The 72,089-nt window shown below is 42.1% G+C and overlaps 3 protein-coding genes across 4 annotated transcripts in view; all 3 read right to left on the bottom strand.

Moving 5' to 3' along the window:
* Positions 1 to 12,703, bottom strand: part of LOC115361791 (interferon-induced protein 44-like) — a 61,700-nt gene extending 48,997 nt beyond the window's left edge. The window contains exon 1 of the mRNA XM_030055422.1: positions 12,655 to 12,703. Coding sequence (XP_029911282.1) covers positions 12,655 to 12,700 — 46 coding nt within the window. The 5' untranslated portion in view covers positions 12,701 to 12,703. The remainder of the gene's footprint in view (positions 1 to 12,654) is intronic.
* Positions 12,704 to 22,325: 9,622 nt separating this feature from the next.
* Positions 22,326 to 39,156, bottom strand: LOC115361794 (ADP-ribosylation factor-like protein 8A). 2 transcript variants are annotated; one of them, XM_030055425.1, is made up of 7 exons: positions 38,493 to 39,156; positions 34,628 to 34,708; positions 34,025 to 34,098; positions 32,766 to 32,859; positions 32,115 to 32,182; positions 30,912 to 30,982; positions 22,326 to 28,704 (listed from the first exon to the last, which is right to left on the bottom strand). In XM_030055425.1, the coding sequence occupies exons 1-7, from the start codon at positions 38,613 to 38,615 to the stop codon at positions 28,652 to 28,654; spliced, it is 564 nt and encodes a 187-aa protein (XP_029911285.1). In that variant the 5' UTR covers positions 38,616 to 39,156; the 3' UTR covers positions 22,326 to 28,651. The 2 variants fall into 2 exon arrangements, with proteins under 2 accessions (XP_029911285.1, XP_029911286.1); XM_030055426.1 differs by lacking the exons at positions 22,326 to 28,704; positions 32,115 to 32,182 and having other exon boundaries at positions 30,929 to 30,982.
* A 5,298-nt stretch (positions 39,157 to 44,454) lies between these two features.
* LOC115361781 (tyrosine-protein phosphatase non-receptor type 7-like) lies at positions 44,455 to 66,494 on the bottom strand. Its single transcript, XM_030055408.1, has 11 exons — positions 66,166 to 66,494; positions 58,635 to 58,799; positions 58,340 to 58,520; positions 57,330 to 57,414; positions 56,319 to 56,398; positions 51,485 to 51,622; positions 51,165 to 51,374; positions 49,470 to 49,660; positions 48,654 to 48,767; positions 47,734 to 47,815; positions 44,455 to 46,388 (listed from the first exon to the last, which is right to left on the bottom strand). The coding sequence occupies exons 2-11, from the start codon at positions 58,718 to 58,720 to the stop codon at positions 46,239 to 46,241; spliced, it is 1,317 nt and encodes a 438-aa protein (XP_029911268.1). The 5' UTR covers positions 58,721 to 58,799; positions 66,166 to 66,494; the 3' UTR covers positions 44,455 to 46,238.
* Positions 66,495 to 72,089: the final 5,595 nt, after the last annotated feature.

Genomic DNA, 72,089 nt, shown 5'->3' with positions numbered 1-72,089 from the left:
TGTTGTTTCTACAAAGCCATGAACATCTCTGAAAGCCAAATGAAAGTGACTTAGGTTTCCATGCGGTTTATGAAATTTTCTCCAAAGTCGATAATCCGTCTCAGGACGCTCAGAATCAGAGAATCAACATCATCTTTCATGTCGATTTCTTCATGGTAGTTCTTCACAGGAAAGATGCAGTTCATTGGAATTCCCACCAACTGACTGAACTGCTCCATCTAAGATGAAAGTAACAAAAGGAACAGCTGATGTCAAAAATTGTTTTTGCTCAGATAATAATAATAGCAATAATAATAACCTTTATTTAATAAAATAAATCCCACTGAGATCAAGATTTTCGAGGGACACCTGAGTACATTGCATAAAAAATTAAAGTCTTCGATATTATGGTGATAACCTGAATTTCCCTGTGGGATAAATAAAGTATCTTCTATTCTATTCTCTTTGATAATTACAATAATAAAATAATAAATAACAAAAAAAGATCATGATAGCAATGTTAAAGACAAAAAATATCAAAACAAAATTTAACACAATAATAAGTTATTTAAAAATTAGTCAAACAATCAAAAAAGTTGTCAAAAAAAAAAAAAAAGTCATAGCATATAAGTTTAACAGTTTTGAGTAGTTCTTTCCAGATGCGTGGTGCAAGAAATCTAAAAGCGTTTTTTTCCCAGGTTTGTGTTAATTTTAGGAGCCTGCAGCACCAATCAGCCTCTAACTGTCCAGTCAACCAGCGCTGTCAAATATAAGGGCAATTTTTGGAGTAGCCCTTCATAATTAAATACAAATAAATGCCGGTCTCTTCTAATGTCAGATTTGAGAGTAGAAGAAAGAAAGCTGATCTGATGGAGAAGAAGATAAAGTTAAAGGAAAATGACACGTACAAAAAAGTTTTCATCTGTGAAGACCTCACAAATATGAAATACAAGCTTTTCAGATATGCTAAGGAAAGGGGGGGAGTATATGAAGAGTATACTCCAATACTGGTATCTTTGATGATCTGACACAAGTCATTATTGAACTCTCTGTGGATACTAACTATATTCTTGTTTGTGGAGACATGAATGCACACACTAATGAAAGGGAAGAATGGATTATGGATGAAATCGACGAGGAAGAGTGTAATGAAGAAACTATATGCACTGCAAAAATGCTGGAACTGGCTGATATAAGATTAAGGAGAAAGTCAGTGGACACTTGTAAAGACTATGGTGGATATGGTACTGTCCTTTTAGATATGTGTAAAAATCTTGCTCTTTGTATCATAAATGGTAGATGTGGGGAGGATAAATATGTACGAAAAGCCACCACAACTGATCACACTGTGATTGACATGTTCTCTCCCGATATTTAGCAGAATAAAACAGTTTTATGTGCATGATTTTGACTTCCTGTTGTCAGACAAACATTGTGTGGTCGAACTGGTGTTAGGCGGGAATCACAAAAACCAGAAGGCAGAACCAGAAAGTCAAAATGACATAAAGAGCTGTGTTACACAAGACGGGCCAGAAACAGGTAAATGGCACAAAGAGAAAAAAGAGTAGTATATAGCAAATATTCAGCTAAGTAATCTGGAAAACACATAACTGGGATCCCATGCCTGTGGATGAAATAACTGATGAAATATGTAGAATTATGACTGATAGTGCGAGTTACCTTCCACAGAAAGATGTGGAAAAAGAAAAAGAAAACACCTGTGAATATGAAAAAATAGTTTAATCCTGTTATTGTAAGAGACAGACATATCTTAAAGCTAAGAGGATGTACAATAAATGTAAAAATGTGGAAAATGAAGAAAATTTAAGGGTCAAAAGTAAAGACTACAAAAAAAAATGATTATGGCACAAAGAGCATACAGAAACAAATTTAATAATGAACTTAGAGAAATAGAAAGACCCAAAGCAATATTGGAATATACTGTCCGATAACGATACAGGTAAAGAATGCACTGTCCAGCTGAAATACTTTTATGAGCATTTTAAAACCATGGCAGACAGTGAACCTCACAAGGATCAGTTACCAGAGCCTTCTCTGGTAAGTGATGTAAGTAAGTAAGATGTAAGTGAATGGTCAGTAGTGATGATATTTTTGCTAGTGAGGAATTAAATGCTGATTTTACAGAGGAGGAAGTTGTAAAAGGTATAGCAAGCCTTAAAGCTGGTAAGGCTGCTGGTATAGATAAAGTCTTAAATGAATACAATAACAGTACAGCTAGCATTTTTTGCCTGTTTATGTTAAATTGTTTAATATGATTTTGAATTCAGGAGTAATTCCTGGAAACTGGGTTATCGGTCTCATTGTCCCAATCTATAAGAAGAATGGGAATATCGAAGACTGTAACAACTATCGGGGTATTACACTTCTAAGTTGCCTTGGCAAGCTTTTTACTAATATACTTAATGTAAGGTTGTGCAAGTTTTGTGAGAGTAATAATATCCTGAAGGAAAATCAGGCAGGTTTTCGAAATGGGTACTTCACAACTGACCATATTTTTGTCCTTAAACAAGCTGTAGACCTATTTTGTTTTTAAAAAAAGGTAACCTGTTTTGTTCATTTATTGACTACAGCAAAGCATTTGATATGGTCTGGAGATGATAGGTAGTTACATTAAACTCATGGTGCTTATGTACGCAGATGATACTATCACTATGGCTTCAACAAAGGAAGGACTTCAAAAAGGGATTGATCAAATGTGTCTTTTTTTTTGCAAGAAATGGAAATTAACTATAAATAGTAAGAAAACTAAAGTTACAATATTTGGCCACTGTAAAGTTGATGTTGAAAAGTATCAGTTCCTCTGTAATGGTGAGGAGCTAGAAATTGTACATACCGTATTTCCCCAATTAATCGCCCGGGCGTTTAATATGCAAAATCAACTTGGACCCCGGGCGTTTAAAAGAACCAGGCGGCTATTCGCTGCAGGCCTTTATTTATTTTTGCACAGACCTGCACCAGGCCATTATTGTGATGACAGTTACTGTCCAACATATTTACAATCGGTCGATTTAAGATTACGGTACACCCTTTTTTCTAACGTGAGCTAGCTCTCTTATTTTGACAGAAAATGGTGTTATTGTGCGGCTAACTGTTTACTTCTGCAAAATAAGGTGAATAGCCTTATTTTGGGTTACCTCAATATAATGCAAATAATCACCCCAGCGGTTATTCGGGTGGGCGTTTAATACGCAAAATGGGTGCAGACCCCAGGCGTTTAAAAGAACCAGGCGGCTATTTGCGGCCGGGCGATTAACTGGGGAAATATGGTAATATGGCCACCTGAGACACTTTTAAAGGCTTATAGTGCAGCAACAAAAAATGGCACAGACATGGGGTCAACATTTTTGGAAAGCTCTTGACCTCTACTATCATGTCCGATGGCAAACCAATTGGGGGCGCCACTGACTAGAGTCAAAACATGGAAAAAACATGATTTCACTGTCTTAAGAAAAAAAAAATAAAATCTGACCAAACAGGCGTTCTTCCCACACCCAAAAATTTTAATTAAGATTGCAAAATTAGTGATCACAACATCACATAATAGACATAACATATTAGAACTACAAAACCTATGGCACAGGACACCTCTGTGTGTTGCAAGATTGTAGTTCTGGTACCCCTCTTCCGGGTTAGCATAAAAGTTGTGAAATTAGGTTTAGAAAACATACATACGGTAGTTTTTCAGCAGCAAAAGTATAACCTTAACATGTAGCCTATGTTTATATCACGAGTAAAGATGTGTTATGAAAAAACAAAAGACAAAAAAATGAATCTTTAGTGCTATTTTTGATGTGTTTCCACAGTTTTTCCACCCACTCTGTTTCACTCATTGAAAGGATGGTGTTCAATGGCGTAACATATCAGCATATTATAATCTTTTAAGAAGATTTGACAACTTTCATGCACTATATTGATGAAAGTTGTCAAATCAGACACGTCGCTGATAAACATTAGGATTATGGGTAATGTAGTACTTCTCCGTGATATGACATCGCAAATAAAACTTTGTTACATCGTTACACAACCTCATAGCTCGTGGTAAGTCTGCCTTGGATGGTTACAACGTTATGCCTAATAATCAGAACTATTTTTCAGAATATCGATTAAATTTGCACTTCCAGGATCTATGAACCACCACCCACAGCGTGAGGTCTTTGAAGCCGAGAATCTGTGTGTCCAGCACAGATCCTCATTGACTTTCAGTGAACACTGTTTGTGTGGTGACCACACGGAATTAAAACCATAGAAATCTATGATTAAAACAGGTTACATGCGAGGAGCACGCAATGCGTTTTTAAGAGGTCGTGCTCATTTCACGGATTTCTGTGAGATCAGGTTGGGCAGACTCTATTACCACGCTACATGACGTAGAAAACGGCCCGTTACCATGACAACAAAGAGTTATTTGACGCCCCAAATGTTTCCCGTGGCGTCTATTTCAGACGCTGTGGGAGTTCTATGTAAGTCTGTCGGGTTACCCAACTCGTCGAAAACTGACGAGAAACGGGTGCCTAATGAGTCGGCATGTGACGCTAAGGGACCCTGACCATTCGTCAGGCTGTTGACGCATGGGGAGTGAGAACGTGCTGTTTTGATAGGCTGATGACGCCAGTAATGCTGTATGCTTGCGAGGTATGGGGATTTGAGAAGGTAGACATCTTAGAGAAATTACATTTGAAATTTCTCAAGTATATTTTTAAAGTTAAAATGTCCACTTGAAATAACATGATTTATGGCGAATTTGGAAGATTCCCTTTATGTGTTGACATCAAAAAAAGAATCATTGGCTGTTGGGGGAATTTAGTGATGGGGAAGGAAACAAAGATCAGCAGGGTGATGTATAACTGTCTATTTAATTTATATATTACTGAATTATATGTATCATTGTGGATTGTTTGGTCAGACCAGAGATGTGATAACATTAAATGGTTGAAGATGGCAGTTGAGCAGAGGTTAAAGTATCAGTTTGTGCAGAAATGGCATTATGAACTACAGAATATGTCCTCATGTGATTTATATTGTGAATTTAAAGAGGTTTTTTTGAAAAATATTTACTCTGTGAAAATAAGAAGTATAGTCAGGGCATCTGTAATCTCCGAACTTCTAATAGACTTCCTAAAATAACAGGTAGATACAAGGGTCTGAAAAGGAATGAAAGGTTTTGTAATCTGTGTAACGACGGCCACCTGGGAGATGAATATCATGTTTTGTTTGAATGTAAAAATTTAACCTTGTCCGAGAACAGAAATAAGTACTTGCCTAAATATTTTTTAAACCGCCCATCTATGTTTAAATGTATAGCTTTATTGAGGACTGATAATTTACGAACAATATGTAAATTGGGTGCTTTCTTGAATAATGTTTTGCCACTCTTTAAATGATTGAGGGCAGGCTTGTTTTTTCTGTTTATTTTGACCTGTGATGATTCATTCTGACTGTTCATCATTTATTTTGTATTTTGTCTTGTTGTGGTGAAGAGTTAATAAATATGACTATGACTATGACTATGAATAGATGGCCAACACACTTTTAAGAGCTGAAAGGTTGATTTAGGATTTAGCATTTTGGCGTGTAAGAGTGGATGTTGCTGCATGTCTGCAAATCACATCACTAATCTAGCACTGAGAGAAAAATCGCTTCCACAATTTCTGTCTACAAGACAGAGATGAAACACGACTTGTTTCTGTATAAAAAAAAAAAAAAAAAAAAAAAAAAAAAAAAAAACCTTCAGAAAAGCTTTATTCTCTTTTTTTTTTCTCTTCAGTATCTGGTTTAAAGGTGAATTCATCATCGATCATCAAAATACCTTAATAATTATAAAATGGGCCTTTTTGAATGACTGTACCATTCAAGAGTGGATTGTACTGTTGAAGTACTGTTGTCAGTATCTTTTGCTCTGGAGAACAGCAGACATCATTAAAGAGATTAATGTGACAACAGGTGCAATGGAGAAGCAACAGCAGGACAACCCCAAAGAGGAAATGGTTTTACATGTGGTGGCCACAGACTTTTGCTTTTCCTTCCTGACTGATTCTTCTAAAGTTTTGTGTTCTGTGTTGTGTTGTGTCCTCGTCACTACTTGTAGCATCAGGCGGCACCTGCAGCCCAGTCAGGTGACCTGCAGCCCAGTCAGGTTGCACAGGTAGTCCAGCTCCTCCAGGATGGCACAGCCCCAGTTGCGGTTGCAAGAAGGTTTGCACAGTCTCAAGAGCATGAAGGAGATACCAAGAGACCGGCTGCTACATGAGGAGAGCTGGATGGGGCCGTAGGAGGCCATCAGCCCAGCAACAGGACCGGTATCTGCTCCTCTGTGCTAGGAGGAACAGGAGGAGCACTGCCAGAGCCCTGCAAAGTGACCAGGGCTACTGGTGAGCATGTTTCTGACCAAACTGTCAGAAACAGCCTCCATGAGGGTGGCATGAGGGCCCAATGTCCTCTAGTGGGACCTGTGCTCACAGCCCAGCTCCGTGCAGCTCGACTGGAACCACCAGAGAACACCAGAAATGGCAGGTCCACCTCTGGAGCCCCATTCTCTTTACAGATGAGAGCAGGTTCACACTGAGCACATGTGACAGGTGTGAGAGAGTCTGGAGACGCCCTGGTGAACGTTATGCTGCTTGTAACATCATCCAGCATGACCAGTGTGGCAGCGGGTCAGTGATGGTCTGAGGAGGTATATTCTTCACTTTGCTGAGTCACATTATGTGCTGCTGTGATGAAATTCATGCAAGTTTTATCAGCCTGTGATTTCCTTTTTTCACTTTGATTTTTGGAGTGATTTTGAATCCAGCCCTCGATTGGTTGATAATTTTGGTTTCCATTGACTGTTGTTACATCATTTTGTTCTCAACAAATGATTCAGTGTACATAGTAAAGATTTAAGACTTGAATTTGTTCATCAAGATTTGATGTGTGATGTGAAGTGTTCCCTTAATTTTTTTGAGCAGTGTATAATATTTTAAAATCTCTATACCATCTATCATAAAATTACAAGTAGAAACTCACTTTGTCCTTCATGTACTTGCTCTTATAGACGTTCTTCAGATCTTCCTGGATCTCTGGGCAGGCTAAATCAATTTTGGTGAGGACAGCCAGCTGGGGAATTCCTGCAGATACACAACAGGAAACCGTTCAGTACTTTAAGAATACAGTCTTCAAGGTAACATTGACTAATCTCAATGAGTACGTATACATGCACACCATATTCTTGTATTATTTGGAATATTCGCAATATTCTGGTTGCGCACGAGTCATGTAAACACACCAAACCAGATTAAGGTCATATTCCGGTTGGAGAGAATTCCGGATCAGACCCCTGGCATGTGCCTGTTCCAACCGGAATATTGAGGCATGTAAACACCTTAATCGGAAAATGCCCCGAACCGGAATATTCAGTCACAACTGCTCAGGGCTGCCCCTGGCCAAATTCGGGCCCTAAGCGGCATTTTATTTGGAGCAAAAGCTTAAGCTAATATTCGACCACCAACTGGTCAATTTACCACTCCTTCTTCACAGAGGTGAATGCATGCAGACAAATGACAGAGACATAGGGCCAATCTCATTTCTTATTTTCACCCCTACCCCTCTTTTTCGAGTGCCACTTGCCCCTTGCCACAAAGGTACAAGGGGTAGGGGTTGAAATACTCCCCTATGAAATGGGACAACCCTTCATCCCCGGAAACGTCATCATTAGTCATCAGTGACGTTGTAAACAGATGCGACAATTTTTTTTTTTGCCGGTGAATCTCAATCTCAAAATGACGTCTTCAACTGTGGTAATCTCTCTTGCGTGGGCTATTGGCATCTTTTTGCGGTTGTCAATAGCAAATCGGAAGAATGTAAGGAGATGTCTCCGCTGTGCATCGTGCCGACGATAAGAATGCCCCTCAGCCGTTGTAAAATCACTGTAACCCACGGCTTCTCGGGGCTAATTGTTTAATTCGACGCTTGGGAGCGCCGGTGAATCAGCTTGAGGTATGAATGATAGACCGTCAACAAGTTTTGTTGTAGTTAGCCCAACGTTAGCCACACAACATGCTAGCCAGCTGGTGTCGTGGTGTAATGTCAAACAAACAATCGCTGACTTTATTGATTTTTGTGTTAATTGTGTGAGAAGTGTGGGAGATTTCTCGTAGCACTCGCTTTGGAGTGTGCCTCTGAAAAAACTCCACCCTCCCCCTCCGCCTCAACAAGAATTGGGACATCCCTACCCCTAGGCGTGAACGCGCAAAACGGAGGGGAAGGGGCAAGTGGTAGGGTTAAGGGGTGAATTGGGATTGGCCCTTACAGTCGTCTCTCTTCTATCTCATTTTGAGGAGCAGCTAAGGTGTTTATGTAGGGCCACAAAGTTTTACATTTATTTCACCAACACACCCACCTTCAAGTGAAGCACGAGCTTCCTCTTGTTTTGATTTTTTTCTTCCTCTTAGTAGCTCCAGATTCAAAATGCCTCCTTGGCATTGGCAAGTGTCCTCTCCTCACCTGCAGCAGTGTCGGTGCATCTGACCACTGATTGGTCAGATGCAGTTTGCTGTCAATCATTGCAGTGATGAGTGCAGTGGGGTGTCACATTACAGGTCTCTTTTTTCTCTCCTCCTGGCTTGGGCTGACTTGGTTCTCTAGTCTCATGGGCATCCCGCGCGTGCATCGGCCAAATCGCGTGCGCGCCGCGGGTGACGCGCGTGTACCATGGGCGACGTGCGCACCATGCCCGCGGGCAAAATGAGGCCCTACGCAGCTGTGTGTTCTGCGTGTAGGGAGGGGCGGCCCTGCGACTGCGCATGCTCGACTCGCAAGGAATCCTGGGACATCTTTGTTGCTATGGTTACTGCAAGCGGAGAGAACGACATGGCGAACAGCAGCAAGAGCCAGGAGACTGCAGTCCGCCTTCAGCTAATGAAAGACTTAAATATTACGGAGTATATCGATGGGAGAAAACATAGAACTAGCGACAGAAGAAGAAGAAGAATTCTGTATTTCCGGCAGACCAGACGCCGATACGCGTGCTGCTGTCCTCCACGGCTGAGTGTCGCATTACGTAAGAGAGTGGAATACTCCGAAACACGGGGGCATGCCAAGTGACATGTAAACGGAATATTCCAGTTGCCGCGGCGCAGTTACCTTAGCCGGAATATTGACCCGAACCGGAATATGGTGTGCATGTAAACGTACTCAATGTGGCACCACAGCTTTACACACAAACTAATGAACATCCTGATGTATGCTCTTACCCAGCTCACTGGCTGTCCTTCTGATGTTCTTTATCTTCCTCACAATGTCATCAGGTACTATAGGTATTTGGGTAGCAGGTACAACACACACCAGAACATGGACTTTGTCATGTAGAGTTGGTTCTTTGTTGTAATACAGACTGTTACCTGACAGTTTAGATGCAGGATTGAACTAGAAAGCAATGCAAAAACCATTTACGTAATGATGTAAACAGAATTTTCATTAAATATTTTTGTCAGCAAAGAGGCTTTCATCCCAAAGCTCTGATGAGTTAATTTTACCATGTAACCGTCTGTCACATGTCCCTCCAAGGCCAGTTTGATGTCTTTTGGATGGACTCCTCCGTGCTGCATCTCAAGACCCATAGTGTCATTGAAGACAAAAGGGTAAAAGTCTCTGGGCTTTCCTTTTTGGATTTTGTAGGTTTTATACTATAAAGCACAGAGATGACAGAGCTGCTGTTATGATAATGCTATCGTCTGGTGAGCTTGGGCTTATTTTTAATTTTCAAAATGTCCCCTGCTGTAATACTGCGACTACAGTAGGTCCTTGATTATCTAACCCCCAGTGTCACAGAATGACTGGTCAACCACAGTGACCATTTCCACTGTTTTTTTTCTCCTTCCCACTCCAAGCTGTGCCCTACTCTGCTGTAGCTTTCAGCACAGCATCCTGCTGATCTGATTGTCTTGTTACAGTTTTGTCCTCCAGCAAATCGTTCAGGTATTCAGTGGTTACTTTTGTTGTTGTTGTGTGTGTGTGTGTGTGTGTGTGTGTGTGTGTGTGTTTGTGACAAAAAGTCACAAAAAGTCACAAAAAGCTAATAAACAACTGTAATCTTACTATTAGACCTAAATGTTTCTCCTGTGTTTTAAAGTTTATTTGTAGCACAAAGGTTTTTGCAAACACGTTGATAGTCTATTTCATGAAATTGATGTTTTTCCTCCAAATGGTCTGGTGCATTTTTGTGCATATTTCAATTATCTGAGGTTTTAGGTATTGAAAACACCTTAAGTCCTGAGGGGTTTGGAAAATCAAGGTTCTGTTGCAGTTGCGGTGATGCACTGTAGCTATACTTGGTTTGCAGTTTAGAGATGTGGCTGTTGCTTAGTTTATCTGGACAATAAAAGGCATTCATACTTCCTTAGTGAAACTTTCACTGGCATTTGCCTCGGCCAAAGCTGTGGTTGTGACTATGCCTTGTAGAACACTTTCGACAGAGTCGATGAAACTGGATTTTCCAGCTCCAACTGAACCATAAATCAGGATTCTCAGATGCTTGACGTCGTCTTTGTAGGGTTTGTAATTCCTCACGTACTGCAGCTCTCTGTCTTTGTCTCTGTTTAACAAAGAAAAGACTTCAGATCATATCATCTTAGATTTGATTAGACTTTGAAGGAAATAGACTTTGAAGAATATTTTTTTTGGCAAAATGGAAGTTATCATTATATTGACATGTATGATTCCAGTGAATGATTTCCAGTGTTAAGCATGCTGTCTTCACTTAGAGGCTATTTTCACAGAGGAGGACAGAGGACTGCAGTCTTCTGCTGGGTGGGTTGATATGCTCTTGTCTGATCCAAACTGGTCAGACAGTCGCTGATGTTACTTTAATAAGCAGAAGGGTCATTTTCAGGGGCCAGAAGGGACCTGATGGAGTAAGAGCGAGTATCACTGCAGGCCAGGGGTAGATATTGACCATCATGTCAGTATAAAATAATTAGGTTAAAAATGAGTCATTATGCTACAATGTGTTTTTTTATGTTTATTTACAGTTTATTTAAGCCACCTGAGTCATGGTGTTGAATAGTGTTTTTGCAGACCACTGTGATGTCACAGTAAAGGTGACATTTGCTCTTTTGTATATAAAATGTCATGACTTCATCATTTTATCCTATTTGACAGAGTGAGAGGCCACTCACACTGGCAAGTTTGATCCGCGCCCAAGCACGATTGCCCTTAAAATCCGGATTCTTTGACCAGTGTGATCGCTCCGTATCGTGCTTGAATACAGTAACTTCCTCCGCTCTGGCACGGTTGGAAGGGGTGTGCTTCTGCACGGTACGGGCGCATACACGAGCACATGCACGGTCACGCACGCAGTGCGCGGACGTAAATCATGCAACTTTCCTCCTGCCTCTGCAACACTGTTTAATGTGCGCAGCACGATTACCGGCGAATGGCCGCGTTGCGCAATCAATAATCAACCATGTTGTCTGTGTCATTGTCTGTTGTGCTGCTGCAACCGCGTATAAACAAAAGTCGGTTTATAATGAAAGTACAGCAGTCTGTGTGCGGAGATCCGGCAGACCTGGTGCTAGCCGGCACCGCGTCGGCACCGGCCGGCACTGGCCATGGCACCGCGCGGTGTGCGGCCACCCGGTCACCCGGTCTGCCGGATCTGACAGGTGCCGCTCCGGCTGTCAGTTGGACACTTTCTCAAGAAGGAGGAAGTTGCCTCCGAAACTGTCAAGGTAAATAAACATCCCATGTCTGATTAAAAGGACCAAAAACGTTTTTTAGTTAAAAGGAAGACATGATGTATTTGAACTACATTGATTTATAATGACGTTGGGCCATGCCTGTTGTTGTCGTATTTCAACGTGATGACGTGCACACCGGGGGCAATCGTGCTTGGGCGCGTTTGGGAAAAAGGTAATGTGAGTGCAGGCCAGCCGGGGACTGGGGAGGGGGGGATTTTGGCTTTAGCACGATACGGGCTCAAACTTGCCAATGTGAGTGGGCCCTTAATCTTAATCAGTTCATGAAGATATTCCCACAAGGCATTCCTGAGATATTGTGTTCATGAGAATGGGACGTACATACGGACAGACGAACAGACGAACAAACAAACCGAAAACATAACATTTTAGGCCATGATCGCTGATATTGAGATATTGACACCTGAAAATGGAGGGAAAATAAGAACGCGCGAAAATCGCACCAAAATCGGCAAATAACCCCCTCACTAAATTGGCCTTATTTCAAAAAGTATCCATCCAAGCAAACTAAAATTTTACAGTGTGCCTACTGGATAAATAAGGGACAACCGGTGAAAATTTCAGAATTTTTTAAGACCCAGGTGCGTGGGATGTCCTGAAAATTTGTTGGAATGGCATGGAATGATCCTTTATTAAAGACGCCGACACGTACATGGTATCATGTACGTCCAGAAACAGTCACTAAACATCATGTTGCACAGTTTCTATCATTTTGAAAATACTAAAACACAGAGAGCGCCACACAGACATTAGTTTGGTACTTACTCCCATGGTATTTCTCTCCATGGCTCCCTAAATGCTGAGAAATAAATTCCACATGTTGGTTAAGACGTCAGCAGTGTTTCACAGAGACATCATGCAGGCACTTGTCATTCTCTGAGTGATCAGTTAATCAACACTGAGTTTTAAAATGGTGTCTTACGAGGAGATGGTGGGGGAGTTGAAGGTTTCGAGGAACCACCTCTCATTGCTAGAAAATAACACATGTAAAACTTCGATATTACAGCTTAAGGAACAACTTATTCATTGCCTAAACAAAACTGTAATCATAACTCTGAGACTTAATAACTTGTTTGAAAAAGTTGAATATTTCAAGTTGTATTACACTTTAAGCTCAAAATGAGTTACAGTATATGGTACAACATAAAAATATTTCTTTAGAGATTAGTTAAATCTAACATTATAATAACAATTTATAACTAAAATAAAAGCATCTGCAGTTTTGGTTTAATTCTGTGAGAAATAGGTGTGAAAATATTCAGAAATTCAAATAAACTCTTAAAGCTAAGTTAATAAAAGTCACTGATTCAAATGAAATGAAGCCTGACAAAAAAAAAAAAAAAAGTTTCTCTTACCTTTAAATATGGAAGCCATACCAGTTTTCAAATCACCACAGACACTGAAAATGAAAATCAAAGAAGCAGCTTAAAGAAATGATCTGCTGTGTCCAGGTTTCTCTTCCCGTTTGAAATGATCCCATTTCCTCAGTGACTGAAGGTATTAATCACTGCATTAATATGAAGACAAAACACTGAATTCTAACAATAGAAACAACAGTACGTCTGTGTTTTACTACAAAACCTGAGGAGAACAAACTGAGAAAAAACCAACCTGTGCTGCTGTCGAGCTGAGAGAGAGTGCAGGGTGTGGTGGAAACAAAGTTTTGATCATGTAGCTCTGCCCTCTCTCACTGCGTTGATAAGCCTCCTGATTAACAAGAAATCCTCCAGTTTCTTGTACGGTAACATTCCGTGATCATCTCACTTTTAGTTTCCCTTGTAAACCTGTTTCACTGCAGAATGAAATGACTCACTCACTGAGAGTAAAACTAAAGGTGAGTGTAAACAAAGGAGGACAATGGGATATTTGGTGAAAAAAACACAATTTAAACACATGAACACAGAAATTCAAGCACTCATGTCTATACAGATACAGATGTGCACATACAGTATTTTAAAAAAAATTTAAATTATTATTTTAATAATGATCGTTAAAATCTTTGGTTTCAGAACGCTCACTCTTAAAACATATTCATGCTACAGCAGCCATATTACTTAAAAAGTTCATTTAGATTTTATGAAGTGGGATTGTATGTGCTACTTGTCCATAGTCGGTTTATTAAAATACCAGCAGCAGATGGCGGTTGGCACGCCCCAGTTTGGAGAACCTGAACGGGAAGTCTGGCAATGTGCTGTTGTGGATGTGGGCAAGAGCAAAATATATTTTAGCCACTTTAAAAACAAAAAGCACATATTTAAAAATAAATAAATAAATAAATATTAGTTTTAACTGTACGCTACATTTAGAATATTTTCACAGCTTTACCTTGCTATCAGACAGCTCTTTCCTTTGGCTCCACATCTTCAAACTTGCAGCTCGGCCCCACAGGTGAAATCAGAGGTCATAAGCCTTCAGACTTGAATTTGAAATCCTACCATCCCTATCCAAAAAAAGATGCCGAAAAATTTGTTCATGCATGTATCTCAGACAGACTAGACTACTGTAATGCTCTTCTTTCTAAAACAGTCCATTGACAAACTTCAGTTAACTCAGAAACTCTGCTGCCGGACTTTTAGCTGGAACCAGACAGAGGCAGCAGATCAGCCCAGGGTTAGCTGACCTGAACCGGCTCCCTGTGTCTGTTAGGATTCACTTTAAACTTATTTTACTTGTTTACAGGCTTCATATATCCTCTGCTGCTGTTTTCTCTTTGTTCTGTTTCTGTTTTTAGCTACAAACTGTCACATAAATGAGAGAATCATCAGTGAAGAATTTTTTTTTTTTAATTTGGCACCAAAATTATGGAATTCCTTTCTCGAGGCTCTAGGACATGCAGCTAGCTCTGTGAACATTTTAAACCAAAAGTTATTCATTCAGTGTTACTCATTTAATCAACATTGTTCAGAAATGATGCAATGATAAAACAAGCACACAATATCCCATAGCCATTCTTTTATTGCTACAAGCAAAGAAATCAAGTTAGTCACATATTTCCAATCAATTCACAGTAGTAGTTTTTTGTTTTTTTTCCTGTCCTGTGCTGTGCTCCTTCTCCTCTCTTTGCACACCAACGGGAAAACATTCTGTGGATCATCTGGGCTTATTGATCACTAACAGCCTCTGAGGCCATTAAAGAAACCACAGGTCGGGTCACTGTGCTGAAGAACAGTCTGCAACTTCAACAGCTTCTCTGTTCCAGGATGATTTCTGAAGGTTTTGGGGTAAAACCAGTCGTCAGGCCAGCCCTTTGAATCTGTTTGTGCAATCTGTTTTTATCACCAGCTGTTTTTGTCACGGCTCATGAGCCGTGTCGTGACACCTGGCAGACCAAACCCTCCACACACCAGTCACAAAGACAAACAAACTCAGTGTAAAGAAAGAGAATTCATTTACAACGTAAAAATAATGAAGCTCTAGTTTGATGGGTCTTCAGGGTGAACCAGGGCCAACATAACAAACATCACATTGCCAAGTGATCACTGTCACTGAACAAAACCAGGTGACAGCAGCTTCCCTCCCCGAGTAAAACACGGGGAAACAAGATGGAACAAAACTGTGTCCACCCCCACCAGCTCCAAACCAGTCAACACAACTACAGACTGAACGTCAGTAGTTCAGTCATTTTATGAAAAAACCTAGGACAAATTGCAAGAGAAGCAAACTGATTCTGTATCCTCAGTTTGTCCTGAGTGAGGGAAAAAAAGTCCCAAGAAATCCCATTGGTGGAATGGTTTTTAACACACAGGGGAAAGGGGGTCAACATTTTACTTTCAGATATCACTATAAAAATTCACAAGTTGATTACACACACAAAGACAAGAAAAAAAAGTCAATTACAAGTTCTTTGAATTATTCTGTTTACACATGCATATCACACATTATCTGATTTGATATGCGCTAATAAGGAATATGAGGAATAAATGCCAGAACAGATATTTATATAGTAACCTTTTAATTCAAGTTACTCTGTTACAGTTTAATACAGTTACTCTGAACTGTGTATCAGTGATGTTGGTTTTCATGTGTAAAGGAGCAGGAATGAGCCTTAAGAGGAACTCTGGGCAGATTCTCTACAGCCCATAGCTGTCAATATTGGGATTTGAAAATGAGGGAAAATTTTTGCCACCCTGTAACGGGCTTTCCCACCACCCCAACCAAGCTCCTTAGCCCTTACTTTTTTAGAGAAGTGTACAGACACTTTAAATTACCACAAGGAAACCACTCACAATACAAACTAAAAGATGGTTTTCACAGCTCCACTTCCTGGAATTAGGTGGGCATTTTTATTCCCTGCCCTTTACTATTAGGGGAAGTGATTCATCAGCTCTGCCTGATGATTGTAGGCTACTGCAGTCAGGCACATGTGATAATCACTAAATTCAATAGTAGAGTACATGATAAGATAAATATGCTTACCTAAATTCAGGAAGTAGTGGAGCATATTCCTGCATTGTGAAAGCACAAAAGGTCATTTAAATAAAGCACATTTATTCGTTACATGCTCTTTCCATTTAACATATTTACATTCGGTGTATTTTCATGTAACAGTAGTTGAACGGTAGCAAACAGTAGTTTAATTAGATATGTACATTAGATTTCCTATTTTTGCCAGTTTCTGCTTTGCCAGTTGTTGTTTATTTTTGCCAGTTTCTGCTTTAAATAAATAAAATCGACTCCCATTTCTCCAGGTATTTACACATAGCTTTTGATTTTTTGGCAGCAGGTGGGCTGTTGTTTTTCCTCGGCCATCTTCACCGCGTCAAAGAGAATCTGGACCGCGTCTCACTCGCCTCAGGCAGGCTTGCACTGCCAGCTGTGGTGTTGTCATGGTGATGTTTTGAATCTCGCGACTATGTTACTAACCCTAACCCTAACCCTAACCTGCCGGGCTGGAGGGGAAATGCGGGAGATTTACGAGAAAATCATCTAAACGGGAAACGGTTTAGGAAATATTTCATGTTCGGGACCCCTGAGATGATGATAAAATAAAACAGAATAAACACAGTGCATATGAAAAACAATGCATAAAATACACATTAAAGAATAAAAAATGTACTTTTCCTCTGAAGTCCACACCAAACACCGACAGCAGACAAACGTTTGGACTTTAATTCAAAGTGAAAGCAGCTCGTCCTCGGCGGCCGGCAGAGGAAACAACAATCTGATTGGTCTGTGTGGTTTGGCCACCGAGTCGCTCTCACACACACACACACACACACACACACTGTCAGGAGGTGTGTGAGGAGACAGCAGCTTGTTTGTATTCTGCAGAGCTGAGAGGAGGAGGAGGAGGAGGAGGAGGAGGAGGAGGAGGAGGAAGCTCTGCCTCGGCCAGCAGGAGGATTTATAAACTGGGGAGAAAATGAAGCCAGAGAGCAGAAGCTCGCCGCCCTGCTGGCTGTTTTCAGCAGTGCGCTGGATGAGCTCGTACGGCCTTCATCAGTCTGAGTTTCCCTGCTGATCCCGTGACAAATCAAATCCAAATTTCTGACGAATCATAAGTTTCAGTGGTGATTTTGCTGGATCTCAGCGCTGCATTCAGCTCGGTGGACCAGGCCTCGCCGATAAAATCCTGATCATTTTCATCTTAAAATCTTCCACAATAACCATCATACACTTAGGAGATTTCAGCCGTTTGTCTCATATCTTCTGATTTCCGATGCACTGATTTCCTAGACTTTACTGGGAAATTTACATACTGTATGTAGATTTACAGAATGTGTAATATACTGACAGTTCTTGTTGTTGAAAACATGTTAATACTAGTAGAATGACATGGTAATACCAGTCCTGCATCCTGAAAGAAGTTTGGAGACTCACAGAAATGTTCATGCCCTAAGAAGAGTAAGAACACATAAGAAAAAAATCTGGACTCAGGCTTTCATAATTCATGCATCAGAGGGTTAAAGATCATAGCAGGTCATAGTTTTTCATGCAAACTGATTTATTAGAGTTATCAGCGTCCATCCCAGGACTCTCATCTGTGCCAAATCAGAAAAGCTCAATTACTAGATTTTGTCAAATTCACAGGAGTCGTGAAATTTTAAATTAGAAAAGTCCTGGAAAAAAAGAAAGAAAAGAAAATATGAAGCATCAAACTCATGACAGTGTTGAGTGAACACAGATTTTTGTTTCAACTGCAGCATTTTAAAAAAGTTTCTATTAATAATCCAATCTAGTAATCTATTACTTCCCCATTGGTGTAAGTGTGTGTGCGCGTGTGTGCGTGTGTGTGTGTGTGTGTGTGGATGAACATCTCACAAAACTGCCCTGTCTCTTCCTCAACGTGTGAACTGCTTTGCATATGAGAGGCACTTGTGTACAAGTGTGTGCGTGAGTGTGTGTGTGTTGTGTGTGTGTGTGTGTGTGTGCAGTCTCAACAGCAGAGTGAATGAAGAGACACCCAAGTGTGTGTGTGTGTGTGTGCGTGAATGTGTGTATGTGTGTGGCTATGGACAAGCTCAGTGAACACAAACTAATCTGACCTGAATGTCTCTAAGTACTGCACACACACACACACACACACACACACACTTGCAACCCAGGAGGACAATGTTGGTTTTGTTCTGTGGGAAAACTGATGAGGAGGAGGAGGAGGTGCCGCTGTCATGACAACAAGGGCCCGATGGAGAGCTAAGTTGACCCTCACTTGGAACACACACACACACACACACACACACACACACACACACACACTTGTCGGACCACCTTGTACTGTGGACAGGAAATACTGGGCCTGGTTCTTTGTTGACTGAAATAAAAGTGGGAAGGTTCCACCACACACACACACACACACACACACACACACACACACACACACTTTCTCCAGTCTTTACCCCCTGGCTGACAAAAAGAAAGGAGAGAGTGATGTAGAAAATAAAAACAGAGAGAGGCAGTGAGGAAAGAGAGGTGTGTGTGTGTGTGTGTGAACCTTTTTAATTCTCGTCTTTCACTTTTAAACCGGCGTGAAAACGGAGCTGCAGCCTCGTCTCTCTCTGCCGAGCCGTCAGTCGTCGTCCAGACGAAGCCTGGCGGCTCCCTGAGCTCAGAGGAAGCTGATTGGTCCGGCCGTTTTGTGGCGTCCAATCACGTTTGAGGTGGAGGCGTTCAGCCATCACTCCCTCAAACCCGAGCACACTCATCTGATTTCCCCCAAAACCACAAAAAAAGGCAATGAGCAACTTAACAAGGAAATGACCCAAAAAATTAGCAAAACAAGCCAATAAAAATTGAAAAGTAAACAAAAATACAATAAATGGCCAAACAATAAGCAGCAAGAAAAAAGCAATCCTGAAAAAAAAAAAAAAAAGCCAGAATTTCCCTGGTTGGGATCAATAAAGTATATCTATCTATCTAAAAGACATAAATATTAGCCAAAAAAGGTTTATACATAATATTTAATTGTATATATTCTATAATTACAATAACAATTCATTCATTCATACAATAACTGTAGATAGTTTTTTGATCAATTCCTTTTTTTCTGGTCATTTTTTTCAGGCCGACACACCGACTGAATGGTTCTTACCTTTAAAATTGAAATATAATTCAAAACTTAATTCAAATTCTTAATTCAAATCTGTCACCTGCTGTGACTTTTCCCAGATACATAAACAGCTGGTAGATTTTCAAAATGCTCCAAAATGAAGTTTTTCGAGATTAATAATAGCTGATAGTTGTGGCTCACTGCAGCTATGTGCCTGCTTAGGGCCCTGTGGCCACTAGTTTTTTTTCTTGTGATATATAGTATCAATGGTAATCGTACAAAAATACAATTTTAATGTAAACGGGCTGTCTAGTTAAAACTAAAGCTCAGTCAGACTAACACGAGGTTACAGTCCGCTCCTCTGAGTCGATGAGAAAAAAACAGCAAAAAGTAATAATGTCGCAAATAAGGACACATCCCTCTGGAGCAGAGAAAAGAGAGAAGAAAACCGAAGAAGAGAAAAAACAGCAAGATGAAGGTAAACTACATGGACAAAAATACTGGTCCTCACCTGTTAATCAGTGAGTTCAGGTGTTTCCTTCAGCCCCGTCCCCACAGGTGTGTGACCTCCAGCAGCAGCCCTGCAGTCTGCCTTTCCCAACATCAGTGACAGAGCGTCTGGTTCTAAAGAGTCACTGAGTTCAGGTGCTGCTGGAATAGTGATGGAACAGGAAGCCACCGCTGCAACAAGTCAGCTGCTCAACTTTCTTCCCTCCTAGATATTCCACCATCAGCTGGAAGTGGGATTATTGCAGATATTCCACCATCAGCTGGAAGTGGGATTATTGCAAAGTGGAAGCGTTTAGGAACCACAGCGACTCGGCCACCAGGGGGCGGCACCACGTAAAGTGACAGAGCGGGGTCGCCGAGCGCCGAGGCTCATAGTGCGTAAAAGAGTCCGACGCTCTGCCGCCTCAGTACCTGCAGAGCTCCAGACCTCCTCTGGCATCAACATCAATCGCGGACGGAGCGGCACAAAGCACGCCGGACTCTGGAGCGGTGGAAACGTGTTCTGTGGAGCGACCAATCAGGCTCCTCTATGTGGCGGTCTGATGGACGAGTCTGGGTTTGAGGAACGCCAGGAGAACGTTCCCTGCCGCCAGGAGAACGTTCCCCGCCGCCAGGAAAACGTTCCCCGCCTCCAGGAGAACGTTCCCCGCCTCCAGGAGAACGTTTCCCGCCTCCAGGAGAACGTTCCCCGCCTCCAGGAGAACGTTCCCTGCCTGAGCGCATTGTGCCGACTGTGCAGTTTGCTGGAGGAGGGGTCACGCTGTGGGCTGGTGTTTCTGGGCTCGGCCTCGGCCCCTCAGCTCCACTGAAGGGAAATCTGAACGCTTCAGCTCACCGACACATTTTGGACAATTCTCTGCTTCCAGCTCTGTGGGACCAGTTTGGGGAAGGAAGGCCCTTTCCTGTCCCAGCATGACCGAGCCCCAGTGCACAGAGCAGCTCCATGAAGGCGTGGCCGGCTGAGTTTGGTGAGGAAGAAGTTGAGCGGCCCACACAGAGCCCCGACCTCAACCCCATCCAACACCTTTGGATCAACTAGAACGGAGACTGGGAGCCGGGCCCTCTGGTCCAACATCAGAGTCTGAGCTCACAAAGGCTCAAAACTCCCACAGACACTCCAACATCTGGCAGAAACTCCCACAGACACTCCAACATCTGGCAGAAACTCCCACAGACACTCCAACATCTGGCAGAAAGCCTCCCAGAAGAGTGGAAGCTGTTCAGCTCCATATTAAAGCCTCTGGGTTCAGGATGGAGCTCAGAGAAGCTCCTGCAGGTGGACCAGGTTCCAATGCTGCTGTGATGCTCATGTCAACTAAAATAAACTTTATTTAACTCAAATTGTTTGTCTTTATTCTCTGCTGTGAATCATTTTGTAAGTGCTGGGAATGTTTTTTTTGTCAGTGTGTGTGTGTGTGTGTGTGTGTGTGTTGGCACTCAGACTCTGATTCTGACTGTAAAGCCAGAGAACTGCTGAGCTCAGCACTGCCAAATTAGTCTGAATCTGAACCATGAGCTAACCCTGACCCAACACACACACACACACACACACACACACAGCCGGCCAGGGACCAAACACACACACACACACACACTGGTCGCAACCACATTCACACATACACACACATTCACAGAACAAGAGAAAGACACACACACTTCTGAGGGAACACCACAACACACACAGCCTCTGTACACAGACCTAAGCGACATGCACTACTTTCTCTTTCTCTCTCTCACACACACACACACACACACACACACACACCAAGGTCAGAAACACTAAATTCACACACATCCACATAGACACTTGTACATTGTTGCAAAATACCCTCCACTCACACAGTTTGCATGTGTTTGTGCTGCCCCCTGTTGTTTGATCACTCACACTGCAGGTGCACAGACACCACAGTAAGAACACTCAAACACACACCGCGTGGGACTGTTTTACCAAAAATAATCAATAACATATTAAATCCATGAATGTGAAAAACATCTAACAATGAATGTCATAAATGTAGGGATAATTAAAAGTTACATAAACACACACAAACAAACAACTGAGCAACACTGGATATTTTTTTTCTCCATAGTATTTAATTAGTATCATACACAAGCATGTTTCTATTAAAACACATTATATCAACTGAATCCAAACAATAATGTACAAACAGATTCAAACTGACAGGCTGTCTGGCCGAGCCGGCCTGCACACACACCCCGGCCGGATCCTGCAGGACCGGGAACCAAAACGCCAGCAGACCCAGTCAGAGTGTGCCGGGACGGGCCGCCTCCACCCGGAGCTTCACCTCAGCCTCCGACACGGCGGCGTTTCAGACCTCTGCACGCTCCAGAGCCCAACCTGACTTCAATAAGCTGCAGACGGCGACTTGAGGTGGTTTTGATCTGTAGGCAGCGTTCTATCGAGAGACTTTTTTTCCCGCATTTAAACACAACAGATCTGATCCAGCATCACTGACCTCATGCTGAAATATATTACTTTAGTAATTCTATGTATAGTTTTCTTGTAATTTTTTTTTCTTTTGGTTGTTGCAAATTTTCATGTTTTTTGGGCTAATTTTCTGGTACTTTTCTTGTATTTTTTAACTAATGTTCCAGTATTTTTTTTTTTTTTTTACTAATTTGCTAATTCCACCTTTTTCCACTGTCAAGTTCCTTTGATTTCTTTCAAAAACATGGAGAAAAGGTAATGAGTAAATTAGCAAGAAAAAAAATGTAAATTAGCAAAATATTACTAAAAAATGCAAGTAAATGACCAGAAAACAAACAAATAACATATTCAAAGGCCAGATTAGTGATGCTAGATCAGATTTTTTTGTATTTAAATGGGTGTGAAAGGGCAGGCTTGCCTTCCCCAAGCATTTAAACGATTTTTACAGCTTTATAAGAAGCAAAAACAAGTCCATCGACCGCTCCTGCAGCAGAATCCGAGGGTTTTGAGGCCAAACGGCGGCACTGAGGGTCCTGAAGTCCAACATTCACCTGAGTTTCTCCTGTTCTGTTTTGTTTCTCCTGACGTTAACAAGCAGAGTCGACCAGCCACAGATCGGTGAAGTGACCAGATCACAGGCAGCAAAGGGAAAAAGGAAAACATAAGGTGAATGTTGAACTTGTGCTTTCACTACAAAATACTTGGATTATGCCATAAGAGCGTGTTTGTTTGTTTGTTTGTTTTTCTTAAATGAAGCTGTAAAATGAAACTGCTCCGTCGTCTGGAACTTGTCAGAAGGCCGAGATGCAGCTACGAGGGAAAATACGCCGTGTTTAGTGTCCTTCAAGCATCAGTGGAGTTTCTACTGGCATCAAAGGTGAGAGACTTTTCATCGTCAACTGTTCCTTTACATTTTTCCACAACATTACTGAACAGCAGCAATCAAATGCACTAGTGTTGCTACTTCAGCTGCTCATCAGCCACCTCAAAGCAACCAATACGCGGCTGCTAGTGATCTGACGCCGGCTTTGAGACTGACGAGATTTGCTGGACTGAGGGATTACATGGAAAACCATCAGTCTGAGTTTCACTAAAGCATCGGTTCCAACATGCCGACGTTTTGGCCCATGAAGCGTCACGACTCCGGATTCTCTGACTGGTTTCCGTCGTATTTTGGTTGCCAATCCCACAGAAATCTCCTCTGAACTTCTTCGATGAGGCTATACAGGACAGTCAGGAAATACACTCCGTATTTTACATCACATCCTGTGTAGTTTCACATTGTACATGCAGGATCACGGGTCTTTACGAGATTATTTGCCATAGAAAAATTAATGGTAACACTTTACATCACAATGTCCATCGTCCGGTGCATTAATCTGTGGACAAATATGGCAAGTGCACAAAAATAATGTGTTAAGGCTCTATGCAAAATCTTCCTTGGACTTGGGAAGGAATATCCAAACGTAAAAGCACAATCTAAGCACAAATGTTTGTGCTTCTGTTGTCCGACTGGACTGTTTTAGGAACTCTCTTCCACAGTACTGTTGTGCACTTTAAGGACTTTTCCACAGGTTAATACTCAGACCTGTACATTGTATGAGGAACTTTTTTTTAATATAGTAAAGTGGTACCAAAATAATTATTTAGCTCTTCAGGTCCCACAGATAAACACTCCCTGCCCTCGGCATGCAAACAAAAGAGACGAGGGCCGGTCAGAGCAGACCTGCGGGGGGTTTTCAGGGTTTACGCTCTCAGCCTGATTCATCAGCAGGGAGGGAATCGACCCGTCACCCATCTTTCAGAGGGGACGTTCTTCAAAGGAAAACCTGCTGGTAAGATGGTGAAAGTGGCTTGTAACTCTTTGGATTATACCAGTCACGGTGACGTCCAGATGAAGAAAGACTGCAGGATGCTGACAGATATAAAGTCAGATGCAAAAGTTGATGCCTCACTTCATGAACTGAAAATCGGAGACACTCGTCCCGGCTAAAGACCTTCCCAACATCTCCAGGGTGATCGGTTTGTTTGCTCTGCAGAGATCCCAACAACAGAAATATGGTTTTCTCTGGTCCCTGTTCCTTTCATTGACAAGGAACCATGGGAAAAGAGATTTTAACCAATCAACAGCATGACAGCGCTTCAGACTCTCGAGCGTGACGCAGTGTCTCCGAGGTGAAATATGTGGCTGTCGTACCGCAAACTGTTTTCGCTTGACGGATCTCAGGCTGTTGGTAAACTCCCTCCCCCGCAGCCTGTCTGTCTGACCTCCTCAGTAACTAATAATCACTGTGCTGGCTGATCAACAGATCAATAGATTCAGAGTGGACCGAGTGCACGGAGTCGGGCCAGAACTCCTGGCTGGTTCAGAAACACAGAAAGGCCAGAGCCTTGTACCTGCGGCTGCTGGAAAACTGAAAGCTGAGGCTGCCATCGAGTTTTGACTTCTGGAAGCTAAAGTGTATCGCTTAGCAATGACAGGTAACACTCGCTGTGGTAGGATTTGTAATCTGGTGGCTTTTTTTCCCGTTTTTTTTTTTTTTTTTTTTTTTCAGAAAATGCTGGAACCTCGTGGGGCCTTCAGCTCTTCAGCACAGCTCGTTCAGATAAAAGACTCTGGGTCAGTAAAATCAGGAATAGGGATGGGACGATATGCACATCTCTCCATACGTTCAATGTGCGATACGGGATTCACAATCCAATACCATTAAAAATCTATGTAATAAATAAAATGACAACAAAGTATTCGGTGCAGAATTATGTTTATTTCTGAGCCACAAATCTTTCTAGCAACAGCATTGGCTTGCTAGAACGTAAACTTAAAAACATTATTACAAAGTGCAAATAAAAATAATTTAAATGGAGTTGATGTTGAAATTGTGATGGGCGAGCCTTCTCATCTGTGATTACTGTAGCTGAATAAAATTAGGCAAGATCACAATTCATTTTTCTGCCCCACCGTACATACTGTCACATTTTTGTATTGTGAAACACCGAATTTTGATATATATCGTCCCATCCCTAACTGAAAACTAGCAGTCCTCCACTGCCAAGCTAAAAAGGGCTAACCAGCACCGGGTCCGACTCCGCGTTCAACACCGGAGCGGAAGTAGTTTTTGTTCATCTGCAACTTCAGCTGAGCTGGTAAATCATCTCTGCTGGCAACTTAACATTAAAAATGACCACAGATACACTTTGTTTGGAAGCTGGGTGGCACGGGGTTCAGGGTTAAGCCCTGGCTCGCTCTGGTTGGCCCTGCAGTGGAAAACATGCCACCTCTGTTTGGTCCTACAGCGGGAATCGATCCAGCAGGTGAGGGCAGGTCAGCCCTGTTTGGCCCTGCACTGCAAAACCAGGCCAGTGTGTGTACATACACTGCTAACAGTCTGCCACTCATCTGAACACAGAACCACATACACTGTATATTTCCATCGCCTTCCTGTTTGTCCTGCAGTCTGATTGGCTGCTGTCCAGACCAGGAGGTGCTCAAACATGATACGAGCCAATCAAAGGACAGAGCTGACTGAAATGTTGCTAAGGAAACTAACAGGTGTTAATAAATAGTAGCAGTAACAGTAATAGTGTGTGAGGATGTAAACATTATGCTGATGACTCTTCACTTTACGATGCTAACTGGGTGTGAGTCGGTGGAAGCTTTTACTCAAATTTCCACAGTACTTTTAATTTCTGAATCTGGAAACTTTAATAATGGGGTTTTAAAGATTTTGGTTGATCTTTGATTCAGTGTACGCTGATGGCTGCATGCCATATCGCTGTGTAACTGAGGATTATTCTATGATACGAATAACAATACAATAATGTGAGATGGCAGCAGGATTATACCTACACAAAATGTATAGTCTGCATGCAGCAACAGTTCTTCTGATATATTTTTATACTTCCAGACGTCTGAAAGTCTGGAAATGATCAGATTCCTGATCAATGCTTACAGGGGTGGTTCACCCCTGAAACTAAATTTAGGTGTTGTGCTAAAAACTCGGTGTTGGTCGTATGAAAACGGTAAACTCTCCTGAGTTTCCTCTGTCAAGGAGGTGAGTAGCTGATGAATGAAATTTAGTTTTAGGGGGTGAACCATCTCTTTAAATATTCTAGATTTGCGGAGGAACCTTTTGAAGCTGTGATGCTAAATCAGTGCACCGACAAGCTAGCTCCAACGTTTTGATGGCAGAATATTTCTTGCAGCCTTTCACACCAAATGATCACAGTCCTTCATGTTCACCGTAAGCTGGCTAACATTAAGCGACATTAAGCCTAGACCAGCTTTGCTAGCACCAACTGATGGAGATAAAACATAAATGAAAACATGGATACCGGCAATTTCCTTATTTAGCATCATCATCAGTCAACACTGTCCTTACTCTGGCTTTTAGCCACATTCACATCAGAAATACAAACTGTCGACTGCAGGCAATGTTCACACCCCTGGTGGTGATGTCAAGACTTTCTGGCGACTCCGACGTTTTTCACATTGCGTCAGGAATTGTGAAAATGTGTCAGCGCAGAAGATGAACATTGCAGTCGATCCGCAGATGTTGACAGTCCAAAGACAAAAAAAAAAATCAAACAAAAAACAAAAAAAAAAATAACCTGATTTAGCAGTTACACTCACATTAATTTTCTGCAGTTTGTTTATGGCTGTTTTTAAATTCGCAAATAAAAATTATTTAAAATAATGCTGGCATTACAAACATCTCTTCCCCTTTTTCTGATATGACGTGAATGCGGCATTTGATCACATGGGGCACACCTGGTCCAATCAGCAGATGTCTCAGAGCCAAAAACACTGAACTCTGGGTAACTAGACCAGAGTTTTTTTTTTTTTCTCTCTCTGAGTCCAAACGACAATAAAAAATAATAATAAAAAAAAACAACATACGAAAAAAAGCTTATTACAGAGATATGAACATAATGCTAAGGTTTTTCTTTCTCCAGTTAAAGTACCACTTCCTCAAATCTGGACAGACCAGGTTATGTCACAATAAGAAGATTATTAACATTATTCTCATTATTATTATCTTACAAAAACAAAATCAACAGTGCAATAAAAAGGTTGTAATCCCTCGCTCAGCAGGAGAGAGAGAGCGAGAGAGAGAGGGAGAGGGAGGGAAGGGCTTGGCAAGAAAGAGAGAGAGGGAGAGGGAGAGAGGACACACCAAAAAGAAAAGAAAGACAGAGGGAAACAGAGGAGGACAAGCAGTTTAGACTTACAACGGGGTGGGAGAGGAGGGCTGGGGCTCTCAGGATGATAGAAATGTGAAATAATGAAGGTTTGCATGGATGGATGGATGGATGGGTAGAATGACGTAGGAAGGGATGAAGGAAAGAATGCATAAGATGGAGGAATGAGGAGTAGGTAGGAGAAAGGACAGAGGAAAGGAGGAGGGCATGACGGATGGATGGAGGATTTCTCAGAGGAGGATGAAGGCAGCAGAGTCGTGGCTTCTTGCTATGAGGCGGTGACGGAGAGGAGGATTATGGGAGCACGGGTCCACACAGCAGGCTCTATTTGTGACTGCGAACGTTGCTGATTTTTTGTTTGTTTGTCTGTTTTTTTTTGCAATGTGGCGATGTGTAAAAGTCAACGTGGCGAACATCTTGTCATGAGATTTTGATTAAAAACTCCACGTCCGGGTGGAGGAAACAAGCTCCGCCTGTCTGTGTGGACCAGCGGGGTCAAAGTGCGAGTGGCGGCCGAGGCGACGCACGGATACCGCGGCTTCAGAGCCGATACCGAGACTGAACGTCCTGCAGGTGGAAAAGACAGAAAAATGAGCTGGTTTCAGTTTGGTTTCTGAGCTGATCCACCTGCTGGTCGGGTGTCACGCTTCAGTTTCCTGATACTGTCTGACACCAGTGCTCATACTGGGCTGATACAACTGATGTGACATTCAATACCTACACTGTACTGGAAACAATAACTCATTTAATCTTCTGAAAATCAACCACTTAGTTATTTAGACAGTAAAAACACCAACCATGGTCTGAGTCCAGCTTCACTAAAGTTTACTAAAGATTTCCTTACTTGTCTCTGTTCATATCAGGAAATGAATGTTTTTTGTGGCTGCTGGTCGGGCTGAGGAAGCCATCTGAGGACTTTGGGTTGTGATCACTTCTCCTCAGACTTGGGATTTATTTGTGACGGGCATCTGACTAAATGATTAACAGATTCATCACAATAATCAATAGATTATTTGACTCTGAGCTGCAGGGGATCAGTATGGGTCTGATATCGGACAGTGATACCGCTGCTGGTATCAGTGCATCCCTTTGGCGGGGCGGGGGAGGGGGGTGGGAGGGTGGGGGTGGGTGGGTAGTGTGGCTGGAGGGTCGGCGGAGGATCGAGGGTTGGATTTGGGATCATGGCGTGCGTGTGTGCGTGTGTGCATGTGTGTGTGTGTGTGTGTTTTAGGGTAGGTGGGTGTGGTTTGTTCTGATAAGGGGCGTGGCTTGCTTTCAAGAACTCCTCTTAGTCCTGGAGTGTTGGATCAACCACTGGAGAGTGATATCTGCAGAGAGAGAGCGAGAGAGAGAGGGAGAGAGAGAGAGAGAGAGAGAGAGAGAGAGAGAGAGAGAGAGAGAGAGAGATTGAGTTTGTATTCAGTGACAGCAGCGATGCATCTGTTAGTGCTGCAAATTTTGGAGGAGGATATATCTTGATTTAAAAATAACCCGGTGCAAGGTTTGGTTTTAAGGGATTGTTTTATCATAAACAGTTATATGTTTTATGATAAACGGCTCTTCTCCTCACTTCCCCTTTGATCTGCAGGTGACGTCTGCTGTTACACATCACCAGGGGCTGAGGGGAAGTCAACATGGAGAAATGAAACAACAAATGAAATCCAGCGCTTATTTTCAAAACCTTCCTCTGGAGAAGGAAGTGATGTACGAGTCCCTGACCAATCACAGTGAGTCTCACATGTGCAGCAGGTTGATCAGGGCCTGGATTGGCTGTGCCAGCTGCCTGTCAGTAGATGTTCCTCCCACTTTACCAGGTAAACCAGTGTTTTAGCGGCAAAGCCTGTTTGAAACCACTGGAAGGGGGCGTGGCTACACCTGTCGCACAGGTGAGACTGCAGGGGGGCTTTATAGTGTGTGTCCAAGCTAGGATGCTAACTCGCTAGCAGCTCTGAGCTCTGAGCCCGCACTGGTCCTACTAAGGACTGAACAAATCACATGACAGTAATTCTGACAGATGCTGCCACTCCGACATGATTCAAGAGTTTAGTGGGAATGATAATCTTTGCATCCTAATTCAGATTTTCACTGAAAAAGCTATCTAAGCGATGATGTCGTGCTTTTTGCTGGGCTCTGCACCACACAAACATGGTTTCTCATGTCTGCAGAATCCGATCTGTGGGCCAGCTGCACCACCACGCTGCATTTACAAAGCTCTCCTGTCACACTTTACCTTTATCAAAAAACTGCAGCTGCTGCACTTTGGATATTGCACTTGGTCATACTGCAGTAACACTGACTCTGGGCAGCACACACATCTACGTTCTTATGAGGGAAATAGTGATGTAGTAATTAAGACCTACGAAAGTGGCATTTAAGACGTTTTAACCCCTTAACATCCTGGCCTTTTCTTTAGACCCATTTTAGCAGGGGGTGGGGGGTGGGGGGTCTTCAGGGGGAAATAAAAGTCCAGCAGTTGAAGCCAAACAGAAGTGCTAAACCTCATCTGAAGGCTGGAACCTGAAGATTAATTTGAAATGCAGCTCAGCTCTGTGTGTCGAGTTATTCTAGTCATAAATCTTTAATAAAGATTGTGTTTTGGTTTGGTGCCTATTGATTTTTTTTTTTATTCATTTAGAGTGTATAAGGGTTAGAACATTGTGATGGAAGTAGATGAAGCCATTCACATGACAATTTATGTGTCAGAAGCTGATGCAGCAGTTTTTGAATTGATACCATTTGTTACACAGATTTGGCGCAAAATGTAAGCAGTTTTGACCCCTGGAGAATTAATAGAAATGGTCAAAATCCCTCCAAAATCCCTCATTAGGACACCAAGACCTCTACAGTAACTTGGCCGGGCCCAGGGAACAGTGAGGGGCTGAGGCTGTGAATTAAGATCAAGACTTTTTAAGGACCTGTGGACACACTGGACATCACTTTACTACTTTATGTTCTTATAGAATAATTTTGAATCTGCATTTCTCTCAAATGATTCATGTGCAACAAGCACAGGCTGATGTTCTTGTCAGGCTGTTGACTCACCTTGTAATCATGTGTTTGAAATATTATTTTATTATGATTTTTGCAATGATAACCAGCTGGCTGTATTTGTTCCCTTTCCTTGCACAGTATCCAGGAGTGACGGGTCTCTCTGGATAAAAGCTCTCTGATCCTGTTTCAGAGGCAGAGAGACGAGTCGGGTCTTTGTGAGGAGCTGGGAACACAAACGGTTTCCTGTTCGTTTCCCTCAGGGCGTGTTTTGCTGATGCACAGCTTCCCCTGCCTCTCTACAGCAGCAGTAATCACAGCGATACATGGAAAGTGTGTGAATGTCAGAAACGTGTGAAACTGTCAGTTTGTCACATCAGAAACCACAGAGGTTTCAGTCTGAGTGACTCTGGGAGACACTGAAGTGAACAATCAGACCGACTGCAGAGACGTTTACTGCTGGGTAACGTTTGTGTGTGTGTGTGTGTGTGTGTGTGTGTGTGTGTGTGTGTGTGTGTGTGTGTGTGTGTGTGTGTGTGAGACATACCAATGTTGTCTTTCTCCTTACAGGAGATGGAGTAGCAGCAGATCTCTCTGTCCTGGATGGCCGACAGGTTCCTGAAGACACACACACACACACACACACACACACACACACACACACACACACACACATATTGAATCACACAAGAACAGATAGGCAACACAGAATGTCAGATATTACAGGAATGTCAACTATTACACACACACACACACACACACACACACACACACACACACACAGAGCTCGCATTGTTTTTCAAATCAGCAAGACATGATTGTTTGGCAGAATGAATTATTTCCTGCTCTGCTACATTTCAAATAAACACCATGAGTGTGATGATCAGAATAAAGTGGCTGACTGTGTGTGTTCACATGACGTGTGTGTGTGTGTGTGTGTGTGTGTGTGTGTGTGTGTGGTGGATGTTTATCTCCCAGAGGTTCGTCTCACACATGTCTGTACTTGTTTTTTTCTTCATGGTTTTATAAGGCGTCAGGCTGCCCACGGAGCACAGAGTGACCACAGGTTATGTTTATTCTAATGCACCGTCCCTTCTGCAATAAATGAACCAATAAACACATCAGCTGGTGTTGCTGATGTTTGCTGGTGCTGCGCACACACCTGTTGTTCCCTTCAGAATCTTCCCCTTCCCGTCCTACTCACCGGCCCTCGGTATCCCTCACTACGTTTCCATGCCGACCAGAAACCAGTTTACTGAGAGTGACTGGGTTCTGGCAGGAGAACTAACATGTACCTGACCCTGATCGCTCAGGTACGCCCCAGGAGACAGGTTTGTGTTGACCTGCTCTCTTCTCAGAGGTGCGAGTGAGGGTTTCCGTGGCGACAGTGATCTGGTTTCTCCTGCAGAAATCTACCTGTGCTAACCCGCGTTCTCTTCATCCCTTAATCTGGTTACTGACGCTGACCTTCTGTTTGCACGGCAGGTCAAAGGTCAGACATGGGCTGCACACACAGTGACTTCCTGTCTCCTGCAACCAATCGCTGTGGACTTCCTGTCCTGGGAGACCCGCCTCCACATATTGGGTATAAAACCCTGAGCAGAGCAGCTGGTCTGGCTCCTGATCCAGAATCACCAGGGACACCACAGCTTTTATAATGTACCTTTCCAAGTACTGATTTTTTTTTACTAAAATCTGTAAAAAATAAGGAAGTGAAGCTGTGTTTGTGTGAGTGCCGCTCCACACTTACATCCTTTCTATGAGCTCCTTCTCATCCAGAGCGCCGGGAAGGTCCCTCTTATTCCCCAGAACCAAGACCTGCACACACACACACACACACACACACACACACACACACACAAAAATGTGTTTCAGTGTTAGCATCTAAAAAAATTCCCGTGCAGCAAAGTGGTGATTATTGCTTTATGCATCATCAGAGACTCATTTGATCAGAATCTGGTGGTTATGACAGATGGTGGTGGAGTTAGTGGTGGTTTTTCAGATCCAACATAAAACTTCATGACACTCCCTTTTCAACAGTTTAAAGGGAAAAAAATGAATGGCGGGCTCTTTGTGCTACACAGTTACTCAGGTTCAGGTTAAGTTGAATTTGTTAAAGGAATATTCCAATGTTTCAGGCAAAATCCCCTTTTCCCAACTTCCCCAGACTGAGACCAGATGTTGGACACCATCTCCACCTCTGGACGTCCAGTGGTTCAGCTCCTATGGGTAGCATTTCATGTTAGCTTAGCATAAAGACTTGAAGTCTATGGGAGTGGTTAGCCTGGCTAGCCTCTGAAGCTTATTCCCAGTGGACCGTGCGGCTGCCTCAGTGTGGGGAAGTCGGGGGATTTTGCCCGACGCGTTGCAGTTCCTCTCTGCGGTCGGCTCAGGTACTCACAGGAATGCCCTGCAGCTGAGGTTTGTCCAGCAGGTTGTGCAGTTCGTTCTTGGAGGCTTCGATCTTCTCTGGGTCTGCTGCGTCCACCATGTAGCTGCCGTACAAACACACAGAGCGCTGATCAGAGAACAGCTCACACACAGAGCGCTGATCAGAGAACAGCTCAGACACAGAGCGCTGATCAGAGAACAGCTCACACACAGAGCGCTGATCAGAGAACAGCTCACACACAGAGCGCTGATCAGAGAACAGCTCACACACAGAGCGCTGATCAGAGAACAGCTCACACACAGAGCGCTGATCAGAGAACAGCTCACACACAGAGCGCTGATCAGAGAACAGCTCACACACAGAGCGCTGATCAGAGAACAGCTCACACACAGAGCGCTGATCAGAGAACAGCTCACACACTGACGCAGCTCAACACCAGCGGTCAGTCTTCTTGAGTGAACACATTTAAGAAACCTCACTTCTGTCTGTTACTAAGCTCATCTCTCACTTGGGACTAAACTCATCACAAGTCTGAGTTGTGACTTTGGCGTCTCCTGTTTGGGTCCCAGTTATGTTTAAAGTTGAGGTTCTCGTTTTAAAAATGTATTTAATCATCATACAGCGGTGGAAAAAAGACAGCCTTAAAATTTGACACAATCTCAAATATTATCATGAAATATTTGTGGAAAAATCTTTTTTGTGTTTCAAAAGGTGTGGCTGCATTAGACAGATACAAACAAATACAAATGATATTTTTTTGTTTATTGTTCACAAGAAAAACTAAGCAAATTAAATAGTTGACAGTGTAATCTTTATCTTCAGGCGTGTTTCCTGCGTTAGGTTCCTTGTTTTAGCCATTTTTGTGTCTGAAGATCTTTCAGATGTGCTGCTTTATATAGACACCAAGCTTGGCAACAAAAATTATGTCTTTTAATGAAAAGAATGACCTTCATCACTGGTACCAAAATGAGCCAATACTCCAAATTTCTTCTGTATTTTTATGGAACCAATCAATGTGAAGTTTTGAATGGCTTTTTTAGGATTTGTTTAGTATTTTGGCTGTGACTGGACTAAAAGAAATTGCACTTGAAGACCTAAGAGTGATTCTTAATGCAATATTTCACAAATGCATGGGGGGTCCCAAAACTTTTTTCCACCACTGTATAATCATTACTTACAGAGCATCTGGACTGAGCTTCTTTTGGTTTTTAATAACATTAAGGCTAAATGTGAATATAATTTTAACTTTGGGGGGCAGCCAGACTTACACGATGGCGCTGACGCCTCGACAGTATCGCTCCCACATGCTCCTGAAGCGAGGCTGGCCGCCGATGTCCCACAGCTGCAGAGACAGAGACACAGCCGGCTGTCAACACACGTCTGTCCTGCGTCCCCCCGCTTACAACCACCAGGCGAGACCAAGACAAACTCTCATCGACTGACATCAAAATATAACCTTTTCTTTACGGAAACACCAAACACCAATATGGCCTGCCTGTACGGCTCCAAATGAAAATGAATGAAATGAAAAATGTGAGCAGAATGTTTTCAGTTTTGTCTTTTTGTTTTCTGAACACCATGAAAAATTAAATAACTTTTTTTTTTTTTTTTTTTAAATAATTTGGTACTACATGATACCTGCTGCAACCATGTACAAAATATTTTATTATTTTCAGCTTAATGACACCAACCAATCATCATTAGACCTTTAACAATACAAGACGCACTGCAAACAGTCAAACTGAACTGAAACTCCCAAAACTGCAACTGAAACTACCTCAAAGTGACATGAAAATATCAAATTTAATATGAATAAATAATGAAAGTGACATATCAGCCTGACACACACACACACACACACACACATCTACCTTAATGGTGACGTTGCCCTTGGTGATCTTCCTCATGTTGAACCCGACGGTAGGAATCATGTCTTCACTGAACTGGCCCGACTGGAACACACACACACACACACACACACACACACACACACACACACACACACACACACACACACACACACACACACAGAAGTTTGAGTTACTTTTCATTTCCATCACTGCTCTCATATTTATCCTGCCTCACGTCACAGGTGAGGACTCAGCAGAGGTCAGAGGTCAGAGGTCAGCATGTCGGGCTGTGACTTCTTGCTCAAGGACACTCTGAGCAAAAACCCATCCTGCATACTACACAGTACATACTGTACACTCGTTAGTATGACAGAAATTCAACATACTACACCAATTCTTTTAAACTTCTTTTTTTTTTTTTGTAATTTGCTGGCAGAAAGCACCGAGGGCCTTTGGTTTACAGCCAATCAGAGGATTTCAGGGTGGCTCCCGTTGCTGCAAACAACCCAACCTCCCCTCAGGACCAAACACGTTCTGACTGATCCTGGTTTACCTGGCAGGTCGTCTGTCCGGCTTTGGCATAAATCAATAACTGTGTTTACAACAACGCAAATACTTAGCATTCATTTAGCCGACATCTAATTAGCTAATATGAGGCTCAGAGAGAAAAAGGTTCCACTCATTTTTTCAAAAACTTTAGCAGCACGCCGATGATTTTAATTAATTCTGTGCATTAATGATAAATGTTAGCTAGCTAACAGTGTGTTCATGTTAACAGTAGCATGATTAGCCTGCTGGCTAGTTAGCGAGCTAACAGTGTGTTCAGATGAAGGCTGAAGGCTCAGGCGGCCCTCCAGCCCTGAAAACACTCCTCTACTGATCGTGTGTGTGTGTGTGTGTGTGTGTGTGTGTGTGTGTGTGTGTGTGGAGGAGGAGTTTGTGAGGGGGGTTACGCTGAGCGGAGCGAGGCGGTGAGGTAAGACATGATGATGTTTCCTGTGATGGACGACAGGAAGTGACTCTGCTGGTGTGACCAGAGAACCAGACTGGTGGAACGATGATCTCACACACACATACACACACACACACACACATACACACACACACACAGCAGACTGACATCATGCCAGCAGGAAGAGTCCTCTCACTTCAAAATCACAGCCAGAGGACGCTCTTGACTGGAGCTGCAGTGAATTATCATTTTCACGGCCAATCAATCACTCACTCACTTCTTCAATGAATCAATAATTAATCCGATCTAGAAACTGGGTCATTTGGTCAAAAGTCAGGCCAAAGGCTAAAGTGAAGTGATCGGAGTCCAAAGTGATGTTTTCCAACGTCTTCCTCTGCCAGACCAGCAGCCAGAAAAAATAAAAAAGGATTAATTTGATATGAATCTGGCAGAATTAATTTCTACCATCTTTTCTGCAAAAGTGTTTATGGCGCTGTCAGGGCATCATTTTTAATTTAATTTAATTTATTTATTATGGCTTTTATTCTTGCAGTTTTAATTATTAACATAATAAATGATTCTTTCAATTTAATGTATGATTATTATTTTATTAGTAGTATTATTATACATTTATATATTTGTTTTTTGTCTTTATCTTTCACATCCATCTGTTTGCTCTCAGCTGTTTTGCATCTTTCGTTTTCCTGTTGTTTCTTTATCTGGATTTTACCTTCCTGATGTTATTCTGCTTTTTCTGTCAGTCAAAGCTCTCTGTGAGCTCTGTCTTTAAGCTGCTATATACATAATATTATTATTATTATTATTATTATCATTATCATTACAATGCACAGCAGGTAAAGCAGGTGTTCCTGCATGACAGCTGTAAATCCCCTCTCCATCCCCTGTTAGGATGTTGGCCAGCAGCTTTCACACCCCAACACTTTGAGTCAGCGTGCCGTGTGCGACGGGCCGTAACGTCCCGCTGTGGTTTATCACCTGACCAATCACAGCCTCCGGACTACCACCTGACCAATCACAGCCTCCGGACTACCACCTGACCAATCACAGCCTCCGGACACGCTACAGCTGCTCCTTAAAATGAACAAAACAAACAAACAAACAAGGAACTCCCAAAATCAGTAGCACAATGAAAAGGTGATATGTTTATTTACAAAACTGCAGGTTGGAGCCTCTGTGCTGGCAGGCCTCCATCCTGCCTGAGTGTCCTTGAGCAAGACACTGAGTCCCTGTCACTTTGTGTGAGACCTCTGACCTCTAAGAAGGGAGAAAGGGAGTTTCCCTGGAGGAATCAACACCACTATCATAAATCCCATCATCATATTTCTAATCAAACCCCAGAGGCGGGGCTGGGTGTATTTTCATATCAATACAGTGACATAAAGTGACCAGAATGACAGGGAACATGACCTCAGATGTCACCTGTGCCCTGAGCCAGGCATGTCAGGTGCTCCTGTCTGAGCACCAGCAGGTAGAGACAGTCAGAGGGAGACCTTCTGTTGCCCCCTCAGCTCAACGGTAAACGGCGTCGAGTCTCACTGTCTTCCTGTCTTTAGATCAAGTGTTATAATTTTCATTAAAAGCTGCAAATTGAATTTCCTCAGTGAGAACATTAAAGACGTTATGTTGTAAAAGACCAGCTACTGTCTGGGACTCTGGATCTCAAATTATGGTTTTATGACATCAGTGCTGTGTTTTCCTGGCTGTTACAGGAAGTGGGTTAGAGGTGGGGGAAGAGCAAAATAATCAATTCACTTAGGTATTGCAATTCTTTTTTCTTTTCTTTTTTTTTAATCTATTTTTTTATTACTGCATTGGTTGGGAGGTAAATTATCGCTCCAAAGTTCAGCTAAATTTTGTCAAGTGTAAAACTGTCATGTCTGTTTCCAGCAGCTCCCTTGACCTCTGACCTCCAGCTGTGTGAATGAAAATGGGTTCTCTCCCCTTTGCAGACACGCCCACCTTCTGCTAATCCCATGCAGTTTGGGCCCCAAAGCCTGCAGTCCACATGTGTTCTTGTGGCCTGTTGTAAAATGGTGTGTGTGTGCAGACTGGGGCCTAAACAGTCTTGGAGCTGCATCAGTTGCTTTGACTGGAAAGCTGAGACTCTTGTGGATTCAATGAGCCACATTTGATTCCTGTGTGATGATGTTGGCCCCCATAGCAGCCATTTCACTGCAGGCAGAGACTTTTGTCACACTGGACGTCACTGGAGAAAATGACCTCTAGTGACCTCTGGGAGAATCACAGCCTCATCAAACTTTACAGACACAAACTAGAGGATTCAAAAACAACTAAAATTGGAAAAATTATACTATCACATAAAAACCACAGAAATCTACAAGATAAAGCAGAAGCACCATTTCCTTGTATGTTCATCTCCCAATTCGCAGCTATCACGACACTTGAGTTCTGCTTTGATATGTACTGTGATTCGTGAGTGCTGCGATTAGATGTTTAGTTTTATTTTTTGAGCAAGGCACTAACACTACCAAGGTTGAGGGTTCTAATCCCAGAGGTGGCAGTGTGACTTCATGTGTGTGTGCCGGTGGCTGTTCAGAGGGCTGAGGCCGATGTGAAGCACGGTGTCCTGCTGTGGCTCAGAGGCAGCACGGCGGGCGGCTCCGGACCCTGAACGCCGCACTGGCCGCAGCTCACCTGGGCAAACCCCGCTGAAAGCTCCGGCGGGCTAACCTGCCAACACCGGTGCGAAGCCTCCACAACACGGACACATTTACACGTTAAATCCACCCCAGTGTCCTGTCAGGCCGAGTAAAGGCTGCCAAGCACACCGACAGCTGACCTGCCATCGATCCGCTCCCCTGACCGCAGGACAACAATGGAAGCCAGATGCTAATGACAGCTAGCACATCTGCTAGCAGGTTAGCAGGGAGAGGAAAAACCCCGATCACCTACCGCGATAACATTGACGAAGGTCGTTTTCCCGGAGTACTGCAGCCCCACCAGGGTCAGCTCCATCTCCTCCTTCCAGAAGAGCGCCTTGAACCAGTCCAGCAGTTTGTTGATTAGCGCTATCATCTTTGTCGTCTGGATGCTAATGCTAATGCTAACGCTAGCTAACGTTACGGCTAGTGCTGCGGCGGCTAGGTGGCTATGCTAGCTAGCTAGCTGGCTGGCTAACGCGCTGTGAAGCCTTGCGGATGCTAACTGCCGGTCACCGTGACAACACGAGCGGCGGCGGGGAGACACGCGGGTCCGGTTCGCTGTGTGTGAACAGAGGAGCGGCTTAACAAGCTCGGGATGTCTGCCTCTGATCTCGGTTGTGTGTTTTGGGCTTTCCGTCTTGTTTACTAGCTACGCCTTTCCCACCAGCGCCCGTCAAGCCACAATATAATACACAACTTCCGGTTTCGGGTTTCAAAGTAAAAGCGTCCAGGAAACGCATCAGCTGTAGCTCCGTTTGAGTGATAAACGGCGCAGACGCGGACATGCAGGGGACGTTTACGCAGAGATCCGCAGTGACGGCGAACACACGGGATTTTTTTTCTTTTGATAAAATGTTTGCTGTCCCTGTAAAAGCGGCTTTGCTGTGGGTTTTGTGCCGGTGGTCGCTGGTCGGGTTGGGTGGGGCCGCTGGAAGGAGCAGAGGAGAGCAGACACAAGAGCAGACCCTGAAAACAGCGGCCCGTCGGCTCAAACAGCGCCCTCTGCCGGGTAGATAGATAGATAGATAGATAGATAGATAGATAGATAGATAGATAGATAGATACTTTATTCATCCCGCAGGAAATTCGCAGTTTTTCAGCAGTATCCACAGCTTACAGATTAAATGTCTGCTGTATAGTTCTGTTCTTAACACTGCATTACCAGCACCTTAACTGTTTTTGTACTTATTGTACATCACCCAGCACCTTAACTGTGTATTTATTATCCATCACTCAGCACCTTGACTGTTTATTTATTATTTATTATCTGTATATTACAGCCTAAGTTAATATACACTCACACTGTTTTTCAGACTGGAGGGGAAGTGGATTCCTTAAGAGGCTGAATCAAGGCGGTTAGTTCCTTGTCCCAGTCCCGGGCGTTCAGGTTCTGCCACTTGGTTCTTAGTCTCCTGGTTTCATACTAACTCTCCTTATCTATACAATCTATACAATCATGCATACACTTCAGCGCCATCTGTATATTGTCATACTCACTCCATATGTATATTTTCACATCTCGTATCTCCTTTCCTTAGGTTAGCCCTTATTGTATTTTTTGAGTCTTTAGTCTTTATAGTCTCTATTGTATATTTTTAGCCTTTATTCTTTTTTTAGTTAACTTTATTGTATGTTTCTACTGTTGCTGCTGGAACACCAGAATTTCCCTGGTTGGGATCAATAAAGTATATCTATCTATCTATCTAAAAAAAAAAGATAAAAAATAAAGAGTAAGATCTAAGTACAACAGAATAAGATCTAAGTACAACAGAATAAGATCTAAGTACAACCCAGTGTGCAAAAAGCAATGTGCAAAAAAAAAAAAAAAAAAAAAAAAAAAAAACAGAAAAAAACATGTGCATGGGTGTATAAAATGTGCATAGAGGTAGGTCAATGTGCAAATTTAGAAGAAATATACAGTATACACATGATAAATTGCAGTAAGCAATATAAACACTATAAACAAGGATTATAAAAAGAAAATAGAAATATAAACAATTTAAACAGAAGTATTAACAATTTAAACAGCAGTGGAAAATAACCTAACCACTCTAACTATCTAAAATAACCTAACCAGTACACACTCTACTTATAACTTACAGTGATTACCATATAATTCACTCACTGTGTGATGTTTTATTTGTTCCTTTTCATCCATTTTGATATCGCTGTTTCTGAAACTAGTCATGATAAAAAGTTAAAGGTCAACAATAGAAAAGGGGAACATCATGTGGGAGCTGAAAACCTGAAGATTAATTTGAGACGCAGCTCAAGTTATTCTAGTCATGAATCTGGAATAAACACTGTGTTTTGTTTAAGGGCCTCTTTCTTTTTACTTAGAGTGTATAAGGGTTAGAACATTATTATGGAAGTATTTGAAGGCTTTCACATGATCAATTATGTGTCATAAGTTGTTGCAGCAATTTTCATGTTGATACCATTTGTTACACAGATTTGGTGCAAAATTTAACCATTTTTGACCACTGGAGAATTAATAAAGATGGTCAATATCCTCCATAATCCCACATTAGGACAACAAGAACTTGAGGAACACCACAGAAAAATTCAGGTTTTGATTTGGTGTCAAAAACACTGGACATTTGAAGATTTCTGTTTGATTGCATTTTTTTTTTCAGTGATTGGATGTTGAGTGTTGTGTTGTGTAAACGTGTCAGAAAGTGGCCCTTCCTGTCAGTCCAGCTGGAGAAGCAGAGCTCCTCTGAACGGCCTCGCTCTCTAGTTTGTGTCTGTAAAGTTTGATGAGGCTGTGATTCTCCTAGAGGTCACTAGAGGTCATTTTCTCCAGCGACGTCCAGTTTGACAAAAGTCTCTGCCTGCAGTGAAATGGCTGCTATGGGGGCCAACATCATCACACAGGAATCAAATGTGGCTCATGTTTAAATTCTGCCTCTAACAGCCTCTAAAGGACAGTAAGTATTTATCTATTTCTTATAATCTCACTTATGCTTATCAATATATTCTTCTCATGAGAATTTGAGAAACTGCATCTGCCCAAAGTTTCCCCTCAATGATCAATATAGTATATATGATTCTGATTAAAAGCGAATAATAAATATCTGAATGAGAGTCAGTTTTTATTCAGCACATCCATATTATCTTGTAATATTATTAATCAATACAATAACTTATGCAGTTACAGATGAGTTTATGCTGGGTGTTACTAAAAAGGAAAGAAGTGTTATAGTGTTTTGTGGTGTTTTACAATTCTACATTGATTTCTTGTGTATTTATTCACTTATTTTCTATTTTTGCTGATGATACAGAGCAACTTGACCATACTCTGGCAACGTATCCAGGGCCGCCGCTCCCTATACGCAGACTACGCACAGTGCGTAGGGCCCCGAGTACCTGCAGAGGGCCCCAAAAATTAAGGTTGATAAAAAAAATTACAGTGTCGGAAACAAGTCCGACACTGTAATGGGGGTATTTGTCGCAGTTTGTGGCAACCCAGGCCTGCCCGCTTCCTGAGCCTCATTTATGACTTGGCAGGCAGAATCCCCGATAGCACGCGCTGGCTTTAGCATAATGGATAGTGTATCTGCCCAACATGCGGGCGACCCGGGTTCAACTCCCCTCTCAGGAAACAGCAACACTACACAGCATAGGGCTACTGTTTTACCACACGTCCATGCGATCGCATTTGAACTTTCTTCAGAAATTTTACAATAAGAAAACCTCCCTAATTTTCACAACCCAAGGTTGGCAAGTATGATGTCATGATAATTATAACATTATTACATAACAAACAGGCTCGCCGTTGTCTTCTTAAATTGTGTACCCCAAAGCGCCCCCCGCGTCCCCCCCTGAAATGGTACAGTCTTCAACTGCACGTCTTTTTTTTCCCATCGGAGTTTGCTGCTCTACCTCCGTGCACCGTGCAGACCGGTGACTGAGGCATAATGGCAAGTCAGCGACATTTTGAATCTGGAGCTGAAAAAAGAAAAAAGAAAAAACAGAGAGATGACGCCCGTGCATCCCTTGCCGGTAAGTCCGTGTTTTGTAGGTCTGATTAGCTAGCCCACAGCAATCTAGCTAGGCTAGCTAACCTAGCAATTTGATTTGCTAAGCTCAGCTAAGTTCTGGATTTTACACGGCATGTGACACGTTTGCAATATAGTTGACAGTTGTCTCGGTAGATATTTGGAGCTTTATAAGTCAACATAAAGCAGTCTGGTGTCCACAGTGCAATGTCCTGCTCTTGCCTAAGCTTTTCTGCGTGCACAGTGACACATGATCAGTGAGCTGAGATTAGACAGGCTGATGAATTTACCAAGAATAAATTTCAGAAATTCTTTTTTAATCATATGCATGTAATATGTCCATTGCTTAAAACTGGTGTGCGTGTCATAAGCATAATGCTGGAAAAATAAACACACGGTGTAGTTGGTCAGCCTTTATACTGTATTAGGGGTCAATTTCATCTGAGGCTATGGAAGGGGCGACATCTGCTGGTGAAATTTAAAACTTGTGTTGGTTGAGCCAAAATATGGTATCCTTTTGGCCATTTACAAAATGCTACCATTGGTAATGTACACAGCATATAATTATTTGAGACATTTGTTTATGTCCCACTAAATAAATATAATAATTTAATATAATTGTCATATCATTTGACTCTGGAATATCTCATCTTTCATCTCTGACCTGGATCCTTTAAAATCAAAACTGAAAAATTATTTATTTAGGGTGGCTTTCTATACCCACTAGTATGGTGGCATGCTTATTCTATTTTATTTTATTTTAATGTATTTCTTTTATTATTTTAATGTATTTTTTTTTTGTTGTTTTGTTTACTGCTGCTGTTTACCACTGTTAAGCACTTTGGTTCACCTGTGGGTGGTTGTAAAGGGCCATATAAATAAAGGTTATCATAAAGTTTATTATTGTGAGATACACATGCTTCTAGATAGCTCTGACACAATGAAGTGTTTTACAGATAAACCGCAGACTTAAGCTGATGCATATGATGATGTTTTTGAGTCACCACTGCACAGTAGTGCAACATGATAATTCTGTCATCAGAAGCTCCTAATGTTTTGGTATTTTCATGTAGCTTTTGCTAATAAATTTTTTTGTATTTCAATAATATTCACAGGGTCAATGCTCAAGTATGTCCAGGGAGCACCAGATCCTCAAGATTCAGAGCAGCCATCAACTAGCCAGTGGATGGCAGGTGAAACAAATGTCAGTGCTTCCACTTCTGTAACTGGGAGCCCTCCAGCAGATGTGGTGCCATCTCCAGCAGATGTGGTGCCATCTCCAGCAGATGTTGTGCCATCTCCAGCAGACGCTGTGCCATCTCCAGCAGACGCTGTGCCATCTCCAACAGATGTGCCATCTCCAGTAGACCCTGCCCTTTGGCCCGAACATATTACTGATACAGACATATATATGTACTACGTAGGTATGTCTATTTAAAAATAAATAGCATCTGTTTGAGTGTAATTTGGACCACATTGTGCGTGTTTGTACCGGGTCGGGCGAGGGGGGGGGCCTCCCCAACCAGTCCAGCTTAGGGCCTCCAAAAGCCTAGCAGCGGCCCTGAACGTATCCTCCGTCAGCTTAGATTATCAGACAAAAAATCCAGACAGAGGAAAAGGATGGTGACAAATCAGAGTCAGTAACATTCAGCAGGTTTATTATTCAAATTCACATTCACAGCCTGGCTGATTCATGTCATGACATGTGAGGCAATCTGTGGTGTTAGTAGTAGGTAAAAATGAACTCCACACAGTGCAAACACACATACACACACACACACACACACACACACACACACACACACACACGCACACTGCTGGCTGGGTCCTTTAACGACGGATCAACATGAGATGAGTGGTGATGATATTAGATGTACAGCTGAACATCAGGGAGCCATAAGTGTTGAAATAAATGCTGTTTTTCCACATTTTTTTTAATATTTTAACATGTTTTATCTGTGGTGCTGGGCAACCACATTATGACAGCGAATCAGGGCCATTGTAAGGAAAAAAAATATATATAGAGTTTCTGAGATTAAGGTTGTAAATTTATAAGAAAGAACTCATAAAAGCAGGTTCTCTTTTCTTTTCTTTTTTTTTTTTTTTTGGTCCGTGGCTCCTCATGTGCTGCCCCCTGCTGGCCGTGTCTCCAGATGCTGAGGAGGAGACTGGGATTCTGGACTCAAACCAGCAGGATTTCCTTCTGACTGGATCCCACAGGAGGAGAACAGCTAGTTTTCACAGTTTTTGTCAGGGTTAGGGTTAGGGTTAGAGTTTTTTGTCTTGGAATATCACCCCGACCTTTTTTTGTCCCTACAGCAGCGCTGATATGCTGTCGTACCTTTGGGCCATGTACCAACATGTTTCCTCGTCAAGCTTTGCCTCACTGTGTTCCTCTGTTGTTCTGTTGTCCATAACGCTCACCTGAGCTATGGGAGTTGCTTAAGTCCAAAACACATGATGGTTCCTGCAGTCAGGTCGGATTTTGGTTCACGTTCAAACGAATCGCGTCAGAGTTTGTTTGTAACCGAGACAGACGTCCTCCTCAGCGGGTTTTGGCCTGGTTGTTTTGGTCCAACCCGGTTCCACACCTGAACAAAGGAACCGCAACAAGGAGGGAACACAGCAGAGTTTGATTGAGTTGGAATTTGTGAGAGTTTCTGGTTCTTTGTGTTCAGCTGTCAGTTGTGTCGCTGACCTGGCTGTCTGTCCGGGTTCCCTGAGATCAGTTCGTTCTCGGTTCCCCCAGGATCACTATAGTGTGTATCCTCAGTTTTCCAGAGGCTCTTGGTTCTGTAACACTTCTTCAAGTTGTGTCGGTTCTGCAGCTGTGAGCTGAGCTGGACGAAGCTCGTTCTCTCCCTGATCCTTATTCGACAGAGGTCAAAAGTTCTCCAGATTTTGTCCACTGGGTTCTGTAGCTGAATTAGACAAAGCTACCTGGTTCTTCTGGGTTCTCCGCTTGTTGCTGGCTCTACGGAGACTTGGCGCTCCAGGGCGTGTGTGGTATCAGTTCCTCATGTTCCGCTGCTGTTGGTTCTCTAGATTTTTGGTTAAACAGTTCTTCAACTTTGCTGCATTCTTCTGTGCTTCATCCAGTTGTAGGTTCCATATTTTGCTTCCCGTTTGGGTTCTGCTGGTTCCATGCTCTTCACATGATGTTAGTTCTCTTGGTTCTGCATGGTATCAGTTCTTCTGTGGGTTACATGGCTGCAAGCTGAACTGACTCATTACCCGATTCTCCTTCTTGGTTCTTGATTCCACTCGGGTCTCGGTGGATTCTTGACTCTGAGGAGGCAGTTGGTTCTCCAGATTTTTGTATCTCTAAATTACATTCTGCACTAGTTCCTCATTGTGCTGCATTTCTTGGTTCTTTAGTTTGTCTCTTCCTGGTTCTGTTAGTTCGCTCTGTTCTCCCAGGTTCTGTGGTTCAATCCTGGCTCTCAACATGTTGTTGGTTCTGCTGGCTCAGTCCATCATCAGCTGTTTATGTTCTATAGATCATTTGGCTCACACTATAGACTGTTCTCCATAGGTACCTATCACTCTCTGCATTCTGTAACTCACGTTTAGAATGGGTTCTCCTGGTTCTGCTTCATATGTTTGGCTCTTGGCTATCCTTATCACAAGTTCTCTGTTCTCTTGCCCTCCAGATGCTCTTTGTTCTCCTGGCTCTTTACAGAATCACTTCATTGGGTTCTGTAGTTGACCCAGACCGAACGATCTAGTTCTTTTAGGTTTTGTGTCTGATCATGACACTGTAGACACTGTTGGTTCTCCACTTCTTTAATTGTGTCTACATTTTTCACTGTATTTGGAATCAGTTCTTTGGGTTCCGTGACTTTTTGTTCTCTTAGTTCACTTGGCTACATCTTTCTGTTTCTACTGTTAATCGTTATCATGTTTTCTTTCGGTTCTGAGTTCTCCTGGGTTCTGTGCTGTACGTTCCTGGCCCCTGCAGATGTCGCAGATGGTTCTCCAGGTTCTGTGCGGTATCAGTTCCTCAGGCCCTGCTGGTTGTCTAGCTGTAGGTTCTGTAGCTGAGAGCTGAGTTGGACCGGGCTCGCTGGCTCTTTCGGGTTCTGCTGGTTCCGGGTGTCACCCAGGTTCTGTAACTGTGTTCCGGGCTGGTTCTGGTTGTGGTTCTGGAGAAGAGACAACATCATACTTTACTTTCTGTTTGATGATGTCACTTTAATGTTTAGCCAGTTTCCTGTTGGGGATCAATAAAGTATTTCTGATTCTGATTCTAAATCATTTCTCAGCAGGGCTGGTAGAGGACAGAGTAACTGTACTTGAGTAATTGTACTACAGTTACTGATCCCAAAATGTACTCGTGTGTGAGTACACTGTCTGAAACAGGGTTACAGTAAGGGTCCATTTCTGTCCCACAAGGTACAATCTGCATAAATGTTCCTCCTATAGGGATAATTAACGGACCCCAGGATAATTATTTTTACCTGTTTTCAGAGCCAAAAAGGTACAATATGTTGTTTCCTCTAAATGTTAAGGTACAATATCAGGAGACACCGTGTGTACGTCCAAATTCAATGAATTAATAAATAAATCAGTACCTAAATTAATCAATAAATTTGGTTAATTTAAAAAAATCATATTAATTTGGATTAATTTTAATTTATTAATTTTAATTCTTTGTGTTCAAGTAAAGGGCAGACAAAAAATAAGAATTATATTCTTCTCTCTGCTCCTTTCTAATCATGAAAAGCATCAATTTGAAAATTTTGTACTAATTTCATTATTGTGCATTTCATGAAAGGAATAAATAAAAATGAATGAATGAATGAAAAGTTAAGTTAAAGTTTAACTTGTAGGCTGTGGTTGAGCAGCCTTGAAATGAAATATGTTTTGTAGATATTAAAAATAGGTCATATGATTCTCCAGTCATTATTGTAATAAAGCAACAAGCCTGGCCTCTGCAAGGTACAAACCACAAGGGGACAGATCAGAGCCCAGTGTCAGGGGGACTTAGGCTGTACCTGGCATCAGTGCCTTGCAAATTGGGGTACGCATCCCCCTAGGGGTATGTTGGAGTACTGCAGGGGGTACATGAGATTTTTTTAAAATATTAATTTCAAAAATATCAGTCATGCATAAGTCCTAATATAATTAGCCTCTGCTATAATAAGTTCAACAAATGTTCAAAAATGTAAATGTAGGTTTGATAAAGCACATTTTATACTCAGTTTTCGCTCCGGGTATCAAATGTGTGTGTTTGTGGTTTAAATCTGAGCCAGTAAAATCTCCTCAGTATCAGGCTGTTGTTTCAGACACTGTTGGAGCTGGATTGGACCTCTTTATGTAGGATTTTTTTTAAATCTTTTTTTTTTTTTTTTTTTGCACTGGTCAGGAGGAACTTGGCTGAAAATATGTTTCAAAGAGGGAACACAGTGCTGCCCCTTTGACAAGCCACTGCACCCCTGAAGGTACAGCTGTGTGCTTTATTTTCTGTGAGTGTGTCAGCGTGGGCACCTGGTTCTGCAGCTGGCAGCTGTACTGGGCCAGCGTGGTGTACAGGAACTGGTACTGCTCCGTGGTTTGGATCATCCCTCCTCTGAAAAACACACACCAGTGCCACGTAAAGACCGGAAACCAGCGACTGTCCGCCTCTCTCCCTCAGCGGTGGTGGTGTAAGTGCTCATGTTCCTCCACATTAAGACCACATTTCCCATCAGCCCTGTTATTTCCTGTCCTCTACAATAGATCTTTCACCTTTGAACCTTTGCTTGACTGGATGAATAATGTTTCCCCTCTTTTTGCATCTTTTCCTCGTTTATCTTTCTCTTGATTTTGCCTTCATGTTGTCCTGCTCTTGTCTGTGTCTGTGCAGCTTCCTGCTGCCATTCTGCTCTCAGATTATTCTGCTTTTTGCTGTGTCTGTAAAAGATGCTATATAAATAAAGTTTATTATTATTATTATTATTATTATTATTATTATTATTATTATACTCACAATGTATAATTTATGATATAATTTCTGTGTGTCAGTCCCTGATGGGCGGCACTGGGTGGCAGAGCCTGTCTGACCTGGTCCAGCATTATGGGCCAAAAACATTTTTATAATATATATAATTCAACTTATCAGTATATATAGAATAAATGACAGTATACAATAAAATAAAAAAAAATATACATATACATGTATATAAATATAAATGTATATAGGAAGGAGAGAAGGATACAGTGTGACTGCAGACACATGTGCCACACAGAGAGACAGACAGGAGACAGACAGACAGGTAGAGTCAGTGACACACCTGAACAGTCACAACAAGAGAGAGAGAGACAGGTGGGCGAAGATGGAGAGATACCAGGGGAAAGAGATAGAGAGACAGAACAAAGTGAGGGAGAGAGAGAAACAGAGAGAGAGACAGACAGGTTTTTGCAGTGACCTGTCCAGTCGGAGCTGGCAGACGGTCTCCAGCACGTCGGCCTGACCCGTCTCTCTGAGCTGCTGACAGCCGATGCTGCTCGCTATGAAACAGCCCGTCCTCCCTATACCTGCACTGAGGAGAGAGACAGACAGAGAGAGAGAGAGACAGACAGAGAGAGAGAGAGAGACAGACAGAGAGAGGGAGGGAGAGAGACAGACAGACAGAGAGAGAGACAGACAGAAAGACAGAAAAGGCAAGCATGAATCGTTTCTTTCCCAGGTGTCAGAACTGAGCAGTGGCATGTTTTCAGCACCAGGGGGAGACATTATTCCATCGAGCTGCACCACAGAGCGCCCCCCTGTGGCCGTCACGTGGTTAGAGTTACCTGTTCACTGTTTAAACTGTTGATTTACCTGTGAAGCCATTTCCACCTGCAGGACCTGAGGACAGCTCAGCTGTGCATGTGCACGGTGTAGGTCGGTGTATGTGTTTCTTATTTCTGCGTTTACTGATGCAATATTTTTGTAAGATTAATGCACATGCTTTTTTTATTTACAAATTTCTAATGCACATATTTGTATATTTTTTAAATTTTTTTTTCTATTTCTTATTGTTTACTTAAAATATATTCTTCTCTTGAGAATTGAGCAGCTGCAACTGACACACTTTCCCCTCGAGGATCAATAAAGTTTTTCTGATTCTGGTATTAACCCCCCTTCAAATTTAAAAACATTTTTCATTAGTTGGATCAGTGTGACCTCAGTCATATCAACCACCAGAAAATGTAACCCAGGTTTATGTGTCAGGTGCTTTACGAGGCGAGGACGGACCAACCTGCAGTGCACGACGACCGGGCCGAGCGCGGGCTCTGTGATTGGCCGGGGGCCGGGCGGCGGGAGGAGGGACTTCCTGTAAGCCTCCACCTCCTCCACCAGCCTCAGCAGAGGAGCGGTGCATTGTGGGATGTTGTGGTCAGGCCAGGAGGTGAACCAGTAGTGTCTGACTGCACGACGCTCGGAGGACAGCTACACACACACACATACACACACACACACACACACACACACACACACACACACACACACAAGCAATCAAAGCATACATAGTTGAAACATGGCCGTATGTTTTTTAAAGCCTCTAACAGTAAAATTACATTGTCATATTATTCCTGTTAAACTATAATAATTTAATGTGGACAGGCTAACAGTCCAAGTTGTATTTTAAAAACAAAAAATGTCATATCATATTGTGTTGTGTTTTATTGTATGACATCATCATAGTAATCACAATATTTTTGGACCAAATACCTCAATATAGTGACGATGCTGTGTGTATGACTATTGGCACTACAACAAAACATTTACACAGTCAGATTATTGTCATATCAATATACAGTCATACTCCTCATCATGTTCCATCCTGTATATATATATTTAACATTGTGTATATATATAACATTATACTTTATCATATCATATTAGAGGTACTTAGTAAGAAGTAAATAACTATATTCAGAGGTGGAAGTTACTAATCACATTTCCTTGTGTTAATGTAACTGAGCAGCTTTCTTAATGTAGCCTACTTGTACTTTTTGAGTATTTTTCAATAATGTTTACTTTTCCTTCACTACATTTTAAATCAGATCCATTACAGAGAACAAACTGTGGTACCTTTCACAATAAAAGCTCAGAGAGCAAAAACAGGAAGAGGAACCTCCTTCTGCTTTGTTGCTTCTACTTTTTGTCATTTTTCAGATATCACAATAAAACCTGCACCACGAAGGACCGGTCACTCAACTGGTGAAAGCGTGGAATACGACGAGAACCATGTAGACTCAACACCACCTGACGTGTTTATCCCACATGTGTCAGTTGAGTCTACAGGGTCCTCACCTCAGTTGAGTGTAATGTCCCTTTAAAAGCATGCAGTGTGCAGCGTGTTCTCTGGAAAAGATCCCAGCTAACACAGTTACTGTTTGGAAAAAGGAGCTCAGTCACTTTTACTGCCAGGACATTTGACATGAGACACTTTGGACTTTTACTGCAGGACATTTTTACTGCACTACTTCTACTTCTACTGCAGTCACATACCAGCAGAGGAACAGTACTTCTACTTCTACTGCAGTCAAATACCAGCAGAGGAACAGTACTTCTACTTCTACTGCAGTCACATACCAGCAGAGGAGCAGTACTTCTACTTCTACTGCAGTCACATACCAGCAGAGGAACAGTACTTCTACTTCTACTGCAGTCACATACCAGCAGAGGAACAGTACTTCTACTTCTACTGCAGTCACATACCAGCAGAGGAACAGTACTTCTACTTCTACTGCAGTCACATACCAGCAGAGGAACAGTACTTCTACTTCTACTGCAGTCACATACCAGCAGAGGAACAGTACTTCTACTGGAGGAGCAGTTTGTAGTCCTCTGTGCATCATTAGTTATATTAATATATCATGTTGTAGTAATTTATCAAATGTATGTGGTGCAGTATAAAATTAAAAACTTCCTAAATCGACGATGGCACCTGGATCTCCAAGTCAGTGATGGTGAAATCCTCTTCTTCTCTGGTGTCTTTCACTCTGAGGAGGAATCTGCCGAATCTCCCCGTCTCTCCTCCTTCCTCCTCCACTTCCTCCCTCTGCTCCTCCTCGTCCTCCTCCTTTTCCTCCTCCTCCTCTTCCTCCTCCTTCACCTTCCTCCTCGCCCTCGGCTCCGGCCAGTACAGTTCACATTTCTGGAAGACACACGGTCAACTTCAAAAACGACAAAACTGTGGCACCGAGAGACAGAGAGGAGGAGGGAGGAGGGAGGAAGGAGGAGCGAGGAGGAGTCGTGTCTCCTCACCTCGTTGTTCTCCTTGAGTCTGGTCACCATGACGATGATGCAGCTCCTCTCCTGCCACACCATGTCCCAGAAGTCGCCGACAGTGTGCACCATGGGGCCCTGGGTGGCGATGTAGGCCCCGGCAGCTCCTCTGTAGCCCTGCAGCACACACACACACACACACACACACACACACACACACACACACACACAGGGCTGTAACCACTGAAACTGAACAGAAAGCCATCTGGTTTCTATGGTAACCAGGTGAGGAGGTGAGACACACCTGAGGCCAGGGGTCATCAACTACACTTGTCCAAATTAATCAGCCTGTTTAATATTGTGACACTGGAAACTAAACGTTGTATTTATGGATTTTTCACCTGAAGATCACCATATTCATTTAAGTTGCTATGAAGCTTAACAGCTGTAATGATTTCATAATATTGTTTTTTGATTTTGGTGCAAATAATTAACTATTTTATAATATTATCTCAGTATCATTTACAGTGGTGGAAAAAAGTCTTCGGACACCCTTAAAATTTGACACAATCTCAAATATTATCATGAAATATTTGTGGAAAAATCTTTTTTGTGTTTCAAAAGGTGTGGCTGCATTAGACAGATACAAACAAATACAAATGATATTTTTTGTTTATTGTTTCCAAGAAAAACTGACCAAACTAAATAGTTGACAGTGTAATCTTTATCTTCAGGCGTGTTTCCTGCGTTAGGTTCCTTGTTTTAGCCATTTTTGTGTCTGAAGAACTTTCAGATGTGCTGCTTTATATAGACACCAAGCTTGGCAACAAAAACTGTGTCTTTTAATAAAAAGAACCACCTTCATCACTGGTACCAAAATGACCCAATACTCCAAATGTATTTTTATGGAACCAATCAATTTGAAGTTTTTAATGGCTTTTTTAGGATTTGTTAGTATTTTGGCTGTGACTGGACTAAACGAAATTGCACTTGAAGACCTAAGAGGGATTCTTAATGCAATATTTCACAAATGCATGGGGGGGTCCCAAAACTTTTTTCCACCACTGTACATGCTGGTCGCCTGCAATTTGCATAAAGCAGCCTATGGCTCAACTTTATGCAAATGAGGAGATGCCGATGTGACGCCCCGCCCCTCGAAGCGCAGTGCTACCAGAATGCATTGCACGGCTGCTCACACAGACAGTGAACGGGGAGCGTGGACGCTGGCTGTGTTTTTTTCTCAGCAGCTGGTTCACATGAACGAAGCAGGGAAGCAGGCGAGTGTGTGCAGGACAGAGACGAGACATCCCAGGGACAATAAAGAGACAGACACACACCGTCCCTGGAAAACTCAGAAAACACTTTCACACTCTGGACACTAAATATTAAAAATGACCTCAAACACTGAAGAATGAACACAAAGTAACAATTTAGTTTGTTTGATGTGACGTTTGATCTTCCTGTGTGAACCGCTGACCGAGCTCAGACAAACTGTTCTGACAACTGACAACTAAGAGCTGGTTATAGTTATACAAATGCATGTGTGTGTGTGTGTGTGTGTGTGTGTGTGTGTGTGTGTGTGTTTTGGAGTGCATTAATATCACTACATGTTATGGGTAGCAGCGCTGACAGGTGTCTGCTTTACAAGTGAAGAAAACAATCAAATGTCAGAGCATTTTAAGGCTACACACACTACACACACACACACACACACACACACACACACACACACACACAGAGCTGAGGCTGCAGAGTGTGAGGACTGCGTGGGCTGAGGGGGGGGAGTCAAGGACGTGTCACTTCCTCCCTCACTTCCTGTGGTTTTCCTGGTTGTTAGACGCCCACGCTAACCGACTCTTCTCCTATCAGAGCTTCTGCTTGTTTGGCTGTCACACACACACACACACACACACACACGCACACACACACACACACTGTCACACATTTAGATGTACACAGACACAGCTGTACATGCACACAGTTACAGGCCAACACACACAAACACACAACTGAGAAGACGCCCACGCTAACTGACAGTGCTTACTCTCTCTCTCTCTCTCTCTCACTCTCTCTCTCTCTCTCTCACACACACACACACACACACACACACACGCACACATCAACACTTCCCTCACCAGCTCTTCACTCTTTAATAACACACAGAGGGAAACATATTTTGAACGCTGTCATGAAGCCAGTTTGCCTCCAGAGACTCACAGAGTTCAAACCTGAAACTGAGACGCTGCTCGAGGGCACGTCGGCACGTTGGCAGGAGTTTGAACCTGGAACCTGTAACTGCTGTAATCCAGACTTTTAGAGGTTTTAATCTGCTGTCTGTCTCCTGGCTGCTGGCTTGTAAAGTGTGAATGTGAAGCAGCTTGTTGTTGTGGTGTGTGTGTGTGTGTGTGTGTGTGTGTGTGTGTGTGTGTGTGTGTGTGTGTGTGGATCCATTCAGTAACATTCTCAGTAAAGTGAACAGTGTGATGGGATCGTATTTATGATCAATATTCTGTTAACACACATCAACGTTTGCCCAAAAACTTTAATTAATTCTAACCCTAACCATAACTTAACCTTAACCTTAACCTTAACTTTAACTTTAACTTTAACCTTAACCTTAACTTTAACCTTAACCTTAACCTTAACCTTAACCTTAACTTTAACCTTAACCTTAACCTTAACCTTAAGCTTAACCTTAAGCTTAACCTTAACTTTAACCTTAACCTTAACCTTAACCTTAACTTTAACCTTAACCTTAACTTTAACCTTAACCTTAACTTTAACCTTAACCTTAACCTTAACTTTAACCTTAACCTTAACCTTAACCTTAACTTTAACCTTAACCTTAACCTTAACTTTAACCTTAACCTTAACCTTAACCTTAACCTTAACCTTAACTTTAACTTTGACTTTAACCTTAACCAGTCCAAACTGAGAAGATCAGCTGGACTCCACTGCCCTCTCTGCAGAGCATCTACCACCACAGAGTCCAGAGCAGAGTTACAGTGGTGGAAAAAAGTTTTGGGACCCCCCAACATGCATTTGTGAAATATTGCATTAAGAATCCCTCTTAGGTCTTCAGGTGCAATTTCGTTTAGTCCAGTCACAGCCAAAATACTAAACAAATCCTAAAAAAGCCATTAAAAACTTCAAATTGATTGGTTCCATAAAAATACAGAAGAAATTTGGAGTATTGGCTCATTTTGGTACCAGTGATGAAGGTCGTTCTTTTTATTAAAAGACACAATTTTTGTCGCCAAGCTTGGTGTCTATATAAAGCAGCACATCTGAAAGTTCTTCAGACACAAAAATGGCTAAAACAAGGAACCTAACGCAGGAAACACGCCTGAAGATAAAGATTACACTGTCAAGAATTTAGTTTGGTTAGTTTTTCTTGGAAACAATAAACAAAAAAAAATATTCTAATGCAGCCACACCTTTTGAAACACAAAAACGATTTTTCCACAAAGATTTCATGATAATATTTGAGATTGTGAGATTGTGTCAAATTTTAAGGGTGTCCTAACCCTAACCTCCAGGACCCCACCCACCCCCAGCACAGACTGTTTACACTGCTGCCCTCAGGCCGGAGCTACAGGAGTGTGAAAAGCAGGACTTCCAGATCTAAGAACTCCTTCTTCCCAAACGCCATCAGACTCCTGAACAGCTGACAGGAGCTACAGTCATGGACTACACACGCACATATACACACATACAATCTGCACATTCATTCATCCTAACTTTGCCCACTTTGCTGACAGCTACACATCACTGATCTGTTTGCACATATACTGCACATATATTGCACATGTATTTGTACATATACTGACACATACATTTGTGCATATATTTGTACATACAATTGTCATGCTCTTCTGCATAATTTATATTTCTTGTATATTGTATTTTTCTTTTACTATTATTATTATTTTATTTTTTACTGTTGTTATTTTTATTGTACAACTGGCATTCATTGTGGGCAGCAAAGTAAGAATTTCATTGGGCAGGGAACTCGTTTCTCTCTGTGCACATGACAATAAAATACTTTGACTTTGACTTTGAACCGGGTCACAAGAGGATGAAATAACAGACTGCCAGCCCTAACCTCAACCAAACTGAGAGCCTAAATAAATAAATTATGCCCTAACCCTAAAACCTAACCTTAACCATGTCAGAACAGGAGTGACACTTCACAATAAGAGTACAACAATTAACATTAGTTAATGCCATAATAAACATGAAGTATCAGGTAACTAACCGTTAACTAATGTGTCTAAGAATCATGTACTAATGCTGTTCATGCTAAGGTATTAATTTATATGTTATTTAAGGGTTATTGTAGATATTAATAACATTAGTAAATGCCATAATAATCATTAACTAACAGTTAATTAACCATTATGGCATTAACTAACGTTAACTAACGTTAATTAATGCAGTCAATTAATTACCCTTACTTTTGACCCAAAACCAGCCTAAACCCTAACCTTAAATAAACCGGCATAGGAGTAAATAACAGATTCTCAACTTAATCTGATCCTCATCCAAATTCAGAGCCTAAATAATTCCTTAAATTAGATCCTAATCCTAATCTAAACCCTAACCTTAACCAGGTCAGAAAAAGGATTAATTCACAGATTCTCAACATCACCTGATCCTAACCTTAACCAGACTGAGCAGTTAGCATGAGGGACAGCAGCTCCTTCTCGTTTGTTTCCCTAATAATAAATTCCTAAAAAAAAACCTACAGTCCTCAGCCTGTGGCCTTTTCATCGGGGCTGCAGGGTTCTGGGAAGTTTTAACGTCGGGGTGGAAACAGTTTGAGGGGATTCAGGCTTTAAAGGTGTACTTTAAGTGTATTTTAGAGTCTGACCCGGATGTAGTTGGCGTTGATGTAGCGGTCCGGCCCCGGCTCTTCCTCCGGGCTCCTCAGGACGACCCGGCTGTCCGGGTCTGGAGGATAAACAACAAACACCAAACGTAAACAAGGGTGAAAGAACATTATCTTCATACAGGCTGTTGCAAACTGTTCCATGCTGCTATTCCATGATCAGATTCAAAGCACTTCTATCTGTCATCATATATATATATATATATATCTATATATATATATACACATATATATATCTATATCTACATCTACATATATATATACAGTACAGGCCAAATGTTTGGACACACCTTCTCATTCAATGCGTTTTCTTTATTTTCATGACTATTTACATTGTAGATTCTCACTGAAGGAATCAAAACTATGAATGAACACATGTGGAGTTATGTACTTAACAAAAAAAAGGTGAAATAACTGAAAACATGTTTTATATTCTAGTTTCTTCAAAATAGCCACCCTTTGCTCTGATTACTGCTTTGCACACTCTTGGCATTCTCTCCATGAGCTTCAATCTTATTTAAATCTTCAAGCTTTAAATCTTTTTTTTTTTTTTTTTTTTTTTCAGTTTTATACACAATTGTATTCTGTTGGCTAGACAAAAAATAAAAATTAGTACAGTAACCACTGTCAGTGAAGGACTGGGCTGAGACTGAGAGGTGGACATGAGGGATATTTCAATGGTCCTCTGCCATAGTGACAAAACATCTAAACATTTTGACTTGCAGTGCTTACACAATGCCAAAGGGACGATGCATTTTGGGGGCACTGACTACTGATATGAGAAGGAAACTTCATTTTGACACATGAGTGAACAGTTTTGGGAGAGATATGAGCTTTTGCAGGTGAACCATGGTGTTGTGCTGAACTGTAAGACTGTTTTGCCAAATGATCTTGACGTTTTGAGAATGTCATTTCTGTTTCAAGAAATGAGCCAAACCAATGGAGGAAAAGCTGTAATGTCTGAGCTGCAGGCGGGACGGCGGAGGCACTGACTGGGCAGGATGGTCTTGTATCGGTCCTTCACGGTGTGTCCCGGCACGTCGAGCTCTGCAGCGCTCACAAAGTTGGGAGGGATCTTCTGCAGAGGAGACAGGGACGGGCCGACAGTTAGATCAAACGCACTCCGTCCATCACGGAGCTCAGATACGTGGGAAGCTGTGGTGAGAGCTGCTCAGCGTTTAGCTTCGCAGCGAGGGCGCCTGTACCGACGTAAACACACGGCTGAATGTCAGAGTGAAAACACACGTCAGTGGGAGTAAAAGTCTCTTGATTCATTCAGTTAATGCTGAAAGCCAGTTAACGGATGAGTCAGCCGACAGAAAAATGAATCAGTGATATTTTCCATTGTTGACGATGAATGTTTTTAGTCATTTACAAAGTAAAAACGCCGACCCCTGTGTGACTCCAGCTTCACTCAGATGCTCAGATTGTCTTCATATCTTTATCATTTAAACCTTGTTTTTCTGGCTGCCAGTCAGAGGAAGACCTCAAAAGACGTCACTTTGGGCTCTGATCACTTCCCATCAGACTTTGGCTTTACTATTTATCACTTCATGCACAAAATGAGTAATCAGTTACTTGAAAATAAATAATCATTGGGTTAGTTATCAATGAAAACCATCATTAGACGCAAGGAAATGTCTTTTCAGTCGCCGTCCACACCCACAACCCCAGACAAGGAGAAGAAGAAGAAGAAGAAGAAGAAGAAGAAGAAGAAGAAGAAGAAGAAGAAGAAAATTTATATGTATAGCATCTATCGTAAACAAAGAGTAGGTCAAAGTGCTTCACATAAAATAAACACTCCTCAAGATTCATAATGAAAAAAAAATACTAAAAATAAATGTAAAAGAAATTCAAAGTGAAAATAAAAGGATGAAAACATTTTTAAAAAGTAACAATAACAACAATAACGTGCAGATTTCCCTCCCAGTGCATGTTCACCATTAATTTGTGTGTGTGTGTGTGTGTGTGTGTGTGAGTGAGTGTGTGTGCGTGCAGTATACCTGGTACTCTACATTCAGTGTGTGTGTGTCCTTGGCGGCCTCCTGCAGCAGCGTGTGTGTGAGCGGTCGGGACGAGGTGTGCAGCAGCTGAAGCCACACCTCCTTGGGGGTGGAGACAGAGCACAGTGACTCCGCCCCCAAGTTGCTCACATCCAATAGCAGCGACAAGTTAGAGCCCCGCCTACAAGAAAGTGACGACAACAGAAGGAAACAAGGTGGGGAATGTTGTCATGGCATCAGCCTGGCTGTGTGTGTGTGTGTGTGTGTGTGTGTGTGTGTGTGTGCGCACGCTCACCTCTCCTGCAGGCGGACAGAGGCTTTGCGGGGGGGTGTGGTCATGGGTGGGGGGGTAGCTGGGTCCTCAGCTGCTGGGGCACTCATGGTGTGTGTGTGTGTGTGTGTGTGTGTGTGTGTGTGTGTGTGTGTGAGTCGGGGCCTTAGTGGGTGGTCACAGCAGACGCTGGAGAAAGGGGAAGAGAGAGAGAGAGAGAGAGAGAGAGAGAGAGAGAGAGCTGTAAATGTAAAATTACACCATAGAGACACATTTTCATTTTCATTTTTTTTATTTTTTTTGCTTCATATTTAATGAGTGTTCCTAATGTAATGGGTACAATGAAAACATGAAATTCACATGATGATATGTTTTCAATGTCCTGTACACACTTTGTAACGCATCGGTTATAAATAACAAAAATCTGTACTTAGAAATAATATAAAGCCATTAAAACACCAAAAATCAATATTTCTTTCCAATTTTAGGTCAATCAGGGAGATTTTATGGTGATTTGCATATTTTTCCATTGTGGCGTGATAGGAATACTGGATGTATAAGTGGGGGTGGGGGGTGGGGGTTATGTTTTATTTAAAGGGCTATTTAGGTCTTCATCAAAGAAACATAAAGTACCTGACACATAAACTCTGGTAACAATTTTAGTTATGATAATTTTGTGGAGGTTTAAACTGCTGGGATCAAACTGACTCCAAACATAAAAGATGTTAGTACATTTGAACATAACACGCAAGGCTGTTTGTTTACATAAAGGTAGATAGTTGCAAAGTTCGTAAGTGGAAAAAATCAAGAGGTTCGCAAGATAATGTGTAGTTCTTAAGAAAATAATGGGGAATAGCACTTGAGAACATTCTTATGAACTTCTGATTTTTTCCTCTTACGCAGCGTCTTAAGATAATTAGTATGAACTTTTTAGAGAATCCGGCCCCAGGTCCTGCTGCTTTAATGTGTTCCCCCCGCTCGCCAACACACACACACACACACACACACACACACAGCCAGGCTGATGCCGGAGTCAGCTGTCAGAGCATGAACACACACACTTGGAGCTGCTGAAGGCCTGGACTCGTTCTCTCAGTCTGGAATGACATCGTCACAGCAAACTGACAGCATTTATGGAGCTAATCAGCTGATTTTACGTTTGTGGTTCAGGTGAGTTCAAATCACTCGGCCGACCCCAAACAAACAAACAAACAAACAAACAAAAAACCCTCATAAGTCGGCGATGTTCAGTCAGAGCCGACCTTGTCGCTGAGTCGGTCATCTTCAAACTGAAGCTCAGAGAAAAACTTAAAATAATTCATGTAATCCAGCAGCAACGTTGTGAGAGTTAAATCCACCATGTCTGTCATTTGACTTTCCATTTTCCACCTGTGGCTCACAACGAACACTGGCTCAGTAGAACACACACTTATGCTGTGTGTGTGCGATTTCTGTGTTCACATTTTACACCGACACCGCCTACTGGTCAAAATCACATACTGCACCTTTTTCAACAAGGTGGAGTCAGTCAGTCGTGCACAAAAGTTCACGAAAGCGTGCACGTCGAAATGATCAGTACCAGGTGCGTCGGCACAGCAGGTGATGAAGCTGCCAGCAACGTTTTGTTTTTGTGCCGCCGTGCGACATTTCAGACACAACTCCTTCTTACACAGCGCGGTAAAACTGAGCAGCAGCAAATACAGTCTGTCAGGAAATAGTTCCCCCAAGAGTGTTTGCTTTTGCTAATTTTCTTGTATATTTTTGGTTAATCTTCTGGTCATTGTAAACCTTGGTGTTGTTGCCGTTTTTGTTTTGTTTTTACTATTGTTCCAGTATTTTCTTTTTTTGGTGCCTATTTGCATATGGCCTTATCTTCCTGCTTGGTTTTTCACTTTACATCGCTACAACACAAAAATAAAAATACGTAGGAGCGATTATTTCAACATGATGTTTTAATCTCACCACTTTGCCACCTGGACGATCCCATAATGAGCACAAACCAAAATATGTTTTCACATCACGTGGGGGTCCAGACGGCTCGGAGGTCCAGACCATGAAGAAGCTGGCGTTAAAGTATGCTTTCGCCACTGCAGCGCTCATCACACACACATTTTACATTACCACTGACTGTTTTCCAAAGCGCACCACACTGTGAGGGCAGACAGAGCAACAAGTGTTTTTCTTGCGCAGATGTTTTTGCACTTTTTGTTATGTTAAGATGTGTGAATAGATAGGAACAGAGCTGAGAAGTGTGTGTGTGTGTGTGTGAACAGACAGACGGGATGACAGATAAAGAGTGTGGTTCCAGAACGATACCAGCCATCTGAGAGAAGGTGACACCTACTCATTTAGGAGATTACTGATACCGCAAAACTAAACCCAGCGATGAGGGAAGATTTCAAAGCAGCTTCACGAACAAAATAAAACCCTCTGACAATTTACACAAACACACACACACACACACACACACACACACACACACACAGGATGATAAAGCAGTTACTGTCGGAAAGAATACACTGTCTTTGGGAAATTACCTACAAAAAAAGAAGCAATAATATTAAAATAACTGACAGAATAATGAATTATAGCCATCCTCCTGACTCCTCCCTGTTTTTTTTATGTGGGGCAAAAGTCACAAAAACTGATGATGGACATTTTCCATTGTGCACTTTTTTTTGTCACTTTGCATTTCTTCCTTTTTTTTTTTTTTATTAACCAACATGAGCTGGCTTCTAGCTGCACACAAACCTTGCTAAATTTTCCTGTAATAGTAATACCAAAAATTGATTTACACTAGATTTTTCCCATGATAACTTGACAGCGAAATCCCAATCAGACAGAAGAGGTGGGTAGACAAGAGAAAGTTCCAGTAATGTGAACAGTTTTACAGATTCAACTTCCGAGGTGGGAGGTGTGAAGTTTTACTGCAAGCCAAACTGCGCAACACGGATCAGATAAAGTTTGATACATGTCGACTGTGTGATGATCATACCGGCTGAATCTTACAGTATAGGACCCAAGGCAATATACAAGAGAACGTCATCGGCGTACATGATCACTCTGAACCACTGAGGTGGGAGGAGAATTTGAATCTGGTCATTTTCCTCTTTGTTGGAGTCCCAAACATTTCATTTTGCTCGTTTTACCCCCATCACTGGGTTTAGCTCCAGTGTCGCGGTGATCAGTGTTGTCATTTTATGCTGCGTTTCTATTGGTTGTTTAGCAAATGTGGGTCGTGGCAGCGGTCATATTGTGAGAGGGTCAGAATTTTGACAAGTGACACTGTCAGCATTTTGTCCTGGACTATCTTTGGTCACAACACTGAGAGAACAGCTGTCTCTGAACCTCCCTCACAGTGCAGGGCCGCCGTTTTGATGCCATGCCACGTTTCCTCCACGTCTTTCATCTGGGACAGAACAGAATTGCATAGCATATACCCGACTTCACCGTGTCATACCACTGGTGCAGCTGGTGCTGAGGTATCTTTAGTATAAACCATTAGGGAACCACTGTTCCCTAACGAGTGTTGTACGCTCCTGGAGTCAGGTGACCCCACCGTCACTAATGAGAGACGCATTAACGAGCCAGTGGTATCAACATCATGGAGAACGCCCCCACACGGGGCAAACAGCTGGGACCCCCCAGCGGTCTGTCAGAGCTGAAGAAGCTGCTTGAGTGAGAAATGAAACGTCTTCAAGAATGTACAAGCAAGTCCTTGGATAACCATGACCTGCATAACATGAACCTTCACGGACAATACAGAAATTTAAAAAAACAAAAAACAAAGAAAGAAAGACCAAACAAGATGTCGACCAGTTCTCAAACCCACATAAAAATATATTCAGACCCACACATGCGTGACATAAATAATAAACACCAAGGACACCAGCCGTGGTGAGTGCGGGTTAACCAGGTGACGGCTGAGGGGGTAAACAAATGTCCCGGTCTGATTTTGAGCCCCGTTTCCTGAAAATCACGTTCTAATCCGACTAAACTGTGTTTTCATCTACTTTCCAGGGAAAACATATTTTTGACGCAGATTACGTTCACATGAAAGTCTGTAATCCCAACCAACTTTCAGCCAAGTGACCCGAGCTAGTCCAGCATGAAGCGACAGTGATGTGCTTTACATACTTTACCTTGTGTTACTGTAACCAAGCGATTTTTATCCCCAAAGTAACGAAAATGGCTAAAATTCTGCCCAGCATGATATTAAAGATATTTGGATCAGAGACTTATTTGTGATCAGAAACAAACGAAATCCACGACAAAAAAGGTTTCCCCCTTAATGTAAGTAAGAATGCAGTGTAGCTCAATTTTAGAGACAGAGTTTTTGTTTTCCTGAGTTTGGGAAGTCTGAGATGTGTCAGGGTTTGTGTCACTGCTGCTTTTTTTTTTTTATGCGGCAGTGTAAAAATGTGTGCTGACGTCGGCTGGACCTGCGGCTCAGTGATGCAGCATGAGGTCAGCGTTAAACAGCCACTGCGCAGGAAGTAAAACCAACAGGATGTAAGAGTGGATCTTTTTAAAAGACATTTGAAAGTGCACATATCACAAGTACACAAACCACCACAAGTGCACTAACTAGACTTTTTTATATAACAAATTAACCATACTTCATAATTAATTAATTAACAAGCATGACAATCCAACAGGTGAGCAATAAAAAGAAATAAGATGAATTTTATTCATAAAACGTACTTTTACATTTTACATTTTTGCATTTTTACATTTTTGTTTTTGTTTTTATTGCCAACCTGATTGATTCTCATGCTTTTGCTGTTTGCCTCAATTTTTTTTTTTTTTTCTGTTCCGTGATAGGTTAAAAATAAAGTTCATTTTTATAATGACAAGAAAACAATTGTAAATTTAGGCGTTTCTTGCTGAGTAGTTGTACATTATGATGTGTAGCTAAGAAGATGAGAGTTATTAACCTCTCTCTCGAGCTTTATTCAACCCCACAGAACTTTATTTTGAAATTCTAGCTTAGATCCTATGGTTTCTAAAGATCCAAAACGTGCTGCTGAATTCCAGGGAAATTTGTCTGAAATGACGCACCAGACATGTAGATCTGTTCTAACTGATGTGATTCTGCAGCCATAAAACAAAACAGCGGTGTCTTGGGTTCATGCTGACTCTGAAGAGACTTAAGGGGAAATTTAAAGGTAAGATCAGAGTTCAGGAGGTCAAACCCTGTGAGCTGTGAAGAGCAGAAGAGCTCGTTCACTGCTCGCCGGTGCAAACGCTGACCTCTTTCTGCCTCTTGTACAACCTGAGGTCTCCTTCTCAGCAGCAAACACCATCAGTGTCTGCTGTCAGAGTTAAAAAGTAAAAACAAAAAAATGCAAATCTTTAAATCAAATATCATCATAACACCGGGATGGAAAAAAAATCCTCCAGTGAAGGCATGTGAGGAACGGTTCCTTTCAGAGAGTTAAATTCTTGCTGCTCTAACCTGTAACTTTGATTTGAACTGAATTCGGTTGATTTGAATTTATTTATTTATTTATTTATTTATTTATTTATTTCAATTACCAGAATGTTTAAAGAATGCGTTAAAGAAAAAAAAGCAAAGAAAGATATAAAATAAAATAAAAAATTTAAAATTTAAAAAATACAAAATTTTTAAATACATAATATATATAATATATGGATATAAAAATATGAGTAATTATTAGTAAATATAAATATAAAAAATAATTAAAAAGAAAAAAGACAATGAAAATTTACTTATTTTTAACTACAAAGAAACTATAATAAAATATATAATATGATATAATGTAGGATAAGTATTGTCAGCTGTTGTGTGTTTGTATGAGGCTGCATTCAGACGCCTTTCACAAGCATTTTAACGGTTCCTCATTTCCCCTCAGAGACCCTCAAAGGCCCCTGTAGGACCCGGGGCCCCACTTTAACCTCTGATGTTGGGCACACAGAAGCTTCTCGAGCTCATCAGAGAAACGCAGAGCGGGACAGAGCAGGAAGTGTCAGAGCTGGCCCGCAGGAAGTGGGCGGAGCCACTCTGAGTTTCTGGTGGCGTCCGAGTGAAACGGTCGCCGCCGCGTTCGTTTCCAAATCAGTTTGAATGTGAAACAAGTCGCCGAGTTTCCCCATCAGGAGAGTTTCCTCACAGCAGGAAGCCCCAGCGCTGAGTCACACACACACACACACACACACACACACACACTGGCTTGTAGAGTCTAAATATGTAGGAACAACAGCAGCACATAGTGATTACTTTAAAATTATTAAATTAAATTATTAGTTGTAGAGAACAAATTGTTTCACACTTTGACACATTTTCTGGTCATTTGATTTTAAATATATAATTATAATAATCATTTATATAGTTTTCTTGTAATTTTCTTACAACACAGTATCTGTTTTACTGATGTTTTGCTCATTTTCTGTTCATTAATAGAATTTTTCTTGTAATTTTTCCAAATAATTTTATTTATTTATTTTTTTTTTTTCATTTGCCAATCACCTTTTTCTCCACGCCGTGTTTTTCAAAGAAATTAAGCAAATTTGTTCAGTTTACAAGACGTGATGTTAATATTTGGTCAGTGTGATAAATTCTTTTGGATGAAATTTTGGTCCTGAACCTCCAGATTAGGATTTTTTTTCAATCTGCCAAATACATGTCTGGAGGTTTCAGCTTTTCTTAATAATAATTAAATGCAAACTGAAGTTTTTGGAGCGACTCATCTCAGAAGGTTTGTGCTGTACAAACTAGAAACACATCTGGCTCTTCACTGTAAAAAAAATAAATAAATAAATAAATTTGAAAAATCTGCTCGTTATCAAGTCTTCAGTCTCATCCTCAGGATTAAAATCTTGTTTTAATCCAAACAAAATAATAAAAAAAAAAGATAATCCCACTTCTCACTTGTTTCCAAAGCAGTTTCACTTGTTAATCTGGGGACACAAGGCAGATCAGCCACTAGGATCGAGAAAATGACACTTGACTCTGGAGGATTCTGGATTACTAGATCTGTGGGATTATGAACAAATGGGATTATGTCCGATTTTTAGATAGATCATTTTTATTTCGGTTCATCCTCCATTACCACATGCAGACAATACAGAAAAAATATACAGCTAATTAGAACCGAAAAGGTGTAGGCAGAAGCCCTAGCTTATATTTTGGCCCTCATTGGAAGAAAAAAGACAAGATTTGAACTCTGAGGATGAGAGTGAATGACTTGGTAACATGAAAAGGTGAACACAGTGACTTCACACACATACACACACACACACACACACCAGCCCCATCACCACCACGTTTGCAGGTCACATAAAACCCTCTGGAGTTTCCACACCGTGAGGTTGAGCAACATCACGGCTTCAAGAACTTCCTGAGGCGATCAAGTTTCAAGCGAACGGCCTGACGGCTCCAAACCGAGCAGGCCGGCTGACAGGCTTACAGGCTGACAGGCTGACGGGCTGACGGGCTGACAGGCTGACGGGCTGACAGGCTGACGGGCTGACAGGCTGACAGGCTGACAGGCTGATGGTATTGGTAAAGATATTGATCATGTGTGGGTCTTACCTGCCGGAGCCGTTTCACACCATCACGTCTCTGCGGTGTTTCCTCCACGCTGCTTTTCCTGCTCAGCTACAGGCTTCCCTCCACACAGCTGCTGCTGCCCTCAACACCACAACACTGACTGACTGACTGACTGACTGACTGACTGACTGATTAGCTAAATAATTCCTGAACTATCTAACAAACCCACTGACTGGCTGGCTGACTGACTGGCTGACTGACTGGCTGACTGACTGACTGACTGACTGACTGACTGACTGAGCACCATGTGAAATAGAAAGTAGCTCCTCCGTGTCTCTAATGTGCGAGCAGCCGAACGAAATCGATGACTGACAAACCAGGGCAAGAAGTGACAAGTGAGAGAGAGAGAGAGAGAGTGAGAGAGAGAGAGAGAGAGAGAGAGAGAGAGAGAAGGAAAAGGAAGAAGAAGAGAGCGAGAGATCTAGCAGGAATAGACTTGTTTATTTTTCTAGCCGTCATCACTTTGTTTCAAGGTGTTTAGCAGCTGAGAGAGAAAGAGAGAGAGAGAGGGAGAGAGGGAGAGAGGGAGAGAAAGAGAGAGGGAGAGAGGGAGGGAGAGAGAGAACGAGCACATGTTGCAACACAACAGAGAGAAACGGAGAGAGAGACACCTGAGGGGAGAGAAAGAGAGAGAAAGTGAGTCAGAGAGGGAATAAAAAGAGAAATAGCAAGAGGAGAGAGAGAGAGACAGGGAGAGAGAGACAGAGCGAGCGAGAGAGAAAGAGACAGACAGAGAGAGAGAGACAGAGAGAGAGAGAGAGAGAAAGATAGAGAGAGAGAGAGAGAGGTAGAGAGAGACGGAGCCTCCAGGCGTCGATTATTAACATACAACAGCAGCTGCTCATGAATCATTCATGTTAGATCATAATACACACCGGTAACACCAGCAGAACACACACACACACACACACACACACACACACACACACACACACACTGCTACATAACACACACACACACACAAACACACACACAGCAGTAAAACACAGTGATGTGAACACACCTGACAGCAGAGGTGAGCGCTCCATGTTGGAGGAGTCACAACTGTTACAGATAATAATGTGATAACTCTGTGTGTGTGTGTGTGTGTGTGTGTGTGTGTGTGTGTGTTGTAATCGCAGAGAGGAAATTAATTCATGTTACGCTCATTTTGTTCTGCAACATTGGAAAAAAAAATCACCTCAGTGTTCCAGTCAGAAAGGTTTAGAGATATGTTTTTCAAGTCGTGATTTTTTTTTATGATTTTTTTGTCTTCAGGTTGTAACGACGTCTTTCCTCGTCATGACAGCAGAGCAGCTTCACTCGTTCATGAATCTTTTGGTGCCTCAAAGTGAACATGAAAAACGGTTCTTTGGGGAACCGGCCGAGGTTCCCCAAAGAACAGAAGATCAGCATTAAATATTAAAGATAATTTCCTCACAGTTTGAGTTCACGCTGCTTTGGCTGTCACAGTGCACAGAAAATATTATATTTCCTTTGATTTGCAGAATGCAGAGTGTGTTTCCTCAACCTGTGCAGTTTAATTAAGCAGGAATTTCAGCCATGTTCGGTTTCTTTGTGGCTAAAATCCAACAATTAACAAAATAACAAATGACTTGTGGTTTAAGCCCCGCCCACTGCTTCCTCCGCTCAGCTGCGGTGTCGACAGGAACTGAAACAGGTTCTTTAAGGCGCTGGAGGAGAAGCACCCGAGACTCCACAAAGAACCCGCCAGACCACGCCTCTGCCAGAGAACCGAAGGATCTTCAAAGGATCCCAGAGGAATCCCCGAAGACCGAACTCTGAGGAACCAAAAGTTCTTCGACCAAACCAGGAACCTTTTTTCAGAATTGCTCTTGGTGGAGCCGACTGGTCCAATAAAGAACCCTTTTCAGTTTTGTTTTTTTTTTTTTCAAATAATGAACCATCCTCTAAATAAAGTTTCTCTTTAATAGCTTCATGGAACCACACAGTCTTTTAAGGGACTGCCTTAGAACCACAATTTGTCGATGTGTGGTTGTCCCGAGCTACATCCACTTCCTGTTGTTTGGGAGTTTTGTTGCTCAGACCCTGGCCTGCGCAGCAAAACTGGAAAAAAATTAGCAGAAAACTGGGATTTTTGTCTTTTTTTGTCCCGGAGCAGAGAGGTGATGATGCCACAGTCTCTGGTCAGATTTTGGAGCCAATGTGGATTTCCAGATTTCCACCGTTTGATGTAGAATTATTTACGTCGCGTTCAAGTGCTGCTGGGAAAATCCGACATCTGGGAGAAAATCAAGGCTTGAAGATAAATGTGCTGTAAAATCTTTTGACTGACCCTTTAATTTTATATCTCTTCCAACTGACCGACAAAGAGAAGTTTTCACGTTAACTGTAAAGTTTTGTTTCTGCTCTTTTCCATAAACAATAGACGCTGAGACCTTCACACACGCTCAGCTCATGTGTCATCTCGTGTAAAATCATTTTTGTCTTTTCACTATTATGATGAAGATGATAATCACCATCATCAGTGTTTTCAGGGTGACTCAGAGCTCAAATCTCCAGTTTCCCCTCGGAGATCAATAAAGTATTTCTGACTCTGACTCTGATTCTGAAAATGTAAAAACATTCAATAATTTTTTTTTTTTTTATTTTTTTTTTTAGCCTGGGGTTCTTCTGCTTTAACACACCAACATGGCAGCCGTTTGGGAAGATTTACACAAAAATTTACACAGAAATTTACACCAAAAGATTAAAAAAAACTGCAGCACTGAGAGGCGGTGCAGGGAAACGAAGATGGAAAAACGGGGGTGAAGATTTTCCACGTAATGAGAACCGCTGACGTTCCACCACACAGAGAACCGGTCCACACGGCGGCTTGGTTTTTAAAGGCTCACGGACTCATCATCAAATCACTTATTAAATATCTGTGTGGAAAATGAGAAAAGCTCCTACTGATGCCTGATACTGAGCAGCCAAATTAAAAGACCATGATATTGTGATTTTAATGGTTTTAATGGTTTTAATGGTTTTAGAGGCTGGTTCAGTGGAGGATCAGCGACGCCTCGGCGTTCTCTCTCCACGTTCTGCTGTTCCTGCAGCGCCGACACTTAAACACTTAAATTAACTCTTATTTATCCACCCGTTTTCTAAATGCAATTGCACTGCTGTCTATCTATCTATCTATCTATCGATTGCTGACATCATCATCATTGTTTTACCCAACATTAACAATAGCAAATTTGCCCTGAATTTTATTTTCACCAAAATAATTGCTGGTGTCACGCTGAACCTTCACGTTTAAACTGTAGCCGAAAGCTCAAACTGCGTCTTAAACCCCCTCAACTCTGATTTTCCTTCAAATTCCCCCTTAAGGATCTTCAGGATGATAAAACTATCAGCTTTCCATGTTGCAGCACAACGTCAGGGCCATGTGTTCAAAAATTCAAAATATTCAAAATGTTCAAAGCCAAGACGCCTTTTCTTTAGGGCTGCAGAATCACATCAGACAGAGAGGATCTGCATGTCTCGTTCATCATTTTAGACTCATTTCCCTGGAATTCAGCAGCACACGTCTGGGATCTCTGCTAGAATTTCAAAATAAAGTTCTGTTGGTGTGAACAAAGCGCCATACAGTTGGCTGCTTTTCTTCCCAGGATGGTGAGGTCAGTTTTTACATTTTGAGTGGTTGTTTTGGTTGGTTTAGGGTTAGGGTTAGGTGTAATTTGGCTGTGGATAAGATTAAGGAAAAGGCTGCAGTCAATTTGGTTATGCCTTCACCATCCTAGGGAAAAAAAAAACCCACATGCTATTGTGATGATGACAGTGAGTTGAAGAGTTGTTTTATGGCTGCAGAATCACATCAAACAGAAAAGATCCACATGTCTCGTGTATTCAGCAGCACATGTTTGGGATCCACCACCACCCACCAGATTTTCAAAATAAAATTTCTGTGGGTTTGTACCAAGCATTGGACAGTTGGCTTTTTTTTTTTCCCGAGGATGGCGCAGTCATTTTTTACACTTGGAGTGGTCGTTTGTTGGTTCAGGTTAGAGTTGGGCAGATTAGGCAAAGGCTGTAATGAATGTAGATTGAGTCATGCCTTCACCATTCTAAGAAAAAAAAAAATACCATGTACAGTTGTAATGAGGACAGTGAGCTGAAAAGCTGTTTTCTGGCTGCACAGTCACATCAAACAGAAAAGATCCACATGTTTGACGCAGCATTTCAGACACATTAACCTGGAATTCAGCAGCACAGTTTTGGGATTGGCACTAGAATTTCAAAATAAAAGTTCTAAAGCTTTGCACAAAGCAGCATACAGTTGCCTAAACACTTTTTTTCACCCCTAAGGATGGCGAAGTCACTTGGAGTGGTGGTTCTGGTTTGTTGGTTGAGGTGAGGGTTAAGTGTAAGTTGGTTGTGGAGAATGTCAATTAGATCAGGCCTTCGCCTTCCTAGGAAAAAAAAATCTTGTTCAGCTGTAATGACGACTGAAGAGAAGAGGCTCACCAAGTTTTCTACACAAACCTAAAGAGGAAAGTCTGTCACGCTTTCTTTGTTCCTCCACTCTGCACAGATCTATCTATCTATCTATCTATCTATCTATCTGTCTATCTATCCGTCCATCTGTCTGTCTGTCTGTCTGTCCGTCTCTCTCTCTGCTGTCGTTTCAGGTTCGTTGTCTTTTCTTTCTCTCATTTAAACTCTTATTTCTCTCTTTCTCTCTCTCACCTCTCGTCTTCTCCTCCTTCACTCCTTCGCTCCCGTCCTCTCCTCCTCCTCCGTCTCCTTCTCTCTCTTCGTCTTCCTGCTCTTCTTCCTCTTCTCCTCTCTTCTCTTGAGCCCCCCTCTCTCTTCTTCTTCTTCTTCCTCTTCTCTCATCTGTTGTTGTTTTTCTGTCGTTCCTTCTTTACTTCTACCTCTCTGCTGCCACTTCCTCTCTGCACCCACCCACTCTCTCATTACCACACACACACACACACACGCACACACACGATCAGGTCATCACACATCTACAAATATATGCACACACACACACACACACACACACACACACACACACACACACGCGCACACACACACACACATACACACACACACACAAAGACACACACTGTTGGAGCCTGTGGCGTGCAGTCTGAGGGGGGCAGATAACCTTGGATGCTGGGGAGAGTGTGTGTGTGTGTGCGTGTGTGTGTGTGTGTGTGTGTGTGTGTGTGTGTGAGGCATTAGCAGTCCATCACAGGGGAGTGTAAAGTGAATTTCCACCTCTCCTCTCCAGCTGTTAGCTGAACGGCGGCGGCTAACTGGCTCCATTAGCGCGACGACGACACCCCGGCTAATCATCTGTTAGCCGCGCTAACACACAGCTGGCCTGCTTTTTTTTTCCCCAGGACAGCGAGGGAATGTTTAATCGACTTAACTCATTTGTTTGTTTTTGGTTTGGTCTTAATTTCCTCCGTCAGTGCACACGCTGCTTTTAGTGAGGCTTTACTAGAAATGAGCTGCATCAAACGCTGCACTGATTAAATTTATTGATTATTTCCTGATAGATTGTGGCTTCTTTGTCGTTGTGGTAATTATGAATCATGAAAGGTTTATTGTTGTTGATTCTTTGTTTCCATGTTTTTCTTTTTTAGGGGTTCAGGCCTGTCAGGCTGGAGCCCTGCTGTTTCTGTGCTGGTTTATTAATATTATTATTATTGTTTTCCTTCTTCAGAAACATTTTCTTGAATTCCTGTGTGATGGTAAACAGTAGAGACATGAAATTTTGCACACTGATTGGATGAAATATAACCCCAATCTGCCCGATGGGGGCGCTATAATTAAAGGGGACTGCACTTCAAACTTTAAAAATTCATAACCCTTACACCGTAGGTATGATTTACATGAAACGTGGTCCAGACATGCATCAGTCCTCGCTCTACCAATTTGTCTCAGAACCC

Source organism: Myripristis murdjan, chromosome 7, assembly GCF_902150065.1.
Source record: "Myripristis murdjan chromosome 7, fMyrMur1.1, whole genome shotgun sequence".
Classification (NCBI taxonomy): domain Eukaryota; kingdom Metazoa; phylum Chordata; class Actinopteri; order Holocentriformes; family Holocentridae; genus Myripristis; species Myripristis murdjan.
Note: the sequence above shows the minus strand (reverse complement) of the source record. Positions and strands in the feature narration are given on the sequence as shown.

What these genes read in the sequence shown, in the direction of transcription:
- LOC115361794 (XM_030055425.1), bottom strand. Translation starts at nt 38,615, where the DNA reads ATGATAGCGCTAATCAACAAACTGCTGGACTGGTTCAAGGCGCTCTTC. An exon ending in CCTTCGTCAATGTTATCGCG is followed by an intron (nt 34,709 to 38,492) that starts GTAGGTGATCGG and finishes TGTGTGTTCCAG; the next exon opens with TCGGGCCAGTTCAGTGAAGA. An exon ending in CGAGGCGTCAGCGCCATCGT is followed by an intron (nt 32,860 to 34,024) that starts GTAAGTCTGGCT and finishes TTTGTACGGCAG; the next exon opens with CTACATGGTGGACGCAGCAG.
- LOC115361781 (XM_030055408.1), bottom strand. Translation starts at nt 58,720, where the DNA reads ATGAGTGCCCCAGCAGCTGAGGACCCAGCTACCCCCCCACCCATGACC. An exon ending in TCTGTCCGCCTGCAGGAGAG is followed by an intron (nt 58,521 to 58,634) that starts GTGAGCGTGCGC and finishes ACTTTCTTGTAG; the next exon opens with GCGGGGCTCTAACTTGTCGC. An exon ending in GACTCAAGGAGAACAACGAG is followed by an intron (nt 51,375 to 51,484) that starts GTGAGGAGACAC and finishes TGTGTCTTCCAG; the next exon opens with AAATGTGAACTGTACTGGCC.